This window comes from Salmo salar, chromosome 24 (assembly GCF_965601325.2).
Source record: "Salmo salar chromosome 24, fSalSal1, whole genome shotgun sequence".
NCBI classification, from domain to species: domain Eukaryota; kingdom Metazoa; phylum Chordata; class Actinopteri; order Salmoniformes; family Salmonidae; genus Salmo; species Salmo salar.
The window spans coordinates 8,496,249-8,559,123 of record NC_138314.1 but is presented as its reverse complement, the minus strand read 5'-3'; the positions used below and the strand labels follow the sequence as shown (position 1 = coordinate 8,559,123).

General features: G+C 42.7%; 2 protein-coding genes across 2 annotated transcripts; both read right to left on the bottom strand.

Annotated features, from left to right (window-relative positions):
* Positions 1-43,070: 43,070 nt before the first annotated feature.
* On the bottom strand, positions 43,071-53,593 carry LOC106585169 (ELMO domain-containing protein 3). The gene is made up of 13 exons (XM_014171082.3): positions 53,519-53,593; positions 52,278-52,782; positions 51,275-51,346; positions 50,421-50,495; positions 49,710-49,779; positions 49,293-49,355; positions 49,079-49,167; positions 48,839-48,962; positions 48,631-48,753; positions 48,369-48,499; positions 48,152-48,228; positions 47,911-48,038; positions 43,071-47,782 (listed from the first exon to the last, which is right to left on the bottom strand). Exons 2-13 carry the CDS (start codon positions 52,311-52,313, stop codon positions 47,544-47,546), a joined length of 1,227 nt encoding a protein of 408 aa, XP_014026557.1. The 5' UTR covers positions 52,314-52,782; positions 53,519-53,593; the 3' UTR covers positions 43,071-47,543.
* A 4,067-nt stretch (positions 53,594-57,660) lies between these two features.
* On the bottom strand, positions 57,661-62,020 carry star (steroidogenic acute regulatory protein). The gene is made up of 7 exons (XM_014171084.3): positions 61,757-62,020; positions 61,396-61,503; positions 61,136-61,266; positions 60,804-60,962; positions 60,321-60,505; positions 60,078-60,171; positions 57,661-58,544 (listed from the first exon to the last, which is right to left on the bottom strand). Exons 1-7 carry the CDS (start codon positions 61,818-61,820, stop codon positions 58,422-58,424), a joined length of 864 nt encoding a protein of 287 aa, XP_014026559.1. The 5' UTR covers positions 61,821-62,020; the 3' UTR covers positions 57,661-58,421.
* Between the last annotated feature and the right edge of the window lie 855 nt (positions 62,021-62,875).

The window sequence follows — 62,875 nt, the reverse complement described above, 5'->3', positions numbered from 1 at the left end:
TTCTAATATTTCTACCACTGTACATTGCATTTTAGTTACACTGTTTATACACACCACATATTTATTTATATACTGGATTCTTGACATATCTCACTCTAATATACCTACTGCTCTACATACAGTGCCTTCAGGAAGTATTCCTTGACTTATTCCACATTTTGTTGTGGATTCAATATATGTTTTCCTTGCCCATATACACACAATACCCCATAATGACCAAGTGAAAACATGTTTTTAAAAAGTTAGCACATTTAAATACAGAAATATCACATTTACATACACTACCGTTCAAAAGTTTGTGGTCACTTAGAAATGTCCTTGTTTTTGAAAGAAAAGCACATTTTCTGTCCATTTAAATAACATCATATTGATCAGAAATACAGTGTAGACATTGTTAATGTTTTAAATTACTATTGTAGCTGGAATTGGCACATTTTTTATGGAATATCTACATAGGTGTACAGAAGCCCATTATCAGCAACAATGGCACGTTGTGTTAGCTAATCCAAGTTTATCATTTTAAAAGGCTAATTGATCATTAGAAAACCCTTTTACAATTATGTTGCACAGCTGAAAACTGTTGTTCTGATTAAAGAAGCAAAATAACTGGCCTCCTTTAGACTAGTTGAGTATCTGGAGCATCAACATTTGTGGGTTCGATTACAGGCTCAAAACAAAGACCTTTCTTCTGAAACGTGTCTGTCTATTCTTGTTCTGAGAAACAAAGGCTATTCCATGCGAGAAATTGCCAAGAAATTGAAGCTCTCGTACAAGGCTGTGTACTACTCCCTTCACAGAACAGAGCAAATTTACTCTGACTAGAGTAGAAAGAGGAGTGGGAGGCCCCGGTCCACAACTGAGCAAGAGGACAAGTACATTAGAGTGTTTAGTTTGAGAAACAGATGCCTCACAAGTCCTCAACTGGCAGCTTCATTAAATAGTACCCGCAAAACACCAGTCTCAACATCAACAGTGAAGCGGCGACTCTGGGATGCTGGCCATCTCGGCAGAATTGCAAAGAAAAAGCCATATCTTAGACTGGCCAATAAAAAGAAAAGATTAAGATGGGCAAAAGAACACAGACACTGGACAGAGGAACTCTGCCTAGAAGGCCAGCACCCCGGAGTCGTCTCTTCACTGTTGATGTTGAGACTGGTGTTTTGCAGGTACTATTTAATGAAGCTGCCAGTTGAGGACTTGTGAGGCGTCTGTTTTTCAGACTTTTGAACGGTAGAGTGTAAGTATTCACAACCCTGAGTCAATACTTTGTAGAATCAAATCAAATTGTATTTGTCACATGCTCCAAATACGACAGGTAGACCTTACAGTGAATTTACAGTGAAACTCTTACTTACAAGCCCTTAACCAACAACGCAGTTTTAAGAAACAATACCTAAAAAAAAGAATAAGAAATAAAAGAAACACCGTTGGCAGCGATTACAGCTGTGAGTCTTTCTGTTTAAGTCTTGAAAGCCGTGTCTAGACTTGACAGTTCATGCAGCTTTTGTATTCTAATAATGGAGTTCTGATCATGGAATTCCGAACACCTCATGCATCTAAATTGACATTTAAATGTGTCCACCATGTCCACATTGTGTCCATTCCTGCACTATATTCAAATGCCAGTGTGCCTTCCACAAATGGTGGAATAGGCAAAATATGATAATAACACAACAACAACTGATGGCAGTAGCTAAATACCGTAGCTAACTTGCCAGCTAACCTCTGTAGCTAGCCAGCAAGACAGCAAGCAATGCTAAAGGGATTGCAAACAGGTTAGCATAACTCTTGTTTTGCTAAATATTAAATAGCTGGCTAGCATTTATGAGGCCAGCAAACACGTTCCTCTCACGACATTAATGTATTTCCTCCAGTGTTATAATGAAAAGGTGCCTCTCGGTCCCAAAACATACATTTCCTGGAGACTTTTGGGAGGAGTGCTGATGACGTCACCCACTGTATGTACTTTTGGTAGCCTGATTAAATCCAGACTGAGGAGAACGCCGCACACAAAGCATCCCTGACCACCTCCTGAAGTGGTTAAACAGATCTGAACACAAAGCGACTTTTGTGCATTTAGACCAGTCTTTTCAATGCAAGCTTCGTATTCTCATAGCAGGTGTCGCATGTAAGTGTCAAGTGTAGACATGACCTAAGAGCTTTCCACACCTTGATTGTGGAACACTTGCCCATTATTCTTTTCAAAATTATTCAAGCTCTGTCAAATTGGTTGTTGATCAATTTAGACAATTTAGACAATTTAGATCAATCTAGACAACAATTTTCAGGTCTTGCCATAGATTTTCAATTAGATTAAGTCAAAATTCTAACTCAGCCACTCAGAAACATTCACTGTCTTCTTGGTAAGCAACTCCAGTGTAGATTTGGCCTTGTGTTTGAGGTTATTGTCTTGCTGAAAGGTGAATTCAAAGCAGACTGAACCAGGTTTTCCTCTAGGATTTTGCCTGTGCTTAGCCCCATTCCGTTTCTTTTTTACCCTGAAAAACTCTGCAGCCCTTAACGATTACAACCGTACACATAAAATCATGCATCCACCACAATGCTTGAAAATATTTGACAGTGGTACTCAGTAATGTGTTCTATTGGATTTCCCACAAATATAACTGTCAAGGCTGTGGGTAACTGGTGAAATGAGTCAGGCGCAGGAGAGCTGAGACACGTGGACAAGGTATTTAATTCAAGAAAACACCAGTATAAACACAATACTATGGTGCTGGAAAAATACGGTACCACGAAATAAACGGGCGTAAATACAAAACCCGGTAACAATATACCAGCCGTCAGATACAGCCTTACAATAAAACAAACACTCACACAAACATGGGGGAAACCAGAGGGTTAAATACTGAACATGTAAATGGGGGAATTGAAACCAGGTCTGTAAAAACCAAAGACAAAACAAATGGAAAATGAAAAATGGATCGGTGATGGCTAGAAGGCCGGTGACGTTGACCGCCGAACGCCGCTCGAACAAGGAGAGGGACCGACTCCGGCGGAAGTCGTGACAATAACACTTTGTATTCAGGACAAAAAGTTTATTTCTTTGCCACATTTCGTTCAGAATTACTTTAGTGCCTTGTTGCAACAAGATGCATTTGGAATATTTGTATTCTGTGCAGGCTTCCTTCTTTTCACTCTGTCAATTAGGTTAGTAAATCAAATCAAATCAAAATCAAATCAAATGTATTTATATAGCCCTTCTTACTTCAGCTGATATCTCAAAGTGCTGTACAGAAACCCAGCCTAAAACCCCAAACAGCAAGCAATGCAGGTGTAGAAGCACGGTGGCTAGGAAAAACTCCCTAGAAAGGCCAAAACCTAGGAAGAAACCTAGAGAGGAACCAGGCTATGAGGGGTGGCCAGTCCTCTTCTGGCTGTGCCGGGTGGAGATTATAACAGCACATGGCCTAGATGTTCAAATGTTCATAAATGACCAGCATGGTAAAATAATAATAATCATAGTAGTTGTCCAGGGTGCAACAAGTCAGAAACTCAAGAGTAAGTGTCAGTTGGCTTTTTCATAGCCGATCTTTGAGAGTATCTCTACCGCTCCTGCTGTCTCTAGAGAGTTGAAAACAGCAGGTCTGGGACAGGTAGCACGTCCGGTGAACAGGTCAGGGTTCCAGCAGGTCTGGGACAGCAAGTCTGGGACAGGTAGCACGTCCGGTGAACAGGTCAGGGTTCCATAGCCGCAGGCAGAACAGTTGAAACTGGAGCAGCAGCACGGCCAGGTGGACTGGGGACAGCAAGGAGTCATCATGCCAGGTAGTCCTGAGGCATGGTCCTAGAGCTCAGGTCCTCCGAGAGAGAGAGAGAATGAAAGAAAGAAAGAAAGAAAGAAAGAAAGAAAGAAAGAAAGAAAGAAAGAAAGAAAGAAAGAAAGAAAGAAAGAAAGAAAGAGAGAAAGAGAGAATTAGAGAGAGCATATTTAAATTCACACAGGACACCGGATAAGACAAGAGAAATACTCCAGATGTAACAGACTGACCCTAGCCCCCCGACACATGAACTACTGCAGCATAAATACTGGAGGCTGAGACAGGAGGGGTCAGGAGACACTGTGGCCCCATCCGATGAAACCCCCGGACAGGGCAAAACAGGCAGGATATAACCCCACCCACTTTTCCAAAGCACAGCCCCCACACCACTGGAGGGATATCTCCAACCACCAACTAGTATTGTGGAGTAACTACAATGTTATTGATCCATCCACAGTTTTCTCGTATCACAGCCATTAAACTCAGTGACTGTTTAAAGAGTCAGGAAGGATGCCTGTATCTTTTTAGTGCCTGGGTATATTGATACACCATCCAAACTGGAATTAATAACTTCACCATGCTCAAAGTGATATTCAATGTCTGTCTGTTTTTTGTTGTTGTTTTTTTCCCCAGTTGAAAAACCTCCCTGGTCTATGTGGTTGAATCTGTATTTGAAATTCCCTGCTCGACTCAGAGACCTTCCAGATAATTGTATGTGTGGGGTACAGAGATGAGTTAGTCATAAAAAAATCATGTTAAACACTATTATTGCACACTAAGTCCATGCAACTTAAGTGATTTGTTAATCAGATTTTTCTCCTGAACGTATTTAGGCTTGCCATAACAGAGGGGTTGAATACCTATTGACTCAAGACATTTCAGCTTTCCATTTTTTATTAATTTGTAAAAATGTCTACAAAAAAACTAAAATCCACTTTGACATTATAGGGTATTGTGTGTAGGACAGTGACCAAAAAATCTAATGTAATCAATTTTAAATTCAGACTGTATTACAAGGAAATTTGAGAAAATTCAAGGCGTGTGAATACTTTCTGAAGGCACTGTACCATTACTGGTATATCTTGTGTAAATTCATCCGGTATAGATTGCATTTGGATTAATGTTACAGTGCTATTTGGGTTGTTAACTTTGGGAAAGGCGTGCTGCTAGTGGGACACTTCGACAACATCTGGTGAAATTGCAGAGCGCGAAATTCAAACTACAGTATTATAAATATGTAACTTTCATAAAATCACAAGTGTAATACATCAAAATAAAGCTTAACTTCTTCTTAATCCAGCCACTGTGTCAGATTTCAAAAAGGCTTTACGGCGAAAGCACAGCATGTGATTATCTGAGGACAGTGCCCCGCATACAAACACATGAAAAACATATTTCAACCAGGCAGGTGCGACACGAAAGTCAGAAATTGCGTTATAATAAATGCCTTACCTTTGATAATCTTCTGTTGGCACTCCAAAAGGTCCCAGTTACATCACAAATGATCCTTTTGTTCGATAATGTCCTTCTTTATATCCATAAAAACTCAGTTTAGCTGGCGCGCTTCAGTCAATAATCCACCCAGTTTCCCTCCATCAAAATGCATACAAAATGAATCCCAAACGTTACTAATAAACTTTTCCAAACAAGTCAAACATTTATAATCAAACCTTAGGTACCCTAATATGTAAATAAACGATACAATTTAAGACGGAGAATCGTTATAGTCTTTACCGGAGAAAAATACCAAAGAACGCGTTCTCATTCACGCGCTTGGAAACACTACAGCCAAAATGGGAGCCACCAAGAAAAACTGCAATTTCTAGCTCATTTTTCCAAAAACCAGCCTGAAACTCTTTCTAAAGACTGTTGACATCTAGTGGAAGCCCTAGGAACTGCAATCTGGGAGGACTTCGCCTTATAATAAAAGTGATAGCCATTGAAAAAAGTGGTAGTCATATCAGTTCTGTTATACTCACAGACATAATTTTAACAGTTTTAGAAACTTTAGAGTGTTTTCTATCTACACTCTAGATAGTGTGCATCCTAGCTTCTGGGCCTGAGTAACAGGCAGTTTACTTTGGGCACGCTTTTCATCCGGACATCAAAATACTGCCCCCTATCCCAAACAAGTTTTAACTGGATTAGTTCCAACATTTCTTAATTTCTTAATTTTTAATTTTTGGATTATGTGTGCATTGTTATGTATTGCTAGGTATTACTGCACTGTTGGAGCTAGAATCAAAAGCATTTTGCTGCACCTGCGATTACATCTGCTAATCTTTGTACACGACCAATAAACTTTGATTTTATTTTAATATTCCAGCTCAAACTGGATATGTTTGTTTTGATTAAGAATGTCCCGCTTTTCTTTCTATACAGATTTCAGTGGAACTGCAGCATTCTTTCCTTAGAATGTAGCTTTGCAAACTTTCCCATTAGTTTGAAGGAAAACTCATTCCCAGCAAAGGGGCTGTGGGAGAAACACACATACATGCCTGAACGCACGCACAAACACACACTTTTTCCACATTTTGTTATGTTACAGATTTATCCGAAAATTGATTAAATCGTTTTTCCCCCTTATCAATCTACAAATAATTACCCATAATGACAAAGCAAAAACAGGTCTTCAGACATTTTTGCTAATTTATTACAAATAAAACACTTCAATATTACATTTACATTAGTATTCAGAACCTTTACTCAGTATTTTGTTGATGCACCTTTGGCAGCAATTACAGCATCAAGTCTTCTTGGGTATGACGCTACAAGCTTGGCACACCTGTATTTCGGGAGTTTCTCCCATTCTTCTCTGGATGAGGAATGTTGCTGCACAGCTATTTTCAGGTTTCTCCGGAGATGTTCGATCGGGTTCAAGTCCGGGCTCTGGCTGGCTACTCAAGGACATTTAGAGACTTGTCCCGAAGCCACTCCTGCGTTGGCTTGGCAGTGTGCTTAGGGTCGTTGTCCTGTTGAAAGGTGAACCTTAGCTCCAGTCTGAGGTTCTGAACGCTCTGGAGCAGGTTTTCATCAAGGATCTCTCTGTACTTTGCTCCGTTCATCTTTGCTTCGATCTAAACTAGTCTCCCAGTCCCTGCTGCTGAAAAACATCCCCACAGGATGATGCTGCCACCACCATGCTTCACTGTAGGGATGGTGCCAGGTTTCCTCCAGACATGATGCTTGGCATTCATGATCTGAGAGTATTTAGGTGCCTTTTGGCAAACTCCAAGTGGGCTGTCATGTGCCTTTTACAGAGAAGTGGCTTCCGTCTGGCCACTCTAACATACAGGCCTGATTGGTGGAGTGCTGCAGAGATGGTTGTCCTTTGGGAAGGTCCTCCCATCTCCACAGAGGAACTCTAGAACTCTCTCAGAGTGACCATCGGGTACTTGGTCACCTCCTTGAACAAGACCCTTCTCCCCGACTGCTCAGTTTGGCCAGGCAGCCAGCTCTAGGAAGAGTGTTGGTGGTTCCAAACTTCTTCCATTTGGAGTCCACTGTGTTCTTGGGGACCTTCAATGCTGCAGAAATGTTTTGGTACCCTTCCCCAGATCTGTGCTTCGACACAATCCTGTCTCGGAGCTCTACGGACAATTCCTTCAATCTCATGGCTTGGTTTTTGCTCTGACATGTACTGTCAACTGTGAGACCTTATATAGACAGGTGTGTGCCTTTCCAAATCCTGTCTAATGAATTGAATTTACCACATGTGGACTCCAATCAAGTTGTAGAAGCATCTCAAGGATGATGAATGGAAACAGGATGCACCTGAGCTCAATTTCGAGTCTCATAGCAAAGGGTCTGAATACTTATGTAAATAAGGTATTTCTGTTTTTGATGTCTAATACATTTGCAAACATTTCCAAAAACCTGTTTTCACTTTGTCATTTTGGGGTATTGTGTGTAGATTGCAGAATTTTTGTATTTATTTAATACATTTTAGAATAAGACTGTAGTGTAACAAAATGTGGAAATAATCAAGGGGTCTGATTACTTTCCGAAGGCACTGTATACACACAAACTTGCACACACACACACACACACATACACACACAGAGAGGATAACTATTTAAGCATCTGACAGAAGTTTGCTCTCTGTGGCCTCCCCATCTTTCTGTGTGTGTCAGCAGTGTGTGGTAGGAGTAATCCCCTACTACAGCACCTCACCGTTTAACCAAGATGGATGAATTAGAGAACAAACTAAATGTGCAAAAGATATGCAGCCGTTGGAGGAAATCTGAATGGAAAATTCTTCATGGTAAAAAAAAATTGTAGTGCTGCAAAAATAAACTGATATGCTTACAACCGATATGCTTACGATATGCTTACAATAAACCGATATGCTTACAACAATCTGACTCACAGACTGGGCCAACCAGCTACAGAAGAAAAAAAACAGCAACAAAAAAAAAGATTCTAAACAGGATTGTTTAGATGATCAGTAGTACTGTCTCTTAAGATTTGGCCAAAAGGACCTATTGATCAAATGTGTTTAGAGTTATAGCCCACAAATCAAGTCATAAGCATCTGGATGGAAATGACTTAAAGTGAGTAAGAAGGGTTGTTTTTGACCAATCTTGTTTTTGTCTCTGTTTGCTTGATGAAAGCAAGCTGGATTTATAGTATTTGGCTGGTGCATAAAGGGCCCGATTCCAACTTTTAAGAATTTCCACCTTTCCTACACACGCCTTTCCTACGCACTTCTCAATATTTGGTATTCAGACTTACCTTATTCAGTCAAGTAACATGCTCTGCGGGTGTGGCTCACTTGCTCGCTCTGAATAGATTTAATTCACTTGCTGGCCAACAGATTTTCTCATGGAGTTTTCATTCAATAGGGTTTTCAGTACATGTATCTTAAACCATCCCATTAAATACGGTGTACCTTTTAGTTAGAGTTTTGTCTACAGACTCACTAGGCTATATTGAGAGAACGGGTTCAGAATATTACGGATCAATGAAAGAAAGCTATCTAAATATATGCTTATTCATCTCCGTTTCAGCACCAATTAGCAGATTAAAAAATTCTCTGAGTTTGTAGATTATTTTGGTTTAGGTAAGTATTTATTAATCATAAAAAACAGATTTGGAGAACCTTCAAGCACAAAAGAAAGAAAACAGTGGTTTGATTCATTCAGAAAATTGCCCATGGTAATGTTAGAAGATTAGTGGACATAGAATTATAATATGGAGAATAGTGTAAAGTAGTAAGCTATACCCTCGTCTACTGCCTTTACGACGGAACTGTGCGATGACACGGCCAAGTATTGCGCCATATGTCGGGTTCAAACTGTCACGGCTTGTCTTGGTCTGCGCACCGCCCCATAATGATTTAACTAGTCTACATGTATTTTTTTCTACACTGAACAAAAATATAAATGCAACATGCAACAAGTTCAAAGATTTTACTGAGTTACAGTTCATATAAGGAAATCAGTCTATTGAAACAAATTCAATAGAACCTAATCTATGGATTTCACATGACTGTTAATACAGACATGCATCTGTTGGTCACAGATAACTTATAAGAAAAAGTAGGGGCGTGGATCAGAAAACCAGTCAGTGTCTGGTGTGTCCACCATTTGCCTCATGCAGCGCAACACATCTCCTTCGCAAAGAGTTCATCAGGCTGTGTGTACAGATTTTTGCGACATGGGGCCGTGCATTATCATGCTGTAAAATGAGGTGATGGTGGCAGATGAATGGCACGACCATGGGTCTCAGGATAGTGGTAGATCAAATGCAATTGTGTTTCTTGTCCGTAGCTTATGCCTGTCCATACCACAACCCTACTGCCACCATGGGACACTCTGTTCACAACATTGACATCAGCAAACCGTTAGCCCACACAACGCCATACATGATATCTGCCATCTGCCCGGTACAGTTGAAAATGGGATTCATCCAAGGTGAGCATTTGCCCACTGAAGTCAGTCACGATGCCGAACTGCAGTCAGGTCAAGACAATGGTGAGGAACGACAAGCACGCAGATGAGCTTCCCTGAGACGGTTTCTGACAGTTCTTTGGTTGTGCAAATCCACAGTTTCATCAACTGCCTGGGTGGTTGGTCTCAGACGATCCCGCAGCTGAAGAAGCCGGATGTGGAGGTCCCGGGCTGGTGTGGTTACACGTGGTCTGTGGTTGTGAGGCCAAATTCTCTAAAACGACATTCAATTCTCTGGCAACAGCCTGGTTTAGATCTTATCTGTCGGAAAGATATCAGTTTGTCTCTGTGGATGGTTTGTCCTCTGACAAATCAACTGTACATTTCGGTGTTCCTCAAGGCTCCGTTTTAGAACCACTATTGTTTTCACTATATATTTCACCTCTTGGTGATGTCATTCTGAAACATAATGTTAACTTTCACTGCTATGTGGATGACACACAGCTGTACATTTCGATGAAACATGGTGAAGCCCCAAAATTGCCCTCCTTGGAAGCCTGTGTTTCAGACACAAGGAAGTGGATGGCTGCAAATGTTCTACTTTTAAACTCAGACAAAACAAAGATGCTTGTTCTAGGTCCCAAGAAACAAAGAGATCTACTCTTGAATCTGACATTTAATCTTGATGGTTGTACAGTCGTCTCAAATAAAACTGTGAAGGACCTTGGCGTTACTCTGGACCCTGATCTCTCTTTTGACAAACAGAACAAGACTGTTTCAAGGACAGCTTTTTTCCATCTATGTAACATTGCAAAAATCTGAAACTTTCTGTCCAAAAATGATGCAGAAGAATTAATCCAAGCTTTTGTCACTTCTAGGTTAGATTACTGCAATGCTCTACTTTCCAGCTACCGGGATAAAACACTAAATAAACTTCAGTTAGTGCTAAACACGGCTGCTAGAATCTTGACTAGAACCCCAAAAATGTATCATATTACTCCAGTGCTAGCCTCTCTACACTGGCTTCCTGTTAAGGCAAGGACTGATTTCAAGGTTTTACTGCTAACCTACAAAGCATTACATTGGCTTGCTCCTACCTACCTTTCCGATTTGGTCCTGCCGTACATACCTACATGTATGCTACGGTCACAAGATGCAGGCCTCCTTACTGTCCCTAGAATTTCTAAGCAAACAGCTGGAGGCAGGGCTTTCTCCTATAGAGCTCCACTTTTATGGAATGGTCTGCCTACCCATGTGAGAGACGCAGACTCAGTCTCAACCTTTAAGTCTTTATTGAAGACTCATCTCTTCAGTAGGTCCTATGATTGAGTGTAGTCTGGCCCAGGAGTGTGAAGGTGAATGGAAAGGCAGTGGAGCAATGAACCGCCCTTGCTGTCTCTGCCTGGCCAGTTCCCCTCTCTCCATTGGGATTCCCTGCCTCTAACCCTATTACAGGGGCTGAGCCACTGGCTTACTGGTGCTCTTCCATGCCGTCCCTAGGAGGGGTGCGTCACTTGAGTGGGTTGAGTCACTGACATGATCTTCCTGTCCAGGTTGGCGCCCCCCCTTGGGTTGTGCTGTGGTGGAGATCTTTATGGGCTATACCCGGCCTTGTCTCAGGATGGTAAGTTGGTGGTTGAAGATATCCCTCTAGTGGTGTGGGGGCTGTGCTTTGGCAAAGTGGGTGGGGTTATATCCTGCCTGTTCGGCCCTGTCCGGGGGTATCGTCGGACGGGGCCACAGTGTCTCCCGACCCCTCCTGTCTCAGCCTCCAGTATTTATGCTGCAGCAGTTTATGTGTCGGGGGGCTAGGGTCAGTCTGTTATATCTGGAGTATTCCTCCTGTCTTATCCGGTATCCTGTGGGAATTTAAGTATGTTCTCTCTCTTTCTTTCTTTCTTTCTTTCTTTCTTTCTTTCTTTCTTTCTTTCTTTCTTTCTTTCTTTCTTTCTTTCTTTCTTTCTTTCTTTCTTTCTTCTTCTCTCTTTCTTTCTCTCTTTTTCTCTCTTTCTTTCTTTCTTTCTTTCTCTCGGAGGACCTGAGCCCTAACACCATGCCTCAGGACTCCCTGGCCTGATGACTCCTAGCTGTCCTCAGTCCACCTGGCCGTGCTGCTGCTCCAGTTTCAACTGTTCTGCCTGCGGCTATGGAACCCTGACCTGTTCACCGGACGTGCTACCTGTCCCAGACCTGCTGTTTTCAACTCTCTAGAGACAGCAGGAGTGGTAGAGATACTCTGAATGATCGGCTATGAAAAGCCAACTGACATTTACTCCTGAGGTGCTGACATGTTGCACCCTCGACAACCACTGTGCTTATTATTATTTGAGCCTGCTGGTCATCTATGAACATTTGAACATCTTGGCCATGTTCTGTTATAATCTCCACCCGGCACAGCCAGAAGAGGACTGGCCACCCCTCATAGGGAGTTTTTCCTAGCCACTGTGCTTCTACACCTGCATTGCTTGTTGTTTGGGGTTTTAGGCTGGGTTTCTGTACAGCACTTTGTGACATCAGCTGATGTAAGAAGGGCTTTATAAATAAATGTGATTGATTGATTGATTGATTGATTGATTGATTGTCTTGGCAAAGTAGAAAAATGCTCACTAACATGGATGTAAATGAATTTCTGCACAAAATTTTGTGCATATGGAACATTTCTGGGATGTTTTATTTCAGCTCATGAAACATGGGACCAACACTGTACATGTTGCGTTTCTTTTTGTTCAGTACATACAGTGCCCTTTTCCGCATTTTGTTACGTTACAGCCTTATTATAAAATGTATTAAATAAAAACTATTCCTGAGCAATCTCCACACAATACCCCATAATGACAAAGCAAAAACTGGTTTTTAGAAATGTTTGGAAATGTATTAAAAGTGAAAAACAGAAATGCCTTATTTACGTAAGTATTTAGACCCTTTGCTATGAGACTCGAAGTTGAGCTCAGGTGCATCCTGTTTCCATTGAGCATCCTTGAGATGTTTCTACAACTTGATTGGAGTCCACCTGTGGTAAATTCAATTGATTGGACATGATTTGGAAAGGCACACACCTGTCTATATAAGGTCCCACAGTTGACAGTACATGTCAGAGCAAAAACCAAGCCATGAGGTCGAAGGAATTGTCCGTAGAGCTCCGAGACAGGATTGTGTCGAGGCACAGATCTGGGGAAGGGTACCAAAACATTTCTGCAGCATTGAAGGTCCCCAAGAACACAGTGGCCTCCATCATTATTACATGGAAGGAGATTGGAACCACCATAACTCTTCCTAGAGCTGGCCGCCTGGCCAAACTGAGCAATCGGGGGAGAAGGGCCATGGTCAGAGAGGTGACCAAGAACCCGATGGTCACTCTGAGAGAGCTCAAGAGTTCCTCTGTGGAGATGGGAGGACCTTCCTGAAGGACAACCATCTCTGCAGCATTCCACCAATCAGGTCTTTACGGTAGAGTGGCCAGACGGAAGCCATTCCTCAGTAAAAGGCACATGACAGCCCGCTTGGAGTTTTCCAAAAGGCACCTAAAGGACTCTCAGATAATGAGAAACCCGATTCTCTGGTCTGATGAAACCAAGATGAAATTCTTTGGCCTGAATGCCAAGTGTCACGTCTGGAGGAAACCTGGCACCATCCCTACGGTGAAGCATGGTGGTGGCAGCATCAAGCTGTGGAGATGTTTTTCAGCGGCGGGGACTGGGAGACTAGTCAGGATCGAGGCAAAGATGAACGGAGCAAAGTACAGAGAGATCCTTGATGAAAGCCTGCTCCAGAGCTCTCAGGACCTCAGACTGGGGCAAAGGTTCACCTTCCAACAGGACAATGACCCTAAGCACATAGCCAAGACAACGCAGGAGTGGCTTCGGGACAAGTCTATGAATGTCCTTGAGTGGCCCAGCCAGAGCCCGGACTTAAACCGGATCGAACATCTCTGGAGACACCTGAAAATAGCTGTGCAGCAACGCTCCCCATCCAACCTGACAGAGCTTGAGAGGATCTGCAGAGAAGAATGGGAAAAATTCCCCAAATACAGGTGTTCCAAGCTTGTAGCGTCATACCCAAGAAGACTCTGCCAAAGCTGCTTCAACAAAGTACTGAGTAAAGGGTCTGAATACTTATGTAAATATTGTATTTATATTTTTATTGCTTTGTCATTATGGGGTATTGTGTGTAGATTGATGAAGGGAAAAAAACAAAATACGGAAAAAGTCAAGGGGTCTGAATACCTTCCAAATGCACTGTACATATAAAGTGGATAAAACAGTATGTAAACATTATTCATGTGACCAGTGTTCATTGTCTCTATTTACATGGTCTCTAAGGTGCAGGGCAGAGTAACGGGCGGGAGCCGGCTAGTGATGGCTGTTCAACAGTCTGATGGCCTGGAGATAGAAGCTGTTTTTCAGTCTCTCGATCCCGGCTTTGATACACCTGTCTTCTAGATGGTAGCAGGGTCAACAGTCCGTGGGTCGGGTGGCTGGGGTCCTTGATGACACCGGGTGCTGTAGATATCCTGGAGGGCAGGCAGTGTGCCCTCGGTATTGTGTTGGGCTGACCGCACCACCCTCTGGAGAGCCATGTGGTTGCGGGTGGTGCAGTTGCCGTACCAGGTGGTGATGCAGCCCGACAGAATGATCTCGATGGTGCATCTGTAGAAGTTTGGGAGGGTCTTAGGGGCCATGCCAAATTTCTTCAGCCACCAGAGGTTATAGAGGCGCTGTTGCGCCTTCTTCACCACGGTGTCAGTGTGGTGGGACCATTTCAGGTCTTTGGTGATGTGCACGCCAATGTACTTGAAGCTATTGACACTCTCCACTGTGGCACTGTCGATGTGGATGGGGGCGTGCTCTTTATGCTGTCTCCTGTAGTCCACGTTCAGCTCCTTTATTTTGTTGACGTTGAGGGAGAGGTTATTTCCCCAGCACCACTCCGCCAGGGCACTAACCGCCTCTCTGCAGGCTGTCTCGTCATTGTTCGTGAATTGGCCTACCACTTTTGTGTCATCAGCAAACTTGATGATAGAGTTGGAGTCGTGCATAGCCACGCAGTCATGGGTACAGGAGGGGGCTGAGCACACACCCCTGGGGGGCCCCCGTGTTGAGGATCAGTGTGGCGGGAGTGTTGTTTCCTACCCTCACCACCTGGGGGGCGACCCGTCAGGAAATCTAAGACCCAGTTGCACAGTTCCAGTTACAGGGCCCTGAGCTTAGTGATGAGCTTGAGGGGCACTATGGTATTAAAAGCCAAGTTGTAGTCGATGAACAGCATTCTCACATAGATATTCCTCTTGTCCAGGTGGGATATGGTTGTGTGCAATGCAGTGGCTATTGCGTCATCCGTGGATCTGTTGGGGCGGTATGCAAATTGTAGTGGGTCAAGGGTGTTGGGTAAGGTGGAGATGATATGGTCCTTGAGAAGGTTAACACGCTTGAAAGCTTTATTCACTTCGGCCACGGAGATACCACAGTCCTCATGAGCAGCGGGGGGCCCCGTCGGCGGCTCTGTGTTATTCTCCTCAAAGCAGGAGACGAGTAGGCGATGAGTTGGGAAACCTGGTTTTGCAGACACTACTGTAGCATTTCTGAATATCGTCCCTGTCATTTTTTGACACACACACAGACGCATGGACACACCCTTACCCACACACACACCTCCCTGAGTGGTGAAGTGATTCACTTTGTACGCCACTGGACCGAAGAGCAGAGAAATAGGCCAATACGTAAATACTGGTAGACAATAGATAAAGATGTCATGCAGAGTTAGACTTCAGAAAGAGCTCTGTTAACCTTGTTTGTCTCTATGCTCTCTATGGGGATTCAGACTGTGTCCAGGGATGACGTTCCAGCCAAAGAATGCTGCAGATTACGATTCCTATTTAGACTACAGTAAGGTCAAACTGAGAGGCCAGCGTATTTGGCAATGCTACAGGCACAGAGGGGAGTGACTGGAGTTTTACTGATTTGACAGGGGAGCAGAGACAAAAGCCTCATACATTTCTGTGGTTTTCCCATGCTCTCCTACCCCACCCCATCACTGGAGGATTTCACAGACCCAATGCAGAGATTAAACATAAAAGGGAGAGGAAAATGGTAAATCAAAGTATGCGGGATTGCTGAAAAGTTTCACAACCCCTTAAAAATAGCTGTTCTTAGACTACAGCACCATAACGCACAGCATTCCATTTTCCCTCAAAACATTTCTTCCATCTTTGCAAATGTGATCATTACTATATTTGACATTTACGTCATTTAGCAGACGCTCTTATCCAGAGCGACTTACAGTAGTGAATGCACACATTTCATACATTTTTTTTCCTGTACTGGTCCCCCGTGGGAACTATATCTGGTTCAGCGTAGTTTCCATGATTCTCTTGAATTGTTCTCCTAGTGGGGGGTATTGTGGGACTGCATGGCACAATGCTTAATGGACACCAGCCAAAGATAACTACTCCACCATTATAAAACTCATTCTCATGAGCTGAACCTGTAAAAGCAGTGTGTTATGTAAACTTTACATAGTTTGTGATGAAATATAAATTAGATAGCTGGCACTGGGCATTCAAATATCTATTTTGCACTGAGAATATTTCATGCACATGAGGCTATTATGTTTTGTGGGCTGGATTGCAGTTGTACATTTTCACCCCTATGACAAGGGACAACATTGAGCACAACAGCCAGTCTCTTATGTGTGATGACTGACGAGTGTGTTTTCAAGATATTTTTGACACACACATGTAAACACACATGAACACTAGCCCGTACACACACATTAATATTTGAAGAACTTGGATCCACAAGGAAACGTGAGCATAAAAGGCTCACATTCTTTAGAGGCCATACAGATGCCATACAGATGTCTCATTACTTAATGAAACACAGATACGCACACAAATGTAATACACTTCTTTGTTCAACTTCCAAGTTTTCTGAAACCTAATCGAAGAATGGGACACAGATGGTCACATTCCAACCCAAGTCAGAAAAGCATATTCATCTTCATTCTCTTATCCTCTCATGACACTATGTTGATCATTGCTCATGTCTGTTCATTGCTCATGTCTTATCAATGCTCATGCATGTTGTCTGTCACAGGATAATATGAGTTTGAATGGCTTCCTTCCAGCTGGCCTGCACCTTGAACATATCACTTATAATTCTATGGTATGTACTGTGTATCTATGGCTTTGTTGATGTCTATTCTCTACTTCTAGCAAGCAGCCCTGAGAGAGAGAGGGCGAGAGGAGAGAAAGAGGTAGAGAGGAAAGGAAAGAGGGGTGAGTAAGAGAGAGGGGAAGTGTGTGTATGTGTGAGTGAGAGAGAGAGAGGAGAGAGAGAGAGAGGAGAGAGAGAGGGGGTGAGCGAGCTGCCGTATTCCAGAAGGCTCTCTAGGTACACATGGAAACCGATATTTATTTAAACTACTCCCAGCCTTATGCCCTCATTCTCCTTATCTTCCTTTAGACTTGTAACATTCTGAAACCCTCCTAAACCCTTCTCCGACGTCTAACATACCAGGCTTCCCTGTGGCTCAGTTGGTAGAGCATGGTGTTTCCAATGCCAGCATGGTGTGTGCAACGCCAGGGTTGTGAGTTTGATTCCCACGAGGGGCCAGTACAAAAAAAAAAAATGCATGAAATTAAATGTATGCATTCACTACTGTAAGTCACTCTGGATAAGAGTGTCTGCTAAATGACTAAAATGTTAAATGTAAGCTGGCTGCTGGAAAATAAATCCATTTTGCGTGCTTTAACATACTTGTATCATCTCAATTTTAGAGTAGGCGGAGACTGTGTTGCCCTTTAAAACAATGGGTACGGGTATGAAAGATGGGAGGGACAGAGGTGGAGAGACTGAACGTGTTAGTATCCTTCATGGCCCCAGGCCCTCTTAATAAAAGTGATGCATTTCCGTCCAGCTATCAGTTTGTTTTTATAAGATGACTTTTCCTCTGGTCTAAGCATGCCAACTGTTTTATTGTGCCTACCTAATCGACCTACCTACTGTATATGTACAAGACATAGCTACCTCAATTACCTCGTACCCCTGCACATCGACTCGGTACTGGTACTCTCTGTATATAGCCATGTCGTTTTCTACTTCCTATATATAGCCATGTTATTTTTATTTATTTTATTTGTTATTCACTGTGTATTTATTCCTTGTGTCACTATTTCCATTTTTTATTAGATTGTGTTTCTTATACTTAACTCTGCATTGTTGGTAATGGGTAAGTAAGCACTTCCTCTGTTGTCTACAAATCATGTGATAAATACATTTTTATTTTAATAACAGTGGATGTCAACTGTGTGAAATCAATTTCCATAAGCTGACCTAGCTGGCATGACGACTGTGCATAGTGTAGCGATTTACATTTTTTGTAATTTAGCAGACACTCTTATCCAGAGTGACTTACAGTAGTGAATGCATACATTTCATTTCATGCATTTTTTTCTTTTTGTACTGGCCCCCCGCGGGAATCGAACCCACAACCCTGGCGTTGCACACACCATGCTCTACCAACTGAGCCACAGGGAAGGCTTGATTTAGGGGGAACATGTCTCATTGAACCAGTGACCCTGTTGTAATAGAACAGCAAATGAAATCATCTGTGCCATAAAAGTCCAGCAGACCGTTAAGCAGAGGCTGAGGTACTGCAGACAGGAGGGAGGCCACAATGGTACTGTTCACATCTATACTTGCAACAGCGCTGTGTGCATCTCACGACAGAACAGTCATGGAGATCTTCCTGTTGGATGATCTAACAGTGATCCTTCTGTGATGTTTACCTGTGAGATGCGACCTGAATGCATTCATGTCTTAAGATCAACTGAGAATATAGCTGTGCTTCATTCCACATCATGCCCTGATGCAGCGACTCCAAAGCCCAGTCATCTGCTGCTGGTCACCCCAAGCCATGACTCCCAGCCTGATTACACACAGCTGTAGAACTGAACAGAGCTAAAGCTCCTTTGGCAGGTTCCTGCCTTTACTCTGTCAGGGCAGGCTGGCCTCTCTGTGGTGCCTGGTTGGGGAATTATATCACTATCACCGACTGCCAATAGGCTGTGTAAGACTTCGGGCTTTAAAGAAATAGTGTTCGATCTAAAGGTAGCAAACCTGTGAAATATAGAAGAATTACTGTACTATTATAGAATTTGGCAACTATGGAGTTACCCATCTGGCTTTGGTTGGCCAATGACTGCTGGAACCACCCTCTAACCTGATCCAAAAACGGCACAGCTTTAGGGTGTATGCTATACTGTACAGTTTACAAGGAGAAGTGGAAGCTTAAAACGTTATTACGGTGCAAAAGCACCTTCAATTGCTTGTTAAGTGTCATTTGTCTACCCCTTTGATAGGCAAATTGTAATGCACTCAGAGGCCTCAGGGTTTTAATAGTGCCCGTATGTCTGTCTGTCATCTCCACTCTAATATCACACTACATCAGGTCTCATTTCAGGGCTACAGACAACTGATGGAGGCCAAATTCTTTCCGCAGAAATGTATTGAAATTAGTTACAGTACCAGTGGAATTAAATTTAGGCATATCAAACCATGTACTGTAAAAAACATTGCTTGAATATGGAGAAAACACTTAAAAAAATATATAGATGAGAAACCATTGTGCCTGGTTCTACTCTAGATAAGAGCAACAGGTGCTGGATGGATGGGTCTCAGATCTGGCTGTCCTGTCCTCCACTCTGGCTTAGCTAGAGGACGCAAAAGCCTCTTTATTAGAAAAACACAAGTGACCATGACGAATCGTACTGAGCTTGGGTTGGCTGTATCTCAGCATGCCATCTTTACTTTCCTTCAAAACACTCCCTCCAGATCTGATTGTACCGAGAGATCTGATTGCACTTGGAGAATATGAGGAAAACAGCAGTCTATGTAGCCTAACACAAAGCATATTTCCTCCTGGAGGGGAAAGTAGTTTATTATATTTGATTCAGGTCCAGTGTCACAGATCATCTTCAGTTAAATGGAGGTGAAGGGGACTGATGTCATGGTTGCAAAGGCGCTCCTAAGCAGTCTGTTAAACTACTTTACAGTGTCTCTAACCTGACTCTGCTCTCCTCTCAATTCCTCATTTTTCTCTTGCTCTCCCTCTCTAGCAGAGGAGAGGTTTGAGCCACATGTTACAGTTCCCCATGTCTGGTCTACCCATGTGTATCACTGATTCACATATTCCTAGACAGAGGGATAGTCACCATCACACAGGTCAATAAACTAGAGCGGTAATTTGGAACTCAGTTTGGAACTCAGTCCAGCTATCAACTTACTCTTGAAAGTTGTAATAGTAGAATGCACAAAGTGCAATTTGAAATTGGGTAGTGCACCATCAGTTCCTCTTGTTATGTCAGTCATTGCATACCATAGAGAGCTATTTATAACTTGTCAGAAATGTCCAGATCAACTAGCCCATGTCAGCTAACGTTTTTTTAGCTAGGTTTTTGAGCCCATAGATTTTGTAGTAATGTTCGAGACACTCAAATATCACATGAATACACATGGCAAAATGTATAGAATTGCAAGAAAATGTGCTTTAAAACTGCAAAATGTTCTCTCAGCCAACAAGAGGGTTGTGAACAGTTTGTGTCATGAACAGTGCTTGTGCCCATTGAAATAGACGTGACGCATGTGCTAGGGCTGTCCCCAGATACCAAAACAATCTTGGTTGAACGAAAGTCGTCTGTTCTTTCAACCAATTGATTGGTTGGGAAATTTTAAACGTGTATTTTTCCATACATTGACACACCCTATGTGTTTTAATAAAATCAACTATATGCACTGAGCTTGTCTGATGCTTAAAGCTTACGGTTTGATGAAATAAGACAAATGCCTCATGAGGGCGCCAGAGATCTAGATAACCAGAAGGAAAAAAACTTAACCTGACCCAACTATTCTCCTCCTGCTCCTGCTGGCTTTCACAGATTCTGCCATTACTCTCCTGAAGTTGCCGGTAATAGGCTACACGAGGAGTCGGCAACCTTTCTCATGTTGAATGCCAATTTATCTTACCATTTCTACCGATCTGCATGCCAGTTATTGTTTTCATTTGCACATTTTCGTGAAACAGTTTCATTTAATTTATAATAACGTCTTCATATCTCAAAATCATTGTCATGTGGTTAATCAAAATTCTATCCAAATCTAAATGAAAACGATGCAAACCTAAAAATGTACTTCTATTGCCAACTATGTAAAAATAGCCTACATAAAACCATCAAATGAAAACATTGCAGCCTGCAAGTAGAAAATATCCTGATGAAAATAAATATCCTATAAATCACATTGGCTACACATGGCCTGGCTGCAATCAACGTGAAACATTGTATCAACTATTAAGTTGGGTCTACAAGGCCCCGAAGCTTGCGCTAGCGAACTTGCAACATTATATAAAATATTTTGGGCCCTCAGAGTTTCCCGATGAGCTCAGGACAGACACAGCTGTAGGCTATTTGCGCAAGGGATAAGAAGCAGTGCTTGACTTGGGCAGGAGCTCACCAGAGCTGACTACCAGCACCTCAATTTCTACTGCTTGAGCTCCTGTTCCTCTTATAGAATATTAGCTCATAGGTATTATAGAGCTCCTGCACCTAAATATAAACAGTACCAGCACCCAAAATGAAGTCAAGCACTGATAAGTAATCAGGTAGGCCTATTTTATGATGTTTCCACTGAATCAGAGCATTACATTTTTGCTTTCACGCTAAGTGGTTATCGAAAGGGATTTTTCAAGTAGCCAAGTATAGGCCTATGCGTCCGTACTGAACATTGACAGGAGCGCTCCAAACAAAAGGCAATGACTAAATTGACAAAACTCGTAAATGTAATGAAATAAACCAAAACTTGTTTCTCACAAGTGTAGCATAGGTTGTGCACTCTGCAAACAATGTGTCCACTCAGACAATGAGAAGGGGAAGACTGGAATAATAATATTGAATGCATGCAATAGGGAATTGATATACACTAACAATCAAATGCAAACAATTCACACAATTAAGTTATGAAACAATGAATGTGCGCAAATTGGCAGGAAAGAGAATTATGGAGGGAGAAATGCATTGTGCATCTGGGTGCATGGTCAATCCGACGTCTGTTTTAGCCATGCAGCATTTAAAGATGGCGCCAAAGAAGAAAGCTGACGTTTTACGTGTTCCTAACCAATTATGTTTTTTTGTTAATTTCTTTGCGTTGTTTAACGTAATTTGTACATAATGTTGCTTCTACCGTCTCTTATGACCAAAAATAACTTCTGGACCTCAGAACTGCGATTCCTCACCACGAACTGGCAGAATCTTTACTTTCCATTAACGAGTCTGACGAGCCCGACGTGAATGACATACTGCTTTCCCGGGAAAAGGCCCAGATCCCCGTCATTTGCATGAAGAGAAGGCAGAGAAAAAGGGGCTGGAGGGCGGGCTTCCTTCTGAGAATTCGTAAGGATCGAATAAACCCCCACTACCTTCCATTCTGCTAGCAAACGTGCAATAAAATCGATGACCTACGCGGAAGATTAAACTACCAACATGACATTCAAAACTGTAATATCTTATGCTTCACGGAGTCGTGGCTGAACGACGACATTGTCAACACACAGCTGGCTGGTTATACTCTGTATCAGCAGGATAGAACAGCGGCATCTAATAAGACAAGGGGCGGCGGACTATATATTTTTGTAAACAACAGCTGGTGCACGATATCTAAGTAAGTCTTAAGGTTTTGCTCGCCTTAAGTAGACTATCTCATGATAACCTGTAGACCACACTATCTACCTAGAGAGTTTTCATCTGTATATTTATATATTAGCTGTCTACATACCACCACAGACTGATGCTGACACTAAGACCGCACTCAATGAGCTGTATTCCACCATAAGCAAACAGGAAAACGCACACCCAGAGGCGGCGCTCCTAGTGGCCGGGGACTTTAACGCAGGGAAACTTAAATCCGTTTTGCCAAATGTCTATCAGCATGTTAAAAGTGCAACCAGAGGGAAAAAACTCTGGACCAGCTTTACTCCACACACAGAGACGCATACAAAGCTCTCCCTCGCCCTCCATTTGGCAAATTCCTGATTCCTGCTTACAAGCAAAAATTAAAGCAGGAAGCACCAGTGACTCGATCAATAAAAAAGTGGTCAGATGAAGCAGATGCTAAGCTACAGGACTGTTTTGCTAGCACAGACTGGAATATGTTCCGGGATTCCTCCGATGGCACTGAGGAGTACACCACATCAGTCATTGGCTTCATCAATAAGTGCATCGATGACGTCGTCCCCACAGTGACCGTATGTACATAACCCAACCAGAAGCCATGGATTACAGGCAACATCCGCACTGAGCTAAAGGCTAGAGCTGCCGCTTCCAAGGAGCCACAATTCATTCATAATACTGTGAATATATAGTTTCACAGACATATTGTAGCATTTTTTTCTGGTTTGTGTGAAATCGTTAAGAATAATATAAAACCAGTCTGCACACCACCAAGGTGAATTGATTTAGTCTTGGTTGACAGTGTTGAGGGATGGGTAATGTATTGATGCTCGAGTGCCTTATCAACACAAATTTGTTTCTATTTGTCTTTGTTACTTCTTTTTTATCTTTATATTGTTTTAAAATGTCATGATTATTTATTTGTGTTCCAAATGTCTGAATAAAAAGTTAGTGCACAACGGTGCTATTTTGTTGTTGTTGGGGGGGGGCGCTGAAGGGGGGGTTCGCCCAGGGAGCCATACAAGTTAGAACCGTCACTGACCGCACAGCAAGCGGTACCGGAGCGCCAAGTCTAGGTCCAAGAGGTTTCTAAACAGCTTCTACCCCCAAGCCATAAGACTGCTGAACATCTAATCAAATGGCTACCCAGACTATTTGCATTGCACCCCGCCCCCCCTTTTACACCGCTGCTACTCTCTGTTGTTATCATCTATGCATAGTCACTTTAATAACTCTACCTACATGTACATATTACCTCAATTACCTCGACAAACTATGCCCCGCACATTGACTCTGTACCGGTACCCCCTGTATATAATCTCGCTATTGTTATTTTACTGCTGCTCTTTAAATACTTGTTACTTTTATTTCTTATTCTTATTCGTTTTTTTTTTAACTGCATTGTTGGTTAGGGGCTCATAAGTAAGCATTTCACTGTAAGGTCTACACCTGTTGGATTCGGCACATCTGGCTAATAAAATGTGATTTGACTTGATTTACGATGATATGGCCTCAGCAGAAGTCAGGGCATTCATACTTCTTGCTTCCCCACCTACCATCAACCAATCATGTCAATGCGAAGCTAAACAGAGCCCTCCTCATTGTTACAACATTTTTGAGGCGCATGGCAATGTGATACAGAGCTCGATTTGGCCTCTGCACGCCTCTGGAGGCTTCACAATTGGCAATTGCGTCACACCCTCCATATGGCGCCTCCGACAACATTTTCGGATCAAGCATAAATTGGCTTTTAGTCTAGGCCTCTGCAATGGATTAGTTCACTGAGATGGGCGCAATTATATATATGTATTTGTTACTACTCGACTAAAACAATCTCGGTCAACTAACTGCCTAACAATCGACCAGTCAACTAATTGGGGTCAACCCTAGCGTGTGCAGAGATGTTCCCCAATGCTGGAAGGGGGGCCTGAATGAAGAAGCTTAGGAAACCCTGCTATTGCAGACTCTTATCCAAATCAACTTGCAGTAGTAGTTAGTGCACACATTTTCATACTGGACCCCATGGGAACAGAACCCACAACCCTGGTGTTGTAGTTGCAAGCTCCATGCTCTACCAACTGAGCCACACAGGTAATAGTGGAGGACTAGCAATCCTCAGGGCCCAGTATTTCAAAAGTTATCTATCCGGATTCTGTTTTAAATGCTGGATTAAATGCATAGAAATAGAATGAATAGAAAGAGAGTCCCCATTCAAGTCAATAATTTGTCCATTCTATCCATTCTATTTCTTTGCATTTAATCCTATCCGATAGGCGAAATCTGGATATATAACTTTTCAAAAACTGGGCCCTGGTATTAATACACTGTCCATATTTAGCCATGCAGGAGATCATTTGCAGTTGTGAATCTGAAGTGAACCAGAGAACCCCTTCCAGAAGGTGAAACTCTAACGCTTCAGACACTTTTGTTGATTTGTCTAAAATATACAGACACAGACCTGGAGGAGACATCAGAAATGCCTTCTGGAACATGTGAACTTTCATGTGCCTTAATAACAAACGTATATTCCATCCATAAATACGAATAAAATTGTTACATTACGAGCCTAGTTGGTTTAGCCACGGAAAAAGTCAGGAACCTTCCCACTAACCATGATTGGCTGAGATAATCGATGGGCTGGACATGTCGGGAGATGAGTTTGGATTGGTCTGCCATGTAGCATGCTTCTGTCTATAATGTGAGCTATTCAGTATGTGTTGACAGTCCTTCCTACCACACTGTTTTAGAAAGATATAACGTTAGCCATCGAGAACTACAAAAGTGTTGCTATTTTTCTCAACAACATTGATGCCCTGAACATTGACAGATTAGTTGGAAAAAGTGATGGGCTACTTTCTGCACACGCCACAGTCAGTGTGAACCGGAGTGACTTGACACAACGCTGGCCAAACAAGATGTAGCTAGAAACAAAATGGAGGTAAATGTTTTCAGTCTGCCGTGAAGCGTTCATCCATGCACAGTTGAAGTTGGAAGTTTACATACACCTTAGCCAAATAGATTTAAACTCAGTTTTTCACAATTCCTGACATTTAATCCTAGTAAAGATACCCTGTCTTAGGTCAGTTAGGATCACCACTGTATTTTAAGAATGTGAAATGTCAGAATAATAGTAGAGAGAATTATTTATTTCAGCTTTTATTTCTTTCATCACATTCCCAGTGGGTCAGAAGTTTACATACACTCAATTAGTATTTGGTAGCATTGCCTTTAAATTGTTTAACTTGGGTCAAACGTTTCGGGTAGCCTTCCACAAGCTTCCCACAATAAGTTGGGTGAATTGTGGCCCATTCCTCCTGACAGAGCTGGTGTAACTGAGTCAAATTTGTAGGCCTCCTTGCTCGCACAAGCTTTTTCAGTTCTGCTCACAAATGTTCTATAGGATTGAGGGCAGGGCTTTGTGATGGCCACTCCAATACCTTGACTTTGTTGTACTTAAGCCATTTTGCCACAACTTTGGAAGTATGCTTGGGGTCATTGTCCATTTGGAAGACCCATTTGCGACCAAGCTTTAACTTCCTGACTGACGTCTTGAGATGTTGCTTCAATATATCCACATAATATTCCTTCCTTATGTTGCCATCTATTTTGTGAAGTGCACCAGTCCTTCCTACAGCAAAAGACCCCCACAACATGATGCTGCCACCGCCATGCTTCACAGTTGGGATGGTGTTCTTCAGCTTGCAAGCATCCCCCCTTTTCCTCCAAACATAACGATGGTCATTATGGCCAAACAGTTCTATTTTTGTTTCATCAGACCAGAGGACATTTCTCCAAAAAGTACGATCTTCGTCCCCATGTGCAGTTGCAAACCGTAGTCTGGCTTTTTTATGGCAGTTTTGGAGCAGTGGCTTCTTCCTTACTGAGCAGCCTTTCAGGTTATGTCGATATAGGACTCGTTTTACTGTGGATATAGATACTTTTGTACCTGTTTCCTCCAGCATCTTCACAAGGTCCTTTGCTGTTGTTCTGGAATTGATTTGCACTTTTTGCACCAAAGTACGTTCATCTCTAGGAGACAGAACGCGTCTCCTTCCTGAGCGGAATGACTGCTGCGTGGTCCCATGAAGTTTATACTTGCGTACTATTGCTTGTACAGATGGACGTGGTACCTTCAGATGTTTGGAAATTGCTTCCAAGGATGAACCAGACTTGTGGAGAACTACAATTGTTTTTCTGAGGTCTTGGCTGATTTCTTTTGATTTTCCCATGATGTCAAGCAAAGAGGCCCTGAGTTTGAAGGTAAGCCTTGAAGTACATCCACAGGTACACCTACAATTGACTCAAATTATGTCAATTAGCCTATCAGAAGCTTCTAAAGCCATGACATAATTTTCTGGAATTTTCCAAGCTGTTTAAAGGCACAGTCAACTTAGTGTATGTAAACTTCTGACACACTGGAATTGTGATGCAGTGAAAGTCTGTAAACAATTGTTGGAAAAATGACTTGTGTCATGCACAAAGTAGATGTCCTAACCGATTTGCCAAAACTATAGTTTGTTAGCAAGAAATTTGTGGAGTGGTTGAAAAACGAGTTTTAATGACTTTAACCTAAGTGTATGTAAACTTCCGACTTCAACTGTATATGGGTAAGAGTCTAGCTACATTTTCAGATACAAGTTTCTAATTTTGTCAGAAAGTCATTTTTATTGCAACTTAAAGCATTAGAGTTAGAGTTAGCTAGCAAACGTCAGATTGCTGGCTAGCTAAAGTTACGTGTTTAACCTGTCTAGTAATATTTTTCATATTAGAAACTATTTGCATTGCTAGTTATAGCCTAATGTTAGCTAGCTAACATTGAATGTAGTTTGTTAGCTTTAGCCACCTGCAGATTCATACTACAACTATCACAATGTTTGTATTGGTAGTATTTAAAAAAAAATGTTTTACCTTTATTGAACTAGGCAAGTCAGTTAAAAACAAATTCTTATTTACAATGACAGCCAACCCTGGCCAAACCCTAACCCGGACCCGGACGACGCTGGGCCAACTGTGCGCCGCCCTATGGGACTCCCAATCACGGCCGGTTGTGATACAGCCTGGTATCAAACTAGGGTCTTTAGTGACACCTCTAGCAATGAGATGCAGTGCCTTAGACCACTGCATCACTCAGGAGTTGGGATTACGCCAGTTCATTGTTTAGCTATCAACCTAGCTAGCTACATGTCTAAACAAAAGACTCCACCTGGGCCAGATTATTACAAGACCCGTCAAATTAGCCAGGTCTGTCTGGCGGTGATTACGGCTATCTACTGTATTTTATGAACATGTGTACATGTCTAGACAATAGTGATCCATCCACTTAGCTAGATAAGGCTGGAGGGTGGTTATAGCATTTCCTTCACATGACCCATCCATTTAGACAAGTGGGTCGGGTAAGCGTCATCTAATAATGGTAAAATATTCTTATCTGGACACTTTCTGTTTTTGATATTGCTGCTTGCAAGTAACCACTTCACTGTAACGTTTACACCTTCTGTCTCCTGTGCATGTGACAAATAAACTTAGATTTTATTTGATATAGCATGTTTAACACATGGCCTCATGTGAATCCTTAAAGAGACAGGTGGAGCTAAGCCTTAAGAGGGTGTGAACAATGCTGAATGGGTGTAGACATGGAAGAGCTCTCTAGTAGGTGTACCAAAACATTCAAGGGCCATTTTCTCAAAAGTGGGGTTACAAGTTTATAAACTTTCAAAGCAGAATTACTTTCCCATTGTTCCTAAACTGCAGTGTATGATATACCATTTTGTAGCTCTGAGTCTCTACTTTGATCTAATAAAAGATACACAATTTCAAATTTTGCTACATAAGACCGAATCAAGGCGTGGCAGGTAGCCTAGTGGTTAGAGTGTTGGACTAGTAACCGAAAGGTTTCAAGATTGAATCCCCGAGCTGACAAGGTCAAAATCTGTCACTCTGCCCCTGAACAAGGCAGTTAACCCACTGTTCCTAGGCCGTCATTGAAAATAAGAATTTGATCTTAACTGACTTGCCTAACTAAATAAAGGTAAAAAATAAATGACAACAATGCTATGTGTAGTGGTCAGGGTCAAATCCATTTAAATGCAGTCAGTTTAGGAGATAAATTGAGTATATCCAGTAAGTGTGACAGCCAGAGAGACAGGACAAATCAGCTATGCATGAGTTACAGATGTGGGGTGGAAATATATACTGCTCAAAAAAATAAAGGGAACACTAAAATAACACATCCTAGATGAATGAAATAATCTTATTAAATACTTTTTTCTTTACATAGTTGAATGTGCTGACAACAAAATCACACAAAATTAATCAATGGAAATCCAATTTATCAACCCATGGAGGTCTGGATTTGGAGTCACACTCAAAATTAAAGTGGAAAACCACACTACAGGCTGATCCAACTTTGATGTAATGTCCTTAAAACAAGTCAAAATGAGGCTCAGTAGTGTGTGTGGCCTCCACGTGCCTGTAGGACCTCCCTACAACGCCTGGGCATGCTCCTGATGAGGTGGTGGATGGTCTCCTGAGGGATCTCCTCCCAGACCTGGACTAAAGCATCCGCCAACTCCTGGACAGTCTGTGGTGCAACGTGGCATTGGTGGATGGAGCGAGACATGATGTCCCAGATGTGCTCAATTGGATTCAGGTCTGGGGAACGGGCGGGCCAGTCCATAGCATCAATGTCTTCCTCTTGCAGGAACTGCTGACACACTCCAGCCACATGAGGTCTAGCATTGTCTTGCATTAGGAGGAACCCAGGGCCAACCGCACCAGCATATGGTCTCACAAGGGGTCTGAGGATCTCATCTCGGTACCTAATGGCAGTCAGGCTACCTCTGGCGAGCACATGGAGGGCTGTGCGGCCCCCCAAAGAAATGCCACCCCACACCATCACTGACCCACCGCCAAACCGGTCATGCTAGAGGATGTTGCAGGCAGCAGAACGTTCTCCACGGCGTCTCCAGACTGTCACGTCTGTCACATGTGCTGTGTGAACCTGCTTTCATCTGTGAAGAGCACAGGGCATCAGTGGCGAATTTGCCAATCTTGGTGTTCTCTGGCAAATGCCAAACGTCCTGCACGGTGTTGGGCTGTAAGCACAACCCCCACCTGTGGACGTCGGGCCCTCATACCACCCTCATGGAGTCTGTTTCTGACCGTTTGAGCAGACACATGCACATTTGTGGCCTGCTGGAGGTCATTTTGCAGAGCTCTGGCAGTGCTCCTCCTGCTCCTCCTTGCACAAAGGCGGAGGTAGCGGTCCTGCTGCTGGGTTGTTGCCCTCCTACGGCCTCCTCCACGTCTCCTGATGTACTGGCCTATCTCCTGGTAGCGCCTCCATGCTCTGGACACTACGCTGACAGACACAGCAAACCTTCTTGCCACAGCTCGCATTGATGTGCCATCCTGGATGAGCTGCACTACCTGAGCCACTTGTGTGGGTTGTAGACTCCGTCTCATGCTACCACTAGAGTGAAAGCACCGCCAGCATTCAAAAGTGACCAAAACATCAGCCAGGAAGCATAGGAACTGAGAAGTGGTCTATGGTCACCACCTGCAGAACCACTCCTTTATTGGGGGTGTCTTGCTAATTGCCTATAATTTCCGCCTGTTGTCTATTCCATTTGCACAACAGCATGTGAAATTTATTGTCAATCAGTGTTGCTTCCTAAGTGGACAGTTTGATTTCACAGAAGTGTGATTGACTTGGAGTTACATTGTGTTGTTTAAGTGTTCCCTTTTTTTTGGAGCAGTGTACATTCCATCAGGCATGTCTAATGTCTCACTTTTCCACTGTACAAAAAGTGCAGGGTTGGGGTCAATTTAGGAACTACACTGTTCCAGTGTGGAGAAGACGTTTCAATTTAACAGAGTGGAGTTGAGCCTGGTACAAGCCTACACTTCCCTGTCAAAGGGCGCCCTTAAGTGGTGAAGCTACAAAATTACAAGAAAGAAACCCCATCACCTCTAACAATCACCTTTTTGAGTGAATAGGCAAACAGAATTTTGACAAAACTGGGGGACAGTTTAGAGTGTTTCTAAAAATATCCCTGGAAAAGATACTGTGTACAGTCATTGACAGTTTGCTTCTCCCCAAGGACTGAGATGCCTGTCACCTACTATACGTCATTTCCTGTCACAAACTCCTGTCACAATCTCGGATACCTCCTGCGCCTCGACCTGTTGTTTCGGCCTGTAGTTTCTAACGTTTTTATTTTATTTTTTATTTTGCGTCAAAGCCTGATACCAACTAGTATCGTGGAAAATTACATAATTAGTCATGCTATCCCGTGTTTTAAATAATTGTCTCTTGTTATATGATAGTGCCTCGCTTTTAGTCCTTAGGAAACTTTGCATTATTATTTCTTACATTGTTAGCCCAGTGTTATTACATACAGCCGGGAAGAAATATTGGATATCAGAGCGACGTCAACTTACCAGCACTACGACCAGGAATACAACTTTCCCAAAGCGGATCCTTTGTCCGCACCATCCAGAGGCCGACCCAAAACAACGCAGCCGGAGAAGAGGGAGACGGAGCGATCGTCTGGTCAGACTTCGAAGGCGCGCACACCACCCACCGCTTCCGAGTATATTACTCCCTAACGTCCCTAGATAGCAAGGTCAACGAAATCAGGGCAAGGGTTGCATTCCAGAGAGACATCAGAGAGACATCAGGGATTGTAACATATTCTGTTTCACGGAAACATGGTTATCTCGGGATATGCTGTCGGAGTCGGTACATCCACCTGGATTCTCAGTGCGTCACACCGACAGGAATAAACATCATGAAGTGCTTTGAGAGACTAGTCAATGATCATATCACCTCCACCTTATCTGTCACCCTAGACCCACTTCAATTTGCTTACTGCCCCAATAGGTCCACAGACGATGCAATCGCCATCACACTGCATACTGTCCTATCCCATCTGGACAAGAGGAATACCTATGTAAGAATGCTGTTCATTGACTATAGATCAGCATTCAACACCATAGTACCCTTCAAGCTCATCATTAAGCTTGAGGCCCTGGGTCTCAACCCCGCCCCGTGCAATTGGGTCCTGGACTTCCTGACGTGACGCCCCCAGGTGGTGAAGGTAGGAAACACTTTGCTGATCCTCAACACTGGGGCCCCACAAGGGTTTGTGCTTAGCCCCCTCCTGTACTCCCTGTTCACCCATGCACGCCTCCAACTCAATCATCAAGTTTGCAAACGACACAACAGTAGTAGGCTTGGTTACCAACAACGACGAGACAGCCTACAGGGAGGTGAGGGCTCTCGGAGTGTGGTGTCAGGAAAATAACCTCTCACTCAACGTCAACAAAACAAAGAAGATGATTGTGGACTTTAGGAAACAGTAGAGGGAGCACCCCCCCCTATCCACATTGACGGAACAGCAGTGGAGAAGATGGAAAGTTTTAAGTTCCTCGGCGTACACATCACGTCCAAACTGAAATGGTCCACCCACACAGACAGTGTGGTGAAGAAGACGCAACAGTGCTTCTTCAACCTCAGGAGGCTGAAGAAATGTGTCTTGTCACCTAAAACCCTCACAAACTTTTACAGATGCAAAATTGAGAGCATCCTGTCGGGCTGTATCACTGCCTGGTACTGCAACTGCACCACCCACAATCGCAGGGCTCTCCAAAGGGTGGTGCAGTCTGCACAATGCATCACCAGGGGCAAACTACCTGCCCTCCAGGACACCTACAGCACCCGATGTCACAGGAAGGCCAAAAAGATCATCAAGGACAACAACCACCGAGCCACTGCCTGTTCACCTCACTACCATCCAGAAAGCGAGGTCAGTACAGGTGCATCAAAGCTGGGACGGAGAGACTGAAAAACAGAAAAAGCCAGTTAAACAGCCATCACTAGCACAGAGAGGCTGCTGCCTACACTTTAATAAATGGAACACTGGTGACTTTAATGATGCCACTTTAATAATGTTTACATTTCTTGCATTAATCATCTCAAATGTATATACTGTATTTTATATTATCTATTGCATCTTAGCCTATGCCGCTCTGTCATTGCTCATTCATATATTCATATTTATATGAATGTCCTTGGAGCAAAAACGTTGTGCTATCCAGGAGCACCAGTACAAGACATCAATAAGCTGCTACCAAACATTTTAAACCTGCATCAGGAAATTGAGTATATCATAGTTCATGTGGGATTCAATGACATTATGAATGGCAGCTCAGAACAGCTGAAAATGGATTTTTGTGCCCTCCCTAAATCGTGGCCTTGAATGTTTCAGCAGACCTTCCATAACTGGCTACGTGACTATTGCAGCTCTGTGGGTGTAACATTTATTGACAACTTTTGTAAACGAAGCTTGTTTTATAAGGAGGATGGCATCCCCCCAAATCATTTGGGTTCCTGGATCCTTTCACAGCATTATAAGGCTGCTTTGAGACAATGAGTTATCAGTGACCCAAGCCCAGCTTAGTTAACCATTGTGTCGCTGAGTTGTCATAATGCTTCAGCAAATGTACATTATCCCAGGGGCGTTGGAAGACACAATGTAAGTAACCTAATTTATGACCCTCTAACTGCCCTTGAATGCCTCTGCTGATCCTACAGCTATTGTATGCAGTAATTATGTGTAGAGGTCGACCGATTATGGTTTTTCAACGCCGATACAGATGCCGATTATTGGAGGGCCAGAAACCCCCCGATGCCAATTAATCGGCAGATTTTAATTATTTATTTGTAATAATGACAATTACAACAATACTGAATGAACACTTATTTTAACTTAATATAATATATCAATAAAATCAATTTAGCCTCGAATAAATAATGAAACATGTTCAATTTGGTTTAAATAATGCAAAAACAAAGTGTTGGAGAAGAAAGTAAAAGTGCAATATGTGCCATGTAAAAAAGCTAACGTTTAAGTTCCTTGCTCAGAACATGAGAACATATGAAATCTGGTGGTTCCTTTTAACATGAGTCTTCAATATTCCCGGGTAAGAAGTTTAAGGTTGTAGTTATTATAGGAATTATTGGACTATTTCTCTGTATACCATTTGTATTTCATATACCTTTGGCTATTTGATGTTCTTATAGGCACTTTAGTATTGCCAGTGTAACAGTATAGCTTCCTGTAACGGCTGTCATTGGAAGAAGAGGACCAAGGTGCAGCGTGGAATTTGTTCATCTTTTATTTTGGATGAAAAAGGCACTTCACAAAGAAAAAACAAACGACAGCCAAACAGTCCTGTCAGGTATCCTAACACACTAAACAGAAATTAACTACCCACAAACCCCAAAGGAAAACAGGCTGCCTAAGTATGACTCCCAATCAGCGACAACGATGTACAGCTGTCCCTGATTGAGAGCCATACCAGGCCAAAACAAAGAAATACAAAGCATAGAAAAAAGGACATAGAATGCCCACCCAAATCACACCCTGACCAAACCTAAATAGAGACATAAAAAAGGCTCTCAGGTCAGGGCGTGACACTTCCGTCCCTCTCCTCGTCTCTACCTGGGCTCGAACCAGGAACACATCGACAACAGCCACCCTCGAAGCATCGTTACCCATCGCTCCACAAAAGCCGCGGCCCTTGCAGAGCAAGGGAAACAACTACTTCAAGGTCTCAGAGCGAGTGACGTCACCGATTGAAACGCTATAAGCGCGCACCCCGCTAACTAGCTAGCCATTTCACATCGGCTACACCAGCGTAATCTCGGGAGTTGATAGGCTTGAAGTCATAAACAGCTCAATGCTTGAAGCACAGCGAAGAGCTGCTGGCAAACGCACGAAAGTGCTGTTTGAATGAATGCTTAAGAGCCTGCTGCTGCCTACCACCGCTTAGTCAGACTGCTCTATCAAGTAGTGTGGGGGCTGTGCTTTGGCAAAGTGGGTGGGGTTATATCCTACCTGTTTGGCCCTGTCCGGGGGTTTCATCGGATGGGGCCACAGTGTCTCCTGACCCCTCCTGTCTCAGCCTCCAGTATTTATGCTGCAGTAGTTTATGTGTCGGGGGGCTAGGGTCAGTCTGTCACATCTGGAGTATTTCTCGTCTTTTCCGGTGTCCTGTGTGAATTTAAATATGCTCTCTCTAATTCTCTCTTTTTCTCTTTCTTTCTTTCTCTCTCTCAGAGGACCTGAGCCCTAGGACCATGCCTCAGGACTACCTGGCTTGATGACTCCTTGCTGTCCCCAGTTCACCTGGCCGTGCTGCTGCTCCAGTTCCAACTGTTCTGCCTGCGGCTATGGAACCCTGACCTGTTCACCGGACGTGCTACCTGTCCCAGACCTGCTGTTTTCAACTCTCTAGAGACAGCAGGAGCGGTAGAGATACTCTCAAAGATCGGCTATGAAAAAGCCAACTGACACTCTTGTGTTACTGACTTGTTGCACCCTCGACAACTACTATGATTATTATTATTTGACCATGCTGGTCATTTATGAACATTTGAACATCTTGGCCATGTGCTGTTATAATCTCCACCCGGCACAGCCAGAAGAGGACTGGCCACCCCTCATAGCCTGGTTCCTCTCTAGGTTTCTTCCTAGGTTTTGGCCTTTCTAGGGAGTTTTTCCTAGCCACCGTGCTTCTACACCTGCATTGCTTGCTGTTTGGGGTTTTAGGCTGGGTTTCTGTACAGAACTTTGAGATATCAGCTGATGTAAGAAGGGCTATATAAATAAATTTGAAGTATCAAATCATAGACTTAATTATAACATAATAACACACAGAAATACGAGCCTATGGTCAATAATATGGTTGAATCCGGAAACTATCATTTCGAAATCAAAACGTTTATTCTTTCAGTGAAATACGGAACCGTTCCATATTTTATCTAATGAATGGCATCCCTAAGTCTAAATATTGCTGTTACATTGTACAACCTTCAATATTGTCATAATTATGTACAATTCTGGCAAATTAATTACGGTCTTTGTTAGGAATAAATGGTCTTCACACAGTTCGCAACGAGCCAGGCGGCCCAAACTGCTGCATATACCCTGACTGCTTGCACGGAACGCAAGAGAAGTGAAACAATTTACCTAGTTAAAAGAAATTCATGTTGGCAGGCAATATTAACTAAATATGCAGGTTTAAAAATATATACTTGTGTATTGATTTTAAAGAAAGGCATTGATGTTTATGGTTAGGTACACATTGGTGCAACAACAGTGCTTTTTTCGCGAATGCGCTTGTTAAATCATCACCCGTTTGGCGAAGTAGACTGTGATTCGATGAGAAATTAACAGGCACCGCATCGATTATATGCAACGCAGGACACGCTAGATAAACTAGTAATATCATCAACCATGTGTAGTTAACTAGTGATTATGTTAAGATTGATTGTTTTTTATAAGATAAGTTTAATGCTACCTAGCAACTTACCTTTGCTTCTTGCTGCCCTCGCGTAACAGGTAGTAAGCCTGTTAATCCTTGTGGAGTGCAATGTAAGGCAGGTGGTTAGAGCGTTGGACTGGTAACCGAAGGTTGCAAAAATGAATCCCCCCTGAACAAGGCAGTTAACCCACCGTTCCTAGGCTGTCATTGAAAATAAGAATGTGTTCTTAACTGACTTGCCTAGTTAAATAAAGGAAAAATATATATTTTACAAAAATCGGCCACAATCGGTGTCCAAAAATACCGATTACCGACTTGAAATCGGCCCTAATTAAATCGGTTGACCTCTAATAATGTGCCTATGAACCAAAGTTATATTGTTAGCACTGAGGCAGTGTGCCCTAGTAGGACGTCCACCGTGTGCAGCTCACCCTGCACTAACATAAATAACATGTGCATGTCTACGTCTGCTAAGCGTCCCAGTAAAGCAATGAAAACAATTAAGCATGCCAGAAAAGTGCTAAAAATAGCCCACATTGGGCCTCCCGAGTGAAGCAGCGGTCTAAAGCACTGCATCGCAATGCTAGCTGCGTTACTACAGACCCTGGTTCGATTCCAGGCTGTATCACAACCGACCATGATTGGGGGTATTGATCACATCTTTACTATTGCAGCAGAAATTAGCTTTAAACCAGTATCCAAATCCATCGACTGTAGTGGTCACAATAAAGTAGCCATATCTAGGAAAACCAAAGTTCCAAAGTCTGGGCCTAATATAGTGTATAAGATGTCATACAATAACTTTTGTATTGATTTTTATGTTGTTGATGTAAATAATATTTGTTGGTCTGTGGTGAGTAATGAGGAGCAACCAGACGCTGCACTTGACACATTTATGAAGTTGCTTATTCCAGTTACTAATAACCCATTAAGAAAATGACTGTAAAACCTGTTAAATCTGTGAATTGATGAGGAATTGAAAAATGGTATGGTTGAGAGGGATGAGGCAAAAGGAATGGCAAATAAGTCTGGCTGCACAACTGATTGGGAAACGTACCGCAAATTGAGAAATCATGTGGCTAAACTGAATAAAAAGAAGAAACTATACTATGAAACAAAGATTATTTATATAAATAATGATAGTAAAAAGCTTTGGAGCACTTTAAATGAAATTCTAGGCAAAAAGACAAACCCAGCTCCATCACTCATTGAATCAGATGGCTCATTCATCACAAAAGCCACTGATATTGCCAATTACTTTAACGATGTTTTCATTGGCAAGATTAGCAAATTTAGGCATGACATGGCAAAAACAAATGCTGACCCTACACATCCAAGTATAACTGATCAAATTATGAAAGACAAGCATTGTAACTTTGAATTCCATAAAGTGAGTGTGGAAGAGGTAAAAAATGTTTTTGTCTATCAACAATGACAAGCCACCGGGGTCTGACAACTTGGATGGAAAATTATTGAGGATAATAGCAGATGATATTTCCACTCCTATTTGCCATATCTTCAATCTAAGCCTACTAGAAGGTGTGTGCCCTTAGGCCTGGAGGGAAGCAAAAGTAATTCCGCTACCCAAGAATAGTAAAGCACCTTTTACTGGCTCCCGAGTGGCGCAGCGGTCTAAGACACTGCATCTCAGTGCTAGAGGCGTCACTACAGACCCTAGTTTGATTCCAGGCTGTATCACAACCGGCCATAATTGGGAGTCTCATAGGGCGGCGCACAATTGGCCCAGAATCGTTCGGGTTATGGTTTGGCCGGGGTAGCCCGTCATTGTAAATAAGAATTTGTTCTTAACTGACTTGCCTAGTTAAATAAAGGTTAATCAAAATAGCCGACCAATCAGCCTGTTACCAACCATTACTAAACTTTTTGAAAAAATGACGTTTGACAAGATACAATGCTATTTTACTGTAAACAAACTGACAACAGACTTTCAGCATGCTTATCGGGAAGGACATTCAACAAGCTCAGCACTTACACAAATGACTGATGATTGGCTGAGAGAAATTGATGATAAAAAGATTGTGTTAACTGTTTTGTTAGACTTCAGTGTGGCTTTTGACATGATCGATCATAGACTGCTGATGGAAAAACGTATGACTTTACACCCCCTGCTATATTGTGGATAAAAAGTTACCTGTCTAACAGAACACAGAGGTTGTTCTTTAATGGGAGCCTCTCCAACATAGGTAGAATCAGGAATTCCCCAGGGCAGCTGTCTAAGCCCCTTTTTTCAATCTTTACTAATGACATGTCACCAGCCTTGAGTAGATGTACAGTATGCGGATGACTCGACACTATACACGTCACCTACAATAGCGAGTGAAATCACTCCAACACTTAACAAAGAGCTGCAGTTAATTTCAGAATGGGTGGCAAGGAATAAATTAGTCCTAAATATTTCAAAAACGAAAAGCTTTGTATTAGGGACAAATCATTCACTAAACTCTAAACCTCAATTAAATCTGGTAATAAATAATGTGGAAATTGAGCAAGTTGAGATGACTAAACTGCTTGGAGTAATCCTGGATTGTAAACTGTCATGGTCAAAACATGTTGATACAACAATAGCTAAAATGGTGAAAAGCCTGTCCATAATAAAGCGCTACTCTGCCCTTTTAACAACACTATCAACAAGGCAGGTCCTACAGCCTCTAGTTTTGTTCCTACCTGGACCACTGTTCAGTAGTGTGGTCAGGTGCCACAAAGAGGGAAGAACAAACTATGGGAGGCATACAGTACTACATAGAGCCATGGCTACATGAAATTCTATTCCACGTCAGGTAACCGATGCAAGCAGTATAATCACATTTAAAAAACATAAAAATACACCTTATGGAATAGCTGGGACTGTGAAGAGACACACACAGGCACACATACACATAAGACACGCACTCCACACACGTACACATAGATTTTGTATTGTAGATATGTGATAGTAGAGTAGTGGCCTGAGGGAACACACTTAATGTGCTGTGAAAAGGGTTATGAAATGTAATGTCATGTAATATTTAAAATTGTATATGACTGCCTTAATGTTGCTGGACCCCAGGAAGAGTAGCTGCTGCCAAGGCAGCTAATGGGGATAGGGTTGCAAAGGGTCGGAAACTTTCTGGAGAATTTCCAGAAATTACGTTAAGCCCGGGAATTTGGGGAATTTTCCTTAAATTCATCAAAACAGTTAGCTTATAACAGTGAACCTTTTTTGTGGGATACACATGAGGCAATTCTAGGTCTTGTGGCATATTTTAGTTACACTATCCCCAAATCAATGGAATTGCAACCCTCTGCATGCACAGTGCATTCTTCCATCACATGTGCAGTGCACTCTTCCATCACATGTGCAGTGCACTCTTCCATCACATGTACAGCTGATTGTCAAGATCTTGTACACTAATGAGATGCTATTGAGCCCACACTAGTACACTGTCTGAGCCAAGGACTACATGCTTTCTGGTAAGTTTTGACTACAATACTGGGTGGGTGAATATATTTTATATGACATAACTAGTAAATAGTAACCTACAGAAAAGTTTTTTATTTTATTTTTATTTCACCTTTATTTTACCAGCTAGGCCAGTTGAGAACAAGTTCTCATTTACAACTGCGACCTGGCCAAGATAAAGCAAAGCAGTGCGACACAAACAACACGGAGTTACACATGGAATAAACAAATGTACAGTCAATAACACAATAGAAAAGTCTATATACAGTGTGTGCAAATGAAGTAAGATTAGGGAGGTAAGGCAATAAATAGGCCATAGTGGCAAAATAATTACAATTTAGCAATTAAACACTGGAGTGATAGTTGAGCGGAAGATGAATGTGCAAGTAGAGATACTGGGGTGCAAAGGAGCAAAAAATGAAATAACAATATGGGGATGAGGTAGTTGGGTGGGCTATTTACAGATGGGCTGTGTACAGATGAAATGATCTGTAAACTGCTCTGACAGCTGATGCTTAAAGTTAGTGAGGGAGATATGAGTCTCCAGCTTCAGTGATTTTTGCAATTCGTTCCAGTCATTGGCAGCAGAGAGCTGGAAGGAAAGGAGGCCAAATGAGGAGGCTTTGGGGGTTACCAGTGAAATATACCTGCTGGAGCGCATGCTGCTATGGTGACCAGTGAGCTGAGATAAGGCGGGGCTTTACCTAGCAAAGAGTTATAGATGACCTGGAGCCAGTGGGTTTGGCGACGAATATGAAGCGAGGGCCAGCCAACGAGAGCAAACAGGTCGCAGTGGTGGGTAGTATATGGGGCTTTGGTGACAAAACTGATGACACTGTGATAGACTGCATCCAATTTGCTGAGTAGAGTGTTGGAGGCTATTTTGTAAATGACATCGCCGAAGTCAAGGATCGGTAGGGTAGTCAGTTTTACGAGGGTATGTTTGGCAGCATGAGTGAAGGATACTTTGTTGCGAAATAGGAAGCTGATTCTAGATTTAATTTTGGATTGGAGATGCTTAATATGAGTCTGGAAGGAAAGTTTACAGTCTAACCAGACACCTAGGTATTTGGAGTTGTCCACATATAAAGTGTGTTTAAATAATTTCTCATTTAAAACTTGTTATGGCTTGGGGGCAGTATTTCGACATCTGGATGAGAAGCGTGTCCAAAGTAAACTGCCTGTTACTCAGGCCCAGAAGCTAGGATATGCATATAATTGGTAGATTGGTCGCCCTTCATTGTTTTTCCTTTCTATTGAATACGCTATTGTCCGGTTGAAATATTATCATTTATTTAGACAATAGACAACCTGAGGATTAATTATAAACATCGTTTGACATGTTTCAACAAACTTTACCGGTACTATTAGGATGAATTTGTCTGTATGTTGTGACCGCCATTGATCCAGTGGATTACTGAACAAAACAGAGTTATTGGGAAATAAAGAGGGACTTTATCGAACAAAACAAACATTTGTGTAACAGGGACTCTTGTGACTGCAACCAGATGAAGATCATCAAAGGTAAGTGATTAATTTTTTCGCTATTTATGACTCCTCTACTTGGCTTAAAAATGTTTGTATGCTTCCATAAGCGGGTTGCAGTCCTCAGATAATCGCATGATATGCTTTCGCCGTAAAGCTTTTTTGAAATCTGACACAGTAACAAGAAGTTCATCTTTAAGCCGATGTATAACACTTGTATCTTTTATGAATGTATTTTGAATTTGGCGCTCTGCAATATCACCGGATGTTGTCGAGGTGGGTCGCTAGCGGAACGCCTGTGCCAGAGAGGTTAACAATTTCTGCTAGTTAGTCTTTGCTACCATGTGGCTTTTAGCTTGCTTGATCCTGCTAACTGAGGAGTGTTAATTCACCTGTTTCCATACATGTGTCATTTTAAAACATTTATCTTACAAAGAAGTTGTTTAATCTAACTGCTTAACTATTTATCAGTACATGGAATTGTATTTGGGTTTTTTTACTCCATTTTTTCTAATCTTTATAGGAAAATGCCACGGGCACTATTTGATGTGGAGATATTTCACTGCAGCTAATGTAGAAGAAAAATCTGTGTACATTTGCAAATACTGTGCCAAATCATATGTGAAGAATGCAACAAAGATGCAAAATCATCTGGCCAAGTGCATAAAGTTGCTCACAGGCAATGTGTATTGGAATTTCTGAATGTTCTTCGCCCAGCAATACACCCCTCCAACCAGACATGCTTTATCTACTCATTTGCTGGATGCAGAGCTCAACAGAGTTCAAGTGAAGGTCAAGCAAATCATAGAGAAAGCAGACTGTATTGCAATCATCTCTGATGGGTGGTCGAATGTTCTCCACCACTCTACAAGAGTGCAGACACAAGGGACAACAGACACACCGGTCTCTACATTGCAGATGAGCTGAAGGCAGTCATCAATGACCTTGGACCACAGAAGGTATTTGCACTGGTGACAGACAATGCTACGAACATGAAGGCTGCTTGGTCTAAAGTGGAGGAGTCCTACCCTCACATCACACCCATCGGCTGTGCTGCTCATGCATTAAATCTGCACCTCAAGGACATCATGGTGCTGAAAACAATGGATACACTACAAGAGAGCCAAGGAAATAGTTAGGTATGTGAAGGGTCATCAAGTTATAGCAGCAATCTACCTCATAAAGTAAAGTGAGAAGAATAAGAGCACCACATTGAAGCTACCCAGCAACACCAGTTGGGGTGGTGTTGTCATCATGTTTGACAGTCTCCTGGAGGGGAAGGAGTCTCTCCAAGAAATGGCCATATCACAGTCTGCCGATATGGACAGCCCCATCAAGATGATATATTTTGGGAGAGAGTGGTAAGCAACCTGAAACCTATAGCAGTAGCAATTGCACGGATTGAGGGAGACAATGCCATCCTATCTGATGTTCAGACTCTGCTTGCAGATGTAAGAGAAGAAATCGGTACTGCCCTGCCCACTTCACTGTTGCTCCAAGCAGAGGAAACTGCAGTTTTGAAATACATAAAAAAGCGTGAAGACTTACACCTGAAGCCCATACACGCCACAGTGTACATGTTGGACCCCAAGTATGCTGGCAAGAGCATCCTGTCTGGTGCAGAGATCAACAAGGCCAATGGTGTCATCACTACCGTGTCTCGCCTCCTTGGCCTGGATGAGGGCAAGGTTCTTGGCAGTCTGGCAAAGTACACTTCCAAGCAAGGGCTTTGGGATGGAGATGCAATATGGCTGTCGTGCCAACATATCTCATCAGCCACCTGGTGGAAGGGACTTTGTGGATCTGAGGCTATTTCTCATGTTGCCTCCATCATCCTCCAAATCCTACCAACATCAGCCGCCTCGGAGCGCAACTGGTCCTTGTTTGGGAACACACACACCAAAGCACGCAGCAGGCTGACCAATACAAGGGTTGAAAATTTGGTGGCCATCTGGGCAAATTTGAGGCTTTTGAGCCTGACGAGCCATCCTCAACAAGGTTGGAAAGTGACAGTGAAGATGAGGCCTCAAAGTCTGATGTTCAAGAGATGGACATTGAGGAGGTCCAAGGAGAAGACATGGAAGCCTGAGAGGAAGACAACCAAAGCTTTAGTTGAGTCAACTCATTTAATTAAAGTTCAATTCGTGACAAATCTTTTATAATTGTATTTATTTTGGAAGGATTTAATTATTTGCAATGATGTATACTTATAAAGTAAAAGGTTTGTTTCTGTCTCCATATGATATGGTAAATATATCCAATGCAAAAAAACATATTAATTCCCATATATTCCCATTAATTCCCACCTCTGAATATTCCCCAAAATGTGCAACCGTAAATGGGGATCCTTAATAAATACAAATACAAGAATAATAACCGCAACACAAAGAAAGAGAGCAAATAACTGTTTTCAATTGCATTTATTTAGGTTTCTCCATAACATACATCTTACTGTACAACGGCACACATTTCTGAAATAACTCTCATTATAAAATAGGGCGTCTACAATTAAGGTACAGTCATAAAATGCTTTCAGGGAAAAAAGACAACAAAAGCAACAGTAGAACATCTTCATATAAAGCGCAGGGGATTCAGGAAATGATTTGTTGTCGACAAAGCAGAGATTCAGACCACTCATTTCAGAGTACCTTGCATCCTGCTTAAGACCCGTTTTCTCTTGGTTTTGAACTGAGATCTAACTGTTGAAAACAAAATATGACATAACTGGTGCAAATTTCAAGCCAAGACCTTGATTTAGGACTGCAAATCAAATTTGGAGAAGCAACACAATTTTTCTGTACGATCAGAAACTAATATCATTGTTATTTCTCATTTTTTTACCTGACATGGTCAAAGGTGGGAACAATCACTAATACACACAAGAAAGTGGATACCGTCGAAGCGACAAGTAAATTAGCTTATCATTAACATAGTCAACATCAGTAATGATTGTTCAAAAATCCATTAGAGAGGATCTGCAGTCAAGCTGACATAAAGCTATGTGGATCTAAGCGTGTGGTTGGGCCTATAGTGGGCCTGTGTCATTTGAAATAAAGTACATAGACCTACCAGCTTCAGTGTTAGTTCACTAGTGTTTCAGGTGTGGAATATACATGACATTTGACATCCAAGCTGTGTATGAGGGAGTGTGTATAACTAAGGAAAGAGAAAAGATACAATCTGCCATTATATGAAGTGAGAAGCCATTGTCCTTAACAGACATTCAAAGAAGAGAAAGAAGATTTGTCTGAAGTCTTGTGGTAAGCAATGTGTTTCAATAGAACGCCCTACTGACAATCATATAGTTACAATCACCTTCTGTACAAACTTCCTGATTCACACAATGAACTGAAACAAGCCCCTCTGCTAAAATAGAACAAAAAAATAACTTTATATGTGTATCTTCACGATCTGAAATGCAGGTTCAGTTAAATTATTGACGGGGTGGCAGGTAGCCTAGTGGTTAGAGCGCTGGGCCAGTAACCGAAAGGTTGCTGGATCGAATCGCCGAGCTGACAAGGTAAAAATCTGTCGTTCTGCCCCTGAACAAGGCAGTTAACCCACTGTTCCCCGGTAGGCTGCCATTGTAAATAAGAATTTGTTCTTAACTGACTTGCCTTTTTAAATAAATAAAAAATATATAAAATTGACTTTAGTCCATTATTTCAGATTAAAGAGGGCTATGATAAGATTATGGCTACAATGAGATATTGAGTAGAGCCCTGTTCCTTTAAGCCGGTCTGAAAACACAACACAGACAAAGCATAATATTCAGCCACCTAGCAACACTCACACTGTACACACCTCCAACATTCTATAAGAGTGCAAATTTTGCTGATACAAAAAACACATACACTTGGCAAAATAATGAGCACGAATTCCTTTAAAAAAAATAGGGGGTAGATGTGGAGAGTAATGTGCTTGGAAATAACCCAATAAAACAAGGTAGGCTATGTATAGGAGCTGATAATGTCCATGTTTATAGATGTTTATGTAATGTGTATATTTTAGAATAAATTGAATGGGTTTGTTTTACCTCAAAGGAGATAACCCCTGACACAGTGATACATCCAATTTTATAGGCTTCCCTTAGAGGGTAACATGACATCCTCTGGGCAAGCAGACACAATAGAACCATCTGGAACACAAGCAGCATCCTACTCACAGAATGACGTCACTGTAATTCTACAGTATGGTTCAAATGACCCCATCCTACTTGTTCTGCTTTCAGAGCAGAAGACAAAGATCATATTTAAGAACAGGCTACCGAAGATCTACAAGTACCTCAAAAACATTCATCCACTGAGTAGCTCCACTAATGAGATGTGTGTGTCTCTTGTAGAAGGGGGGGGGGGGTGAATGTCCTATAGTAACAGCTTGAACCACTCACTGACACTAAAGACTGTAAATGAGACATGACCAAGAGCAACAAATTCTACAAGGAAGGTAAAACAACAAGGATGCTATCGGATGCTACAGTACTAGTGCTACCTGAACATGCTACTGATTGAGACTGCAGAGCTATGCTCCCCTGCCATACTGTACCATTCCCCACAAACACAAGCACACACACCCTGAAATAAGGAAGGATTTCCCTCATCATACAACACTATTATTACTGATTATCCATAACAGAATTGGGATTGCATACGGTACACCTTCTTAGAGACACCCTTCACTGTTATCATCACTATCAGCTTATAATTTCAAAGGAGTAAATTCTCCCAAATCACAAGTGTTCCCCATCATAACAATACCACATTGTCTATGGACACCCTAACCTTTAGCTCATTCTAGATATCCATGAGATTAGCTAAAGGTGTAATTTGTGTGCACAATCCATTTAGTCAGATAACCCACAGACGATTACATTGGTCAAACAACTCCGGTTGGATGCTCTATAACGGAATGTATGTACAAAGCTTCCAGCAGACTTCAATCACTAGTCTGACTAAACCAGCCCACCAACACACTCTGCTAATCCATGGCTAGTCAACTGTTGGCTTGACTGACCTGTCTAAATGCTAATCTCAAATGAAACCATGTGTATTATGTAATACACTACTTTTGACCAGAGAAACACAGGGCATATGATCAAAAGTAGAACATTATATAGGGCCTACTAAAACATATTTGAGACGAAGGCTAAATCCCAGTTCAGATACGACGAGATAACAAGTAGATAATTTTAGAATGTTGTACAACAGCTGACTAAAGAAGGGGAAATCAGATCAAGACGAGATGTGCAGTTGAGACCTTTTCCACAGCAACAGTGCCTCTTTATAATGACGTGATGAAACTTTGAAACGAAGTTGCCACTTGTAGCAAACGAGTGTCCTAAAATACACGCACAAGAAACAGGGTGCACTTTATGACTTGCCAGATAAATACTGTATCAGCAAGCTAGGCTAGCTACGTGCAGCAACATAGCTAGCTAATTGTCGCTTGGCTGAACACAGAACGTTAGCGCACTTTTCTCTGATTGGCTAAATGGATCAGTCTCGGTAGCAAGACTTTAGCTAAAGCTTTGTCATGTTGAATCTTTGAAACTGCAGGCGACGACCTGAGACGTTCTAAAACGACACCGTTCATATCAAACAAACTTAGTTCTAAAACACCTTAAAGGTAAACTCGGCGGTATGACGTAGATGCAGAAAGTAAACAGCATAGTGGGTAAATTTCCGCAACAACTAACGCAATGAGGCTCAATTTCTCCGTTGTTTTGGTCCTGTGGCTACCACGCGCCAACAGCCTGAAGCGAACCTGTGCGCGTGCGCAGATACTGTGGCGAGCGCGAAGTCTTGAAATCGTTGCTGCACGTGGCAATGTCATTTTGCTGAGTTCACCTTAAAGACAGTTGCGTCGCGTCTCATTATGTATTTGAACTGGGCTTAACAACTCTAACCCTCATCCTGAGTTTCTTAGCATAATAAATTCCTCTCACTTTTATAAATACCATCAAGTACTTTATCCATATAATATCATTTCATATACAGTATAATCTCATCTATTGTCATGACAGCTATCCCTTTGGAAAGGACTAAAATAGTTTTTAAATTATTAAAAAATATATCCCCCATACAATAGGGGGGCTCTGGGCCTATTCAACCTGCACTGGGAGATGGAGACAAGAACCATCGGAGCCCACAGACCCACCACACACATAAGCCTGACTACACACACAAACACATTGCTCACTGTTCCAACTCCCTATAGCCAACACAGACCTTTACCTTCATACCCAGCACACACACACACCCAGGCTTGGTTCTGCTGACAGTAGAAAACAGACATACACACTATGGCTTTCCAGAACTCTACTAGGGCCGTATAGACAGATCGGTGCCCTGGGGCTTGGCAGCTATTCAATAAACCAAGGGTGAGCATTCTTACTCTGCAGGCTTTGGCTCCAGCCAAGCTGAAACACACCTGATTCGACTTATCGACGCCTTGATTAAAGACTATGATTGGATGATTAGTAGAAGAATCAGGTGTGTCCTTGTATGGTAAAATTGCCTGTCCCTGCACTAGACCCAGAGAAAACGTTAATATTTCATTCACTCTCTCTTCCTCTTTAATGACATCTTCTATTCATCCATCAGTCCCATGTCTGTGATTTAGTGTTATCTGACTGCCACACCATCATGTACTTCTGTTGGGAGAAAAGGGATCCCATACAAACTGATCTGAGAGCAGCTTTACAGCATCAATGGGTATGTACCACATAGTAGTGGGGTCAGGGCTTGGTGGGGTCCTCATTCTCTTTTGGTCTCACACACACACACACACACAACAGACACACACTCTCTTTCCAGCTCAGAGTAGTCTAGCTGTACTCACATAGTCTTTCTCACTCTCTCTCTATCTCTCCCTATGTCTCAGATGAGCCTGGCCTCTCCCTCCATGTCTGGGGTCAGCTCACACACTCCAGTGAAGTGCATCTCCTTGCCCCTGGTTCCCTCAGACCTGGCCCCTCTCTCCCCCAGGCAGGGTGAGGGTTGCTGGGCCGTGGGGTCTGGGGAGGCCCGGGGTGCGCTGCCCGACCTTCTCTCCCTCAGGAAGACGTCAAGCCGACGCAGCATCTGCTTGGGGTTCTTTTTGGCAAACAGCTCCACTTCTGGAGGGGAGCAGAGACACAGTGGATGTCAAGGATGTGATTGTGTTAAAAAGGGATGTTGTTAATAATGACATGATACTGAAAGAACTGGGCTTTGTTAAGCCTTGGGTAAAAACACAGGGCGTTACCTTTGAGGACGAAGCCAGAGTCAGAGATAGTCTTCTGCTGGCTCTTCCAAAGCTGGTAGAGGTGCAAGAACGTGGCAACAAAGAACTCATTCAACACCCCCACTACCTGCTGTCGACGGTTACACTCCCTGGATGACCACACACACAAAAGTGAGAACATCTTGTAAGCAAGTGACTAGGCTCTTGTGAGTTTCTGTCAAGCCAATGTGTCTGTGGTAGAGCAGCAGGGCAGGACACTTACTTGGAGAGGGCCTCTTCTCTGAGTGCATGCAGGGCGATGCGGGTCATGTTGATGGACATCACACAGAACGGAAAGTTCTGGAGAAAGATTGGGCAGAAAGAGTAGAAACCAAATGGGATTTGTAAATAAAAAGACTATTCAAGTAGCCAGGAACACATTACATAGATGTCCCTACTTGCCTTAACCTGAATAGTTTGTGGCCAGTGTATGTATGTACCTGTGTGGGGTGTTGGGACAGCTTGTAGATGTCTCTGGCTAGAGGCAGAGTCTCAGGGTCCATCACCAGGTACAGGGTGTGCATCAGCCCCAGGAAACCTGTACCACGCAGGTCTGTGGCTGGGTCCATACCTACACACAGACACACACTCAGCATTTCAGTGTTTTGTTCATTTCTTCATAGCAATATAATCTTATCACACTTTTCATCTCAGTGTGAGGGCGGCATCTAATGAAGTATAGATGCAGAAGACGTCTCTCACCTTGAAAGCCCACATTCTCCCAGTGGGTGCCGAACCGAGGACAGTCCTGCTTGCTGCCTGTCAGCCTCTTATAGATGGTCTGTAGAACACGCATGTGTACAGCCTGACTGTTATCCAAAGAACCTACAGAGAGGAACACACACAAAATCAGCCTCTTATCATCTGCAAAACGGCTCTCCCGCTCTCTCATTCAAACACACACACTTACACTGTGCGATGGCGAAGACCAGGTCCCTCTCCTCCAGTAGTTCTCGTTGAATTCGCGGCGGGCCGAACAGGAAGTGTGTGATAGCGGCCAGACCCGTCCTACGGATGGTGGGCTGGATGTTCTTCTACAGAGAGAGAGAAGGGACAAAAAGCAAACTGACATTTTTTTTTGTAATGATGAGAGTGAGACTCTACAATGCAGTCCTAAAACCCCCAGACACAGAAAGACCCACATTCTTACCAGCACCTCGCCAAGGTCTGTGGTCTGGAAGTGCTGCAACGCCTCATTAAAGGAGATGAGAGGAGTAGGACTGGACTCCTCACTGACCACTGGAGACACACAGGACAATAACACACTTCAACAGATTCGTATACAACCTAGAATGGAGGAGTAATACGTCACAGCTTTCAGGCAGCCAGGGAATAGGTAGATGTTGCTCCTAACAACAACTCACCTGGTTGGATACTCTCTAGAGCCTCCCACTCCTCTCGAGCCTGCTCCACCTCCGCACTCTCCTCTGCAAACACACACAGTTGAGAAACAAATCCATCACACACACACACACACACACACACACACACACACACACACACACACACACACACACACACACACAGGTGAGGAGTGTCGTTCAGTCATGGTGATATGGTCCCACCACCTCTCCAGTTAATTTTCAATCTGAACGACACCTTCTCCTCCTCTACGCCATGACACCATCATTTCATACCCTGCCCCTCCTCCTCTTCTTCATCTCTCCACCCTCCCATTGCCGGCCTGGGGGGGGACGGGGACCTGCTAGGGTTGCCTGGTAGCTAGGATACATGGTTGTTCCTTTGGGAAGAGGGGCCACTGTGAGTGTACTGTGTCTTACCTTCAGTCTTGGGTTGTTCTCCTCCTGTAGCCAGGGACTGCAGAAGGCCATTCTGCTTCAGAGCTGAAATCTAGACAAATCAAAAACATTAAGGACACCTGCTCCTTCCATGACATAGACTGACCAGGTGAATGCAGATGAAAGCTATGATCCCTTATGATCCATTACCGACTTGTTAAACCCACTTCAAATCGTGAAGGGGGGGACAGGATAAAGAAGGATTTTTTTAAGCCTTGAGACAATTGAAACATGGATTGTGTGTGCGTGCCATTCAGAGGGTTAATGGGCAAGACAAAAGATTTAAGTGCCTTTGAATAGGGTATGGTAGTAGGTGCCAGGTGCACCTGTTTGTGTCAAGAACTGCAACGCTGCTGGGTTTTTCAAGCTGAACTGTTTCCCGTGTGTATCAAGAATGGTCCAACACCCAAAGGACATCCAGCGAACTTGACAACAGTGGAAAGCATTAGAGTCAACATGGGCCAGCATCTCTATGGAACGCTTTAGACACCTTATAGTCTATGCCCTGACGAAATTAGTCTGTTCTGAAGGCAAAAGCAGGGGGTGCAACTAAATATTAGGACGGTTTTCCTAATGTTTGGTATACTCAGTGTATCTGTAAACACACATTTTTTTTTTTTTAAAGAACAACAGTAGGGTCGGTTCCCTTTCCTGTAATGTCTTTGACATGAGGTCCAGTATAGAGCAACTCACTGGCAGAGACTTGAGCAGTGAACTGCCATTGGCGTGCTCTTTGACACTATGGCCTGGCGTCAGTCCATTAATCACCTGGGAATACAGAAACACAACAGGTTACACAATGCCAGTGGTGGAAAGTATTTAAGTAAAAATACTTAAAAGTACTAAAGTAGTTTTTTGGGGGTATCTATACTTTACTTTGCTATTTATATATATTTAAAAAAATATATTTACTTTCACTTCACTACATTCCTAAAGAAAACAATATACTTTTTACTCCATTCATTTTCCGTGACATCAAAAAGCACTCGTTACATTTTGAGTGCTTGGCAGGACAAGAAAATGGTCCAATTCACGCACTTCTCAAGATAACAGGGAGGTCATACCTATTGCCTCTTATCTGGCGGACTCACTAAACACAAATGCATTGTTTGTAAATTATATCTGAGTGTGGAGTGTGCCCCTGGCTATCCGTAAATAAATTAAAAAAAAGAAAATGGTGCTGTCTGGTTTGCTTAATATAAGAAATTTGAAATGATTTATACTTTTACTTCTGATTCTTAAGTATATTTTAGCAATTACATTTACTTAAGTATATTTAATGCCAAATACTTTGACTTTTACTCAAATAGTATTTTACTGGGTGACTTTCACTTGAGCCATTTTCAACTAAGGTATCTTTACTTTTACTCAAGTATGACAACTGGGTACTTTTTCCACCACTGCACAATGCAACATAGAACAGCAGGACCAACAAGCTACCAGTCCATACTGATGATAACAGGAGAGGTATACAGAAACTCCTGCTTAATAAAAATGTTTAAACAAACATCTCTGAAAGGGAAACTCTGGTTGGTTGTTGTACTCACAGGTTTGTGGTTAAAGTGGCCATTGGTTAGCTCCTCTGTCTCTTTACATTCATGGGACACACCATTCAGACCCTGAGAGGAGGGGGACAGACCGAGAGGCATCATCAGACACAGCCAGGGTAGCATGGAAGAACAGGAAGTAAGGGGGCAGGAACATCTCTGTGGAATGAGATGCAGCTAAGGATCAGGTGGTTACCCTCTCACCTGACCTGGGGTGTATTTATTAGTCTGATTCCGTTGCAAAAAGTTTGGTCGGTTGCTAAATGTTTTGCGACTTAAAACGTTTACTCCAAACGGAAAACGTTTTGCTACGAAAATGAGTTTCTCTATTGGACAGATTTTGGTAGGTCCCTCCCCATTTCATTCCGTTTCTGTCCATTTGGTTCCTATAGTAAATAGATTCTGTTGCAAAACAGAGACCAAATGTTTTGCGACAGAATCCAACTAATGAATCCACCCCTGGCAGGATGGTACATTGCCAGTGCAGACACAGCAGAGAAAGAGAACTGTTAGGCTACTTTGTGGTGGAAACCTTTCATTTCCCCATGTGAACACTTTAGAGGGGAAGATGCTTCATTACTTCCTCCTCTACTCACTAACACAATGGGGATTAAAAACAGAAGGGAGAGATGGAAATTCAGCTAAGCACCACGCATTTCGCGGTCAATAGTCAAAACTGTCTAATGGATGCGTCTACAGTACTATAAGGTTGTACCTTCAAGCACATAGATCTGTTAGTGCAGCAAGTCTCATTGTGCAATCTGATTGAATACCACCACACCCACATTGTCTACCCCTGTGATGGTATCACACAGACCGTATACAGTTAACATGTGTACAGAACAGGCCATAAGGTCAAAATGTTGATTTGGAACTTGACTGATATCTGTTGACTGATACTTCCATTTCATTGTATACAGCTGATGCGACTGTTAATCACATAGTTTTACACACAGTTTAAACTACTTCAAAAGGTTAGACTATTCAAGGTTAAAACACCTACCTCCGTGTGTGATGTGACACCGCTGTCCTCTTCCATGGCATGAGTGTGTGAGTCTATGTATGTGTGAGTGGGTAATCCCTGTTCTTTAAAGCCTAATTTCTCAGACTAAGGTGGTCAAAAGTGCTATTGGGAAGACCCTCATGTTGTCTGTGTCCCTTTCCACAACTACTGTTTTTCGAACTTCTCCTTCCTTCCTCTCTCTTGGTCCAGACTAGAGTCAACAGGTTGATCTCATTGAATTAAATTGTTGTGCATCCTGCCCCATTAGAGGGGCTGCAGGGCTGGGTATGGACACTGCTGGTCTGGTATGGCCTCTTTCTTTCCCAGCCGCTTCATTGCTTTGACACTCAATGTTGGCACCTCACATCCACGATGTAACAATGTTCAAACCCAGATGGGGCGAGTCTTGAAGTCTTGCAGAGTTGGAGTGGGCCTTCTCCTTGACAGGATCTAACCAATAGGGGGCACTCATGTCATGCTATGTCAACCTGGTTGTCATGGATATCTGCAATTTGGGGCAGAAAAATAAGGTGGGTAACTAGCTAGCTTACAAATAAAATGTCAAAAGCATAATAATTATTAATGAACACAAACTGATCAAGTGTCTATTTCCAATTATCTTTTGAAAAAGTATCCAAACCAAACTCATTGAATGATTAGCTAACGTTAGCTAGCTACAGTACATAGCTAGAACCGTTATCAAGCTGTCAAACTAGGCTCACCAAATGGTAACGTGATACCGAAGACCCACTCACAGCCTACACAAAAATCAAAAAACTTCAAGGTACAATCTGAAACGTGATTAACGTTACCGGTAACTTAACTGACAACATAACTAACTACCGGTACGTTAGCAAGCTAGCTACGTGAGCTGACAGGCTACTGCTAGCTAGTCTAACTTACTGTACATTCAGTAAGCACTGGCTAGCTATCTACATCATGAATGCGTTTTTTTTTTGCATAACATTTGTGCTCAGAAGACAGTCAACATCAGTGGCTCTGAAGTACCGTCATCCAGCAAGCTAACATTAGCTAGCTAACTCTAAATCTAAGCTAAGTTAGCCTAGTTAGCAAGCTAAATATTTTTTCACAAGCCAACCACTAGTTTAACTACTGGCCTTCTGGACACTGTCAAAACATTTTCGGATTTGTTTTATTTCTCTCTATTTCTTAAACATTCATCTCACAGCAGCGATTATCTATATAATAGTTAAATATCGTTTAATACAGTTTATTTTTACCTCAGTTTCACTCCCTCCAATCTCAGTTTCCCTTCCCCCTTTCCACAGTTAACTTCAAGTGCATTCTGGGAATTGTGGTTTCCTGCCCTGCCTAAACTGCCTGTGCTGGACGGTTCCTTTTCGATTACGTCATGGCTAAAGCAAAGCCAGTGATACATTTCCCAGAATGGACCTTGATTGTACTGGACACTGAAAATCGATGGTATAGTAAACTGTTTATGGTAATATAAACACATATATAACCACAATGCACCTGTCCTGTAAAGTGGCCTGAAAAATGGTATGTGTGAGTGTGCGCTGAGGCCATGGTTGTGATCGGATGCTGTACAGGTCAGAATGATGTGAACTTACTCACTGTACTCTATACCTTTGTTGACGCAAAGTAGAAAAATAATACGTTTACGACTATAATTTCATGTCTTCACGATCCATCCCTCAAACCCCCATAGAGACATCTGGCATTTAACACAAACTGACATATTTGACCGCTCTGCATTGGTTTCCCATTGGCACAGATCTAGAGTCAGGTTAACCACACCCAATCACAAAACTGTCCAGCACCTGGACCAGGGCACATTTTATTCTTTGGCTGACTGCACATTCACATGCTCTTCCGCTTTTAAATTTGAAGGGGGAAAAAATACCTAAAATGAGAAGATAAACATTGCGCCAAAACATTACGATTAGCGCTACATGCGGTTAGTTCACCAATGTGTTTACAGTTATCCAATGGTGTAGGGGAAACACTGGTAGGAAAGCAGTTATTCCTGGTGACTGGCTGTCCCTGGCTGTGGTCAGCTCGCAGGGCTCGGCATGGACATGTACTCTGAGAAATAACAGCTCTCTGACCAGATCCCCCTGGGCACACCACCTATGTAAACCTTTGACATCATTGTGGTAGAACATGTGTGGGCTGGGGTGACGTACAGTAGGTAGTTAAACTGGTGCTCTCCATCCCATCCAGCATCAGGGTTAGCCGGCCTGGCGACCACAGAGAAAGGCTGGGGCATGAGGACTATATTGCAGGCGAGGACATACAGTGAGGGAGAAAAGTATTTGATCCCCTGCTGATTTTGTACGTTTGCCCACTGACAAAGAAATTATCAGTCTATAATTTTAATGGTAGGTTTATTTGAACAGTGAGAGACAGAATGACAACAAAAAAATCCAGAAAAACGCATGTCAAAAATGTTATAAATTGATTTGCATTTTAATGAGGGAAATAAGTATTTGACCCCTCTGCAAAACATGACTTAGGACTTGGTGGCAAAACCCTTGTTGGCAATCAACAGAGGTCAGACGTTTCTTGTAGTTGGCCACCAGGTTTGCACACATCTCAGGAGGGATTTTGTCCCACTCCTCTTTGCAGATCTTCTCCAAGTCATTAAGGTTTCGAGGCTGACGTTTGGCAACTCGAACCTTCAGCTCCCTCCACAGATTTTCTATGGGATTAAGGTCTGGAGACTGGCTAGGCCACTCCAGGACCTTAATGTGCTTCGTCTTGAGCCACTCCATTGTTGCCTTGGCCATGTGTTTTGGGTCATTGTCATGCTGGAATACCCATCCACGACCCATTTTCAATGCCCTGGCTGAGGGAAGGAGGTTCTCACCCAAGATTTGAGAGTACATGGCCCCGTCCATCGTCCCTTTGATGCGGTGAAGTTGTCCTGTCCCCTTAGCAGAAAAACACCCCCAAAGCATAATGTTTCCACCTCCATGTTTGACGGTGGGGATGGTGTTCTTGGGGTCATAGGCAGCATTCCTCCTCCTCCAAACACAGCAAGTTGAGTTGATGCCAAAGAGCTCCATTCAGATGTTCATTGGCAAACTTCAGACGGGCATGTATATGTGCTTTCTTGAGCAGGGGGACCTTGCGGGCGCTGCAGGATTTCAGTCCTTCCCGGCATAGTGTGTTACCAATTGTTTTCTTGGTGACTATGGTCCCAGCTGCCTTGAGATCATTGACAAGATCCTCCTGTGTAGTTATGGGCTGATTCCTCACCGTTCTCATGATCATTGCAACTCCACGATGTGAGATCTTGCATGGAGCCCCAAGCCGAGGGAGATTGACAGTTCTTTTGTGTTTCTTCCATTTGCGAACAATCGCACCAACTGTTGTCACCTTCTCACCAAGCTGCTTGGCGATGGTCTTGTAGCCCATTCCAGCCTTGTGTAGGTCTACAATCTTGTCTCTGACATCCTTGGAGAGCTCTTTGGTCTTGGCCATGGTGGAGAGTTTGGAATCTGATTGATTGATTGCTTCTGTTGACAGGTGTCTTTTATATAGGTAACAAACTGAGATTAGGAGCAGTCCCTTTAAGAGTGTGCTCCTAATCTCAGCTCGTTACCTGTATAAAAGACACCTGGGAGCCAGAAATCTTTCTGATTGAGAGGGGGTCAAATACTTATTTCCCTCATTAAAATGCAAATCAATTTATAACATTTTTGACATGCGTTTTTCTGGATTTTTTTGTGTTTATTCTGTCTCTCACTGTTCAAATAAACCTACCATTAAAATTATAGACTGATCATTTCTTTGTCAGTGGGCAAACGTACAAAATCAGCAGGGGATCAAATACTTTTTTCCCTCACAGTAGTTTATGTATTTTCAAAAGAGGGAATTGAACCATGGTTGTCATCTTGGTCAAGTATTGAATTTGATATTCAGATTGTTTGTTTTGTCTATTTTGTTTGGTTACTTCACTTATCTTCACTTTATGGCTGTGTTTTGAGGTTATACATTCCCTTCCCCCTTTACATATGTTTGTGATAGTGTCTCTTATTCCCTTCCCATGTATTAAGTATAGACCAAGGCCTTGGAGTGCCTTGAACACTTATTCTACTGTAAAAGATTTCATGCAAACGTCAATTATTATGCCTCATAACACAGTTCCAATACATTTATTTTTCCATAACAGAAACCCACCCTCTTAACTATTCACAATCTTCAAATAATCTGTGTATGCAACAGCCAACGTTGTTGCTAAGAGTTTAATTGCCTAAGAAGTGTAGGTTAAAATGTTCACAATTTATACTTTAAACAGCTGCCAAGAATATACCAACGTTAGTTATGACAGTCACCACAGGAGGTTGGTGGCACCTTAATTGGGGAGTACGGCCAAGTGGTAGTGGCTGGAGTGGAATTAGTGAAATGGTATGAAATACTGTACATCAAACATATGGTTTCCATGTGTTTAATGCCATTCCATTTGCTTAGTTTCAGCCATTATTATGAGCCGCCCTCTCTTCAGCAGCCTCCACTGACAGTCACTGCTCTGTAATGCTCATGTTAGATTTAGCTCATTACTTCAATGTTAGCTGTTACTCAAATTCAGAACATTTCCTTTACCAATAAAATGTATATCTTCATCCAAATGAAATTATTTTGTCGGCCTTACTCTCACAGATTTTGATTTAGGCAAGTGCGGCATGCTGTGCTGTGACGTGTGCATCTGTAATCCTAGAAGAGGCTGACTTCTATTAAAGAAAAAGCCTGTCTCTGACAAATATGACCCCCCTTTTTCCCCCCTGAAACCCATTTTCCCTCAGAGCGCACACTATATCCTAGAAAAGTACAGAACTTTCTGGAACAATTACAACTATAAATCATAGGAAAATGTTACAAGGACAATAACAGAGGGCAGACTTCCCCTTTGGCGTGAGTTGTGCTGTTGACTTCATCCCGGGGAATGTACTGCAGGCCCAGGCCCAGGCTCACAGTGCTGCCGAGTCCTTCACACACATGTGAATGGTCAAACACCTGCTTGCCTTGGCAAACACAACAGCCAAATCCATCTAAGACAGGAAAATATTTTATGAACTAAACTTTGTGGTTAGAAAATACCTTTTGAATTCCTCCCCCCAGTTGAAATGGAATATTTCGTAATGATTATGAGGACTTGAGATGGTTCGCTTGTTTTGTGTTTTTCTGTGATGTTCTTGTCATATTTGGTTGTATTAGTTTGATTTGAGATGTGTTCAGATGTGTAATAAATTGTTATTTTTCAGTTGCGGCATATTAAATGATTTTATGACTGACGATATATAAATATTGATTATGTTTGATTGGTATGCCTAAAATGTTTTATTTGTAACTGCTTTTCCACATTTTGTCAAGTGAGATAGTAATAGAAGAAGAATCCTTGTACATTTTAATGATGTTGAAATCATTTATTCACTTGGCAGTCATCCTAACCCAGTGTAATGCAATGACATTGTTTTACAATAAATATAATATTGAAATAAAAGTGTACATTTCACATTGAGAGTACAATGACAATGTAATTACCAGTGCCATGGCTGGATAAAAAGTGACTTGGGTGGTTATTGTGCCGTAGAGACACTATACAGACTTGTGGGAACGTGTGTATGTATTGAGAAGAAGGTGTGTGAAGGGGGCTCACAGGTTGCATCTAGTCTTAAGTATCCTCTCCTAGGGCTATGATTACACAGGCAGCCAAATTCTGATCTTTCTTTTCACAAATTGCTCTTTTGACCAATCAGATCAGCTCTGAAAAATAGCTGATATGAAAAGATCTGATGTGATTGGTCAAAAGACCAATTAGAAGGGAAAATATCCGAATTGGGCTGCCTGTGTAAACGCAGCCCTAGTCTCTCCCCTTCATCTGGACTGGTGTGTGAACAGGTTAGGTGTATAGGAGAGAAGGAAAGGACATAAGGAGAGTAAGCCACTTTAGACTGTTAATGCATCAGAGTTCAAAATAAGATGGTTTCACTCAATTGTACTGAAATTCTGTCCTAAGAACTCAAGAGAGTAGTTAGAATTTGATTCTCTTGGAGTGCCTTTGATGGAGGAAGTGGAAAAGATGACTGGGCGGAGCTGTCCATTTAGTGGCCTGCCATTGGTGTACACACTAATCGAAAGATCAAAGGGCATGGTGTGTCAGCATGCTGGTGCCATCTCCATGGAAACACTGTTGTCGGCCATTCTTTGCCTAAGGTGGTTGGCAAAGTCCACCTGCGTCTGAGAGAGTACTTTGTTTATGATGGTCTTTGGGATCCAGCCCTGTGAGAGAGCGAGACAGGGTGAAACAGGAAGAGAGAACATGATAAGAAACAACAATTAAGTGTCCTCAATGCAACCATCATCAACCACAACCTTAGGCATTGATCAGTAGCATCTGATTATAACAACACACTTAACAGAAATCTCTCATTATGATTAAAGGCCAAACAATATATATGGGTCCATTAGTTCCAGAAAGGATCTTCTGATCTGCTTGACCCTAACCAGTTAGGCTTCAGGACGAGTCACTAAACCGAGACTGCTCTTCTCTGTGTCACGGAGGCTCTCCACACTGCCAAAGCTTTCTCTCTCCTCTGTTCTCACCCTCCTAGATTATCAGTTGCCTTCAACACCGTGAACCATCAGATCCTCCTCTCCACCCTCTCAGGGCTGGTCGTCTCTGCACATTCTAATATTGCATCTTACCTGACAGGCCTCTCCTACCAGGTGACATGGAGAGGATCTGTGTCTGTGTCACTACTGGTGTCCCCCAGGGCTCGGTTCTAGGCCCTCTTCTCTCTATACACCAAGTCACTAGGCTACGTCATATACTCACATGGACTCTCCTGTCATTGCTATGCACTTAACTACTTTTCTCCTTCCCCCCTTCTGACACCCAGGTGGCGACACACATCTCTGCATGCCTGGCAGATATCTCAACTTGTCAGCCCACCACCTCAAGCTCAACCTCGACAAGACGGAACTGCTCTTCCTCCCAGGGAAGGCCTGCCCGCTCAAAGACCTCTCTATCACAGTTGATCACTCCACAGTATCGCCCTCCCAGAGTGCAAAGAACCTTGGTGTGACCCTGGACAATACCCTGTCATTCTCTGCAAATATCAAAGCAGTGACCCGCTCCTGCAGGTGCATGCTCTACAACATCCGTAGAGTACGACCCTACCTCACACAGGAAGTGACGGAGTTCATAATCCAGGCACATGTCCTCTCCCTTCTGGACTACTGCAACTCGCTGTTGCCTGGGCTCCCCGCTTGTGCCATCAAACCCCTGCAACTTATCCAGAACACTGCAGCCCGCCTGGTTTTCAATCATCCCAAATTCTCTCATGTCACCACGCCTCTCCTCACACTCCACTAGCTTCCAGTCGAAGCTTGCATCCACTACAAGACCATGGTGCTTACCTACAGAACTGCAAGAGGAACTGCCCCTCCCTCCCTTCAGGATATGCTTAAACCCTACACCCCAACCCGAGGACTCCGTTCTGCCACTTGGCCCTCCCACCCCTACAAGAGGGCTGCTCCCCCCCCCCCCCCCCAGCACTCGCACGCTACTCTACATTATTGATGAAAATGTGACTTTCTATGCCTGGGATATGTGGTTGTCCCACCTAGCTATCTTAAGATGAATGCGCTAACTGTAAGTCACTCTGGATAAGAGCATCTGCTAAATTACAAAAATGTCAAATGTAAAAAAAAATATTATGAAAATGCTTTTTGCAGAGGGTGTCAAACCAGATAGCTACAGTTGTATCTGTCTGACCCTAGTGATAAGATGCAAGTTAATGGCCTCCATACCTTTAAATCTATGCTTAACAACCAGGTGAACTTGGTCTTGTTGGGGTCATCGGCACTGGGCCGCATCACTATGCATGTTGGTCCGTTCTCTGCCCTGAAAAAGTCAACAATACAGTGTAGAACATTCATGTTAGCATATGTTGGAGTCCAACACAATATTCAAATAATTGTTTTATATGGTGTATTGTTAGTGACTTATAGCCTCCATCTATCCATCCATCCCTTGAGTCTAAATTAGCCTACCTAACAACTCCCCTCTGTTCGGGCATGGTGGGGTGCTGAGTGGACATGCCGGCAAGGAAGCACGTGGACCCCCGGCGCTTGGCACAGCGAACACTAACGAAGTCCCGCGGCCCCACCACGTTACCAGGCGTGGGTCCCGACACCTCGTGGGTCACCATGGTCTCCTGACCTATCTTCTGGAGGATCTAAAGGGGGGAGGAGAGGAAGAAAAAGGGAGGAAGAGAAAGAGAGAAAGACAGAGAGAAAAGGAGAGGAGAGTCAAAAACCTCTGTATATTCTTCAATGCGAGAATGCACATTGGGACTCTTACATTGAACAAAACAACCCAGAGTATGCGACTTCTAGTCAATCCATGCAATCTGTGTACACATGAGCCAATTCCTCTTAATGTTTTGTATTGTTGTTGCGTTATATATGCGATTTAGCAGAACCTTTCATCCAAAGCGACTTACAGTGCCTTGTTTATAAAGTTGATTGTCCCACCTTGACCTCTTTGACGTTAGGGTTCCAATCTCCCATCTGCTCCATGTTGCCCACCAGCTCCATATAGAGGTTATCAGAGCGCTGGTCCAACAGCACCTCCAGCTTAAACACCTTCCCCACGTCAGGTAACACCTTACTCAGCACCTTGTCTCCATTCGCCTGGGATCATGGGACCAGATAATTAAAACTCATAGAACTGCAAGAATAAACAACAACCTTTTATATTGCAATTCCAAAAAGATAAACGTCTGTAATTACTACATTGAATAGGTGAAGAAGGGAATTTCAGTATGCCAGCCCTCCTGTCTTTGGCACTATATCTCTATACTCACAGCAATGATCTCAGTGGTCCATCCATCCTGATCGCCGAGGATGCTGATAGACTTCTGCAGTGCCTCCTCTCCCTGCTTCACATATGACACCTCCGCCTCATTGTAGCCCTGCTCCTCCTCGATCCGCGAGCCTGGAGCACAGCACAGACAGAAAACAACATTATAAGTAGAGTTAGAATAGACTTTCATTTTGGGTATTTGTGAATGAAAGAAAGAAAAACAAGTAAGAAGTGGGTTCTGAGTGGAGGGTGTGGACTTACTGAGCAGTGAGCTCCTGCGGCGGACATGGCTGATCCAGCTGCTAGGGTTGGGGCCTGCTAGCATGTTCAACTCATGGTGAATGGCCACCATCGCATTCTTCCTCAAACCTGGGACAAGGAGAATGGGAGAAAAAGTAGATAAGAACAGTGTTATAAAAAGCAGTAGAGGAATCTACAATACATTCAATTGTTAGTACAAAAGTCAGTACAATTTGAAAATAGTACCATCATTTAAAAAAAATATTATTGTTAAACCAAATCATGAAATATATTTTTTGTTAGCTAACGATCCACAACTGAAAATTACAGTTTCAGACCTATGAAACACTAGAGAATCATTCACAAACTGTCTCTCACTAACCTGTCATGTTCCTCATATGTCTGTAGGAGATGCCAGCGCACAGTTTGAAAGTTGCAGGCAACATTTTGTATCAATTTAGTGTTTAGTTTCTGAGTGAAATAGATATTGCTAAAATATAATAGATATAAAGGAGAGGACCCGTTTAGATTGTCGATTTTGTTCTTGGTGTCTCAAAGAGAGAAATAGAGAATCCTGTAACTGTAAAACAGAGAGGACCAGTATGGTTGTGTTGTTGAGAGGATTTTAGATTCTGTCTGTGGGAGTCGCAGTATGTGTGTCTATATAAGCATGGAGCAAGGCCGTGATGCTGTCACCTCGGAGATAAACACACACATCATCCTGCCGTTCTAATGACCCTGTGGCCAAGGATACCTCTTGGACAAGCTGAGAATGTCTCCAGGCTCTAATAAACATTGTGTCAGATAACATCTGCACCACACACACACGCACACACGCGCACACACACACACACACACACACACACACACACACACACACACACACACACACACACACACACACACACACACACACACACACACACACACACACACACACACACACACACACACAGTCCCTCACACATACAGACAGACTGACAGACAGACGCCAGTCAGTGGAGAAGGACCAGTAACAGTCACATCCGCTCACACTCCCAAGGTCCCTCACAGACAAATCACCGGAATGTATGAAATAAACCGTTTTTACTGGATGTTTGCTGGACAGAATATTCTGGCAACAGTATGTGTTGAAACCACCTTTATGGTAAGTATGATCCCATCTTTAACAATATGATATGATCTAAGCAGAGCATGGTGCTCTGACACTAAGAGATATTGGACATCTTTAGCTTGGTAGAAGTTGACTCGATCCTCATACAGTGCATGGGTAATTCCACCAATTATGTGCCTTTTGAGAAGTGTAACTTGGTTGTTAATATATATATATATATATATATATATATATATATATATATATATATATATATAAAACTTTGTGTGCCAGTCAAGTTGACACACCTACTCATTCAAGGGGTTTTCTTTATTTTTACTATTTTCCACATTGTAGAATAATAGTGAAGACATCAAACCTATGAAGTACAAATATGGAATCATGTAG

Excerpts from the sequence above, each read along its gene's own strand:
- LOC106585169 (XM_014171082.3), bottom strand. The coding sequence starts at position 52,313 with ATGGAAGAGGACAGCGGTGTCACATCACACACGGAG. Across the intron at positions 48,229-48,368 it reads TGTCCCAACACCCCACACAG|AACTTTCCGTTCTGTGTGAT; the intron begins GTACATACATAC and ends ATCTTTCTCCAG. Across the intron at positions 48,039-48,151 it reads AGAGAAGAGGCCCTCTCCAA|GGAGTGTAACCGTCGACAGC; the intron begins GTAAGTGTCCTG and ends GTGGTCATCCAG.
- star (XM_014171084.3), bottom strand. The coding sequence starts at position 61,820 with ATGTTGCCTGCAACTTTCAAACTGTGCGCTGGCATCTCCTACAGACAT. Across the intron at positions 61,267-61,395 it reads CCGCAGGAGCTCACTGCTCA|GCTCGCGGATCGAGGAGGAG; the intron begins GTAAGTCCACAC and ends GCTGTGCTCCAG. Across the intron at positions 60,172-60,320 it reads GAACAGAGGGGAGTTGTTAG|GGCAGAGAACGGACCAACAT; the intron begins GTAGGCTAATTT and ends TGACTTTTTCAG.